The sequence below is a fragment of the Polistes fuscatus genome, unplaced genomic scaffold (genome assembly GCF_010416935.1).
Source record: "Polistes fuscatus isolate 324 unplaced genomic scaffold, CU_Pfus_HIC Scaffold5, whole genome shotgun sequence".
Lineage (NCBI taxonomy): Eukaryota > Metazoa > Arthropoda > Insecta > Hymenoptera > Vespidae > Polistes > Polistes fuscatus.
The window spans coordinates 11,187,357-11,259,445 of record NW_025113129.1 but is presented as its reverse complement, the minus strand read 5'-3'; the positions used below and the strand labels follow the sequence as shown (position 1 = coordinate 11,259,445).

The following is a 72,089-nucleotide window of genomic DNA, read 5'->3' as shown; positions in this document are numbered from 1 at the left end:
AAGATTATTAACTTAGTTTAAAAAAAAAAAAAGAAAAAAGATATCAAGCAAATAAAAATCCCTCTCTCACTGACCTAGAATTATGAATTTGCAGAGCTTCGATTATTATAATTATTTAAATTAATTTAAATACAAAACAAAAAATAAAAAACGTTTATTCCCACACGCGTATACGGCTTGCACAGAACGTGAAAAAAAAACAGAAAGAAAAACAAAAACAAAATTATTGCAACAAATGAAAAAACGTAAAATTTATCGAAAACCTGAAAATAAAATCGGGCTCGCGATTTAAGATATCGGCGAATATAAATCCTAAATATATTTCGACGTAGGGTAGGACGAAAATGAAAATGGAAACGGGGAAAAAAGAAAAAGGGAGAAAAAGAAAAGACTTATCTAAAAAGACGAACACTTGAGAGTTCCTAGTTGAGGGCGGAAAGAAGTTGTCTTCTCTCGGTCGTAATTTCCAGCCTCCTTTTCGTTAATGCTGCTCGAATGAATGACCTGAAGCAAAGTGTCCGTGCGCGTGCCGTTCCGTCCCCTTGTGCATTACCAACCATGCCGTTAGAGATGAGAAGAGGTTATTTACCAACGGCTTCAAAAAGTGTTGAAGAAGGTACGTTCACTTTCGTTTAGTTATTTCATACAACAACTAGGAGTTTCACGATTTAACTGAATTATATGATTTAACACTGTGTGACACTTATGCATATATATGTGTTAACTATATACATATATTCACTATATACATTCACTAACACACACACACACGTATTATCCGCATTGCAATAAAAAAAAACACGAAAGAAACGCGAAAGAAATTTAATTACTCGTCTAACATCGATCTTACATCTTCCGACGCTCGAAGAAGACTGACTGTTGTACAAATAGAAAAACAATCACGTAATTGCTCGACAAACACCGAATTTACACGAAGATCAATACGTAAACAAGGACGGTAACGAGATTTTGAATAGAATAGAAAATAACGATGACAATAGAATATAAATACCGGTTTAAGAGAGAGAGACGTATGTATGTATATAAAAACAAAACATTAAACGTATTCTCTCGATAAACATAACCTCTTAATCACCTCTACTCTTCTCAGTCGTCATTCTTCTTTGCTTCCGACCAGACGTGTTTAGATGTGTTCCTGTTTAACATATACATTGTTTTTTATCCTCTTTTTTAACAATTCTTTAATTAATAATATTTCGATAATTATTCTCATTATAAATATATTTCGTTTTATACACTATGCTTATATATACAGTGTAGAAAAATTTTATCACTAGTCAACAGTAACACATTTACAATATACACGTCATTTATATAGCAACAAAAAATGCATATGATACGCGAAATAAATTTGATACTTTTCTAATATCGTTTTTTATATCTCTCGGCATATGAATATGAAAACTACAACGCGATACACTGAATAAACGTCGAATAACCTTATCGTTGAAAATAGTGATTAATCGTAATCGATATGAACCAACCAATCACAGTAGATACAAGAGCGAACTAGAAGCAAAGATCGATTGTCGTTTATATCGAATGTATTATTTCGTGCATTAAGTCGAACAACATCAGTCCGTAAAATTTAGTCGTCTTCTTCTGTTGCAACATACGAGACAATTAATTTAACAATTATATACTACTACATACTAAATATATTTAATATCATTAATTTTTTCTTTTATCGGTATTCACACGTAAATTTTAACACTAAATAAACATATTACATATATATATATATTGCATAGGCGTAAATCGTTGAGTGAAATGTGAACAAAGAAATTGTGTAAATTCCAAGTAATTTTCAACGTTCTTCTAATTGGATTTTTTAGAATCCAAGGTGCTTTAAATTATAGTGTATTGTGAAATTTAGTGGATTTAATCAGCATCTGCCTTTATTTTGTCATCATCTGCTTCAACTGGAACGACCTAAATTAAGGAGGTGTACATCTTTCAAATCATACCTGCCAAAGTTCGTATACATATTTATATATTTTTATCATATAAAAAAAATTGTATTCTTTTAAATTAAGTTGACTATGAAAAATCGTAGTTCTCTTATTTTATTTTAATATTAATTAAATTTTACTTGTATATTTTTCGAACCAAGATCATTGATTCTAAATCTATGTATTGATATGTAATTTTATTTACATCAGGTTGATTACCAAAAACATATTTTTTTTTATCTCAAACTGACATTTTACTTGGATATTTTTAGAGTCACGCTTATCATATAAACGTAATCATTTGTAATAATTTTAATAATAGTGCAAGAGTGTAAAATAATCTACACAACTTTAATTATTTATGACCGAAGAAAATGAGAAATGGTATTGAATTAATCGGAATCCATCGGTTCGTAATTATCCATCGAAATAGACTAAATTTCCATAAACGATTTTGGTCGGTACACGCTTCGGATGCAGATACATTTCTTTTATACATCGTATATCTAATCGATATCGATTCGTTGGAGTAAACGCAATGAGAAATGCAAGAACCTTTAGGGGGAGAAATAGCATTCGGAATAGATACATGAGATTCCGCTGACTCGAGTGTGCCCTAATTTCTTGCCGAATTCGCCTTGGCTTGCTTTACCTACTACGTAATAGTACTTCCTTTTAATGTAAACGGGAAACCGTAAAGGACGCTATCGACTTTACAATTCCGAAAATGCTGAATTGACCGATTCTGTATACTATAAATACATTTATAGATCATTTATTTAAATATCATTAGATTCCAAAAATCTAAAATCGACTAATTGAAAAATCAAGCAAACCGAAAAAGGAAAAACGACACATTACGAAAAGGTTCTAGGACTTAGAGTAGAAAAGAAAGAAATGAAAAAAAAGGAAAACTTTTTAGGGTACAATGATGAACGATCATACGATTTCCTGTGGCTTAGATAGCGTAACTCAGATCAGGTTAACATCCTTCTAAAAAGAACACACAGCCGTACCAGCCTCTTTTCGTTCGTCTTCCTGTTGCAGCTGCTAGTTCACGTGCCACGACTTCTACGACCACTTTATGAAAGAAAGAAAGAAAGAGATAAAAAAAAAAGAAACTGGAGAAAGAGAGGAGAAAATTCTCGTCACAGGCAGAAAATCTTCTTCTTTCTTCGAGCAAACCCTCGTTCCCTATCATCCCCTACTTTTCCATATCTTCCCCACCATGGTATCTACCAACCACTCTCTCTCTCTCTCTTCCACCCTTAACGACTACTTAGAGAAGTTCGCGTTAGAAGAGGCGCTGATTACTTTCGAAAAAGGAAATTTTCTTCGTCGCACTTCTTTCCATCTTATCTATCTTTCTCTTTCTATCTATCTTTCTCTCTCTCTCTCTCTTTTTATCCGGACTAGTTTTCGTTGGCAAAAGTTTCTCACGAGTAAAGGTGGGTCTTTATTAAGTCCGCCAATATGACAGTGCCGTGATTTCCTTCTCTTTTTCATTCTCTTTTCTCCCATTTCCCTTTCTCTTTCTCTCTTTCTTGCGTAGAAACGCAAGATTTTCTTTGCAGTTGTTCGTTCGTTCTTTCTTATTCTTCTTCTTCTTCTTCTTCTAGACCAAAACTGTCTTTCTCTCTCTCACTCTCTCGCTTTTTATCCATCAGTCTATCTCTTACTTTAAGAAGAACAGAGAGAAAGAGAGAAAGAGAATATCTTTTTGCTTTACTTGGAACGTCGCGACGGAATTGAGTTACAAAGAAAATTAATTAGACGACGGCAAGCCCTCCTCGTACGTTGACGACGACATCGGCAACTGAATCGTTCCATGTTCAACCTAAGTTTTTGACTATAGAAACAAACAGAGATGGAAGGATCTTCTTCTTCTTCTTTGTCTTCGTCTCTTCGTCGTTTTCTTATTTTATTCGGTGAAACGCGGAATACGGGGATCCACTTAAATGTTGCTCCTGCTACGGCTGGTGCTTCTGAAGTCGAGCGATGCCTTTTTGACCGCAGATCGGTCTCCGAGATTTCGATGGTCGAGACAATTTAAAAAGATTCACAGATAGGAACTCTAGTCCCATCACTTTTCACCAAACAACTTTTATGTTTTCTTGGTTTAAAGAAAATTTACTTAAGTATGCTAGAGAATCCTTCCATCGGTTGTTACCTAACTACAATCCTTCGAAATTGTTTTTAACCTCTTGATTTATCGACCAAACGTCCAAATGTCGAACATTTATTAGAATTAATGATGTGGATTTTTAACAACCGTGAACATTTCTTCCGAAACCTTTTCTTCTTTTTTAAGATTAACTGGGTGATTATTATCTGGATAGTTTCATGAGTTTTTAGGAACAACTTTTGTGTTCTTTTCGGCAAGTTACAAAGGTTAGTTGATTAATAGATTCCAAACAAAATGTCATTTGAGATTAATTAAGGGTGTAATACGTATACATTTATGTGGGTCTATTCGATAACTTGTGATATTTTTTGTTGTTGTATTTCATTTCGAAAAATTTATAAAAATGTTTTTAAAACGTATTCAAATACGAATTTCTAAAGTCTCAGAAAATGGTTTTGGTTATACAAATTGCACGCATTTACGAATTTTATTTCGTTACGTGTAATTGCCATCGTAACTACGCTACTGTGTATATATATAAAAAAGAAAAAGGAAAAAAGAAAAAGAAGGAAAAGAGAGTGAAAGTAATAGGAAGAATGCTTCGCAAATCATAAAACGACGTGATTTAATTTCGAAGAAAGTATCTCGTTCGAGGGGTTGGCACGTTTCAAACTCGAAGGGGGGAAAAAGTTAAATTCGTGGAAAGTTTCGAAGAATCAGGACTTTAGACGCGAAATTATTTTTAATAAATTTTCGCGCCGTTTAAAGACCGACAACTTGGCAAGCAAACGAAGAAGAAGATCGACCAAAGAGAGATAGACAGATAGAGAAATAAAGAAAGAAAGAGAGAGAGAGAGAGAGAGAGACTCGTCAAAAATTCAAATCTCTAAGAAGATTGCAATATCTTTTCTTTTTCCCTTTCTCATGCGCGTAACTTTAGAAAAGGCACCACCCGTTGAAAGATTTCTCAGTGAAAGATTTATAAAATTTAAACGAACTAACGAAATCCCAGTTTGTCGGCAAAGAAACGTTTTGCTTTAGCTTGTCGTCTCGAGTTCTTAATTACATGGCAAACGAAGTTACGGTAACGCGTACAAAGTGGAAACTCATGTAAGTTGGTCTTTCAACTTTTTCTCTCTCTTTTTATCTCTCTTTCTCTTTATTTTTGTCTCTCTTATCTTTTTAAAAGAGAAACTAATTTTGCAATCACACTTCGTTATGAAACAATTCGCGTTTATAGAAAAAACGTGCATGCGTGTAAACGCTTACAATGAGAAATTAAAAAAAAAAGGGCAAAGGTAAGAAAGAAAGTAAAAGGACATGTGACGCGAAGAATAAAATAGATACGTCTGTGGAAACAGTTGTACTACTCGAAACTTGGAACAGCTGCTCATCGTCATTCTCGAAGTTACAGTATCCAGGGAAATGAATATCAGAAAGTGCCGCTTAAGCACCTGCTCTGTAGTAATGCCTATGTAACCGCTTTTACTATTAAAGCTAGCTACGTGCCACCATTTCGACAATGAACTAATCCTATTGAAAATTGTCCTTATCGAAATCAAGACAAGGAACAATAATTTTGTTTTCTTATAACAATCTTTTTACAATTTCTTATAATTTTTAATATAATTTAATAATTGTTATAATTAATAATTTCTTATAATAATCTTTTTTTCTTTTTTTCTCTATCGTTTGAAAAATTATTTTTACACAATTAGATATACGATATAATCTCGATAATTAATTAACAAATTAATTATAATAGAAGAGATTGAAAAATTTGTTGGAACAAATTTTGTACAAAATTGACAAGTAAAATTGAATACAATTTATACGTATAAGAATAAATTTGTATCCTTCCAAATAGATCATATTTTAATATATTATACTTACAATGGATCGTTTTAATAATTCTTTCGAAAAATAAGATAATTAATTTTGAAATGAATTAGAGAAAAAGGGGTAAGATAATTTGTTTGAAAAGTGAGTAACTGTGTATAGAAAATACTTGTGATAATTTACAGTAGGATAAAGATTTCAGTAAGAAAGAGAGAGAGAGAGAGAAAGAGAGAAAGAGGGAAAGAGGGAAGGGAGGAAACTTAAGTCGTTTGTGGCGCAAAGAAAATTAATTAAGATTGAAGGAAGGAGAAAAGTAGTAAGGGTTGTAAGGTGGATATAATGACCGTATACCAACCTTCGAAAATTTACCTACCCTTTTCTCAAGATTTTAAAGTAAACGGAAGAAAATCGCCGGAAGGTATTTCGTCTAGTACACGAGATTACATAGTAATATTTTGTTGCTTGAATAACAGACATATAAAGTTGTTAAAATTACGCTTCCTATATTGTAGTTTTCGAATATTTTTGATTAAAAAATATTCCTATAATTCTTCGAACGAAATAAAAAATACGTCCAATTAGAAAAGATTTATCCAATTAATATAAATATATTTCATTTTCGCGATACGCGTAATGTGCTTTTTCGAAATAAAAATTTTGTGTGTAAAAAGATTAGAAGAAAAATAAAAAAAATTGGTTAAATAATGATCGAGTTCGTCAGAAAAATAAAATCGGATGAAAGGGCGTTCAAATTGGTGGATTAAATAAAAGTATAGTCTCGAAAGAAAATTAAAGGAAAAAAAATATAAAAAAATAGGATTAAGAAACGTCATAGATACTAGATACATCATTCCCTCTCTCTCTCTCTCTTACATTTCTTTTCGGCTTTTACTCTAAACGAAATGAACATAGAAAGCGGAAGCAAAGGGATACGGGTTTGTGGTAAGATTTTGTGGTCGTGTTTTCTGTTTCCTTATATCTTTCTTTTAACATGTAACGTCACCGGACTACTACGACAACAACAACGACGACGACTACGACGAAGACGACGAGACGAGAGGATTCGCGTCGATGAGTAAAGGGAAAAAGCTACTAGCACGGAATCCTCCTCGGCTTTTTTTCCCTTCTTCTTTTTATCTTTCTCGACGACTGCTCGAATTCGTGGAAAATACTTTTCCGAATCCACTCCTGGTGGCTTCCTGTTCACGCTCAGTCTCCTTCGAGAGCTTTTGCCTTGCCGCGACAAGCACGACTCTTGCGTGGTTCGTTTCCTGACGTTAGAAAACGGATAGACGCGACTACTATTCCCACCCCCACTCCTCTCCTACACTTTCTTCGTATACGAAATGTCTCTAAAATGAGTCAGGAAACCTTGAGAACCGTTGGTTGCTATACCAACTCTCCCGAGAATTTAGACGAATTTTACTTCTTACGCATAGTTCGCATGCTTTTCTTTTCCCTTTGTTTCTGTTTTACTTTTTTCTTTTTATATAATACGAAAGTTATTCTACGATACGTGTACACACATTTTCGAGAAAATCTGCTTACCGTATTTGAATATTAAAATATTATTTTGTCTTCATTCGGTATATTTACAAAAGCTTACTATAATAACTTTTTCAAGAATTTTAAACGAAATTTATATTTCTAACCGAGTACGCATAACTGCAAACTACAGACAGAACAGACAGACAGACAGACAGATTTCTATGAAAAATATTTCTTCGAGAATTCGAAGACAATAACGTAATACGAAATATTTCGTCAATAATTTTCGTGGAAATATTTTTTCAAAACATTCTATTAGAAAATAGAAAATAATTCGTTATTTCCTAGTACGATAAATTTGTAGAAAATAAATGACGTATAGTTTTGACGAGTATTAACGATGTAAATTTCGAAAGACGATTTCTTCTTCGAGCTTAAACTCTGCTGCTGCTGCTGCTGCTGCTGCTTATCCTAGGGAAACTTTAAGGGTTGAAACGATATTCCCCCGAAAGTGAAGGTATATAGCGCGCGCATCGCGAAAGAAAATTAACTGGAGCGTAGATTCTCTACGAGTCACGTCCAACGCGCATCCAAGTCGCGAGAGCAACGAGCGCAAACTCATGTACCTTCGGTGAGCTAGGGTTTGTAAGACCAAAGTACGATAGAGAGAGAGAGAGAGAGAGAGAGAGATAAAGAGAGAGGGAAGACGTCTATCCAGAATCTTAAAGGGCTTCAATAATATCTGCATGCTACTTCCCTCGGAAAGTCTTCCCAAAGTTTCAGCAGTTTACGATACGTGCTAGGAGCAACATCTATGTATCCTCTTCTCTCAATCCACTTATACCTTCTCTTTCTCAGCTTCACCTACCAGCACGAATCTCGTCTAAAGTCTGACGCTAGATGTATGCCTCTAAGATATATATATATATGTATACATATGCATATTATATCCATGTATTCGTATAATAGACGTCTATATACCCATATACATATATCTATTGTATATACATTCATATACAAGTCTATCGTCTTTTCTTAGTTTGCCTTTTCTTACTACACTTCTCATAAATTATCACTCACTATATATACCGGTGGGTGCACCCCTCCCTCTTCTTCTTATTCTTACTCTTCTTCAGTTCTTATTCTTCTTCGAAGTCTTAACTTTTCTGCTTGATCGAGTAAAAGTCGTTCTCTCGATCGAGCACAATCGAGCAATCGTTCGATTAGGCACAATCCCAACGGTATATTCCTGTCTTTCTCTTTTCCTTTCAATATTCTCTATTCATCTCACTTTTGTCGTATCTATTCTCTTTCATTTTCCTCTTCTATCTTTCACGTAAGATAAAAGCATCGAAAGTTTGGCTAACCGAGAAATCCTCCTTCTTAAACCTACACACTCGACACTCATCGATCGTAAATCGAAGAGCTTTCATGTCCGCAAAATGGTGTTAATCCCGCTAAGACTATGTCGTATCGTAAAACGTAAACTTCCTAATACTTGGTTGGAAAGTGTTCTAAAGGAATCACACCTAGAAACTTTACAAGTTTCCTTTATTTTATGACATCAACGTGTACCTTCTATGCATTGCATATATGAAAAATTTTATTATCTTTTTTTTGTTTTATCATTTTTACACATTATCAATTAATTTCTCAAAATATTTTCTTTCATTTTTTCAACGATTTTATTTTCTTTAATTTTGTTATTTCTTGTGATAAAAAAAGAAAAAGTGAAATTATTGATATCATTAGAAATTTCTTTGCAAGAACTATTTATTTGATGTTTTCATTCGTTTAATCGAATGTTACTTTCCTGTCACGTTAGCCGTTAATTTCATTACCGTTGATTATCTTTTTTAACGTGTCATTTATCAGATACAAGAGACATGCTTCGTAAGATTAGCGGAAGAGAAATTAGTGATGTCTAGATATTATTAACGATCTATCTCTCGTGCTTGGTAAATTGCGTTCACGGTTAGTAAGAATAATTTCGTGGATGAAAAAAGGTTGATTATTTCTGTGTTGTTTCAAGTTTTCCGTAGAAATATGTGTGTGTATATATATATATATATATATATATATCTATATATGAGAATATGAAGTAAAAAAGATATGAGGGAGAAAAATTGTATGTGCAACTATCTCTCTCTCTCTCTCTTTCTCTCATTCACTCACTCATTCGTGATACTTTTCGTGTCTGGAAAATTGTTGTGACATCTTCCGTGACGTCGGCCTCTGACACGAAACAGATTCTGACGGGCGAAACAGAAAAAAGAAACAACGAAAATAATAAAAAAGAAAAAAAAGAAAGGAGAAAATAAAAAAAGAAGAAACGTGAAAATTATTTTTCCACAATCCCGAATCCATAGCCACCGAAATCCTCGGTAAAGTTTCAGGCAAGTTTAACTTGCTATTATAGACGAAGTATTTTTTACCGTAATAAACTCGTCTGTTTTGGAAAGTTCCATGTCGGATAACGTTAGATATATTTCGTGATATAAAAAGTATCCGTGTACCGGTACGCGTATGAAGATAGAAAAAGATAGAAAGAGAGTGGGGTAAGAGAGAGAGAGAGAGAGAGAGAAAGAAAGGGTGGAAGGGAGGGAAGGAAAGAGTAGTTCGTCGGTGGTAGACAAAACAAAAAGTTTGCTAAATCGAAATTAAAGGGAAGAAACGGAAGGAGCCAGGAAGAGGGAAAGTTTCATTTGCTTGCAGTTCTAAAAGCGGCGGGACTTTGTACTTTAATACCGTCGGAGGCCAGTACCATGGCGAAACTTATTATTCGAAGTATAGTCATGCATTTCCAACCAAACATTCGCAGTCAGATAACTTTAAAAGTTTTCGAAGTCGGGGAAGATGCGCTTTACAAGAAAAATATATAAAACGCGTTCGCGAATAAGATCGAGGAAAAAAAGAATAGAAACAATAATAATAATAATAATAACAACAATAACGAAACGGAAGAAGAGGAAGGAAAGTTAACGCAAAAACCAAAAGAACAAAAGAAACATTTCGCAGGTAAAAAGTTAAGGAGGAAGGTACGAATCGAACAGAAGAAATTCGTGTTCCTCGTATAAGAAAAAAAGAGATACCTACAAGTTTGAAATAAAACAAAAAGAAAAAATAAAATAAAATAAAATAAAATAAAATATAATAAAATAAAATGAAATAAAGAGAAGCGAAAAGAAGAATCCTGGTTAAGGAAAATTGTCGAGGTGGAACTCTTGGCGATAAATTTCCCGAAGGAGAAAGCGCGACGATTTGGAAAGATGTCTCGAAAAGGAGGAGGAGAAGGAGGAGGAGGAGAAGGAGGAGGAGGAGGAGGTAAAGGAGAAGGTGGGTTAAAATCCGTGAAGGTCTGGTGGGAACTCAATCGTGGTCGAAGGTAGGAAAAAAAGTGAAAAAAGAAGGTATCCCTCATGCGAAGGGTAAAATGTAGTCAGTTTATTTCGAGAAGGACAAGACTCGTTAGTAGTAATTATGTAGGCGTTATCTGTAACTAGAAAGAGAAAGAAAGAGAAAGAGAGAGAGAGAGATAGAGAGTAGTAAGAGAAAGAGAAAATGAAAGAGATTTATGCCGAGTCATAAATTTGAACGTTTTCATATCGGTCCTACGTTAAACTCTGCGGACTCTTCTAACGTGAGCGCAATAACGTAAGGCAGCTGGAATATAATATATTTGACTCTGATTATCAGTCGGATAATCGTCCTTTGTTAGTTCACGATGTGGTTGTGAAAGAAGAACGAGAGAAAATGAGATAAAGAGAAATAAAATGAGATAAAATGGAAGAAAGAGAGAGAGAGAGAGAGATGTAGATAAGGGTAGGGCAATTTTAAAAAGTTGGAAAGAATCCAGGATTTTACGACCGTCCAAGATTCTGTCTGGTCGATTCGTGTGTTTTCTTTCGTCCACCTTGTACACGGTATTAAAAAGTTTTCGGTTTCGAATCTGTATAGGTATACAATTTTACGACCCGTTCACAGATTTATTCACGAGAAATGAATTCCTCTCGATTAGAGACTCGAATGAGAAACCTGAAGTAGAGAAAGATCGACACACGAGTACTGTTCCCTCTTTTTTATCTCTTTCTCTCTCTCTCTCTTTCTATCTTTCTATCTTTTTTCGGTTACATCGGAGAACCGAAAACCTGAACCATTAAATTCTCGTTCTAACGTCTCGAGATTCATTTAGTTCTCGCGATCAAGAGTACCTGCAAATATTCAAACGCGCTCGAATGCCACTCCCCGACGTTTTATACGTCTGAACAAATTGCAAGGATGATCAGGTAGAAAAAAGGGACTCGTCCCTTTATGTCTTTATCCTCGACACCTTTTTTCTTTTCCCTTTTTTTTTTCTTTTGCCTCGCTTTATACGCGTCTTGAGCATAAATTATGGATAGTTTGCATTTAATTTGAGAGATATCTCTTACGATTCAAACATTTCTATCATATCTTTCTACCCGAACTTTTGATATTTTATTTATTTATTATTATTATTATTATTATTATTATTATTATTATTATTATTATTATTTCTTCTTTCTTGTTTTTTTTTAAACGTATTAGCGTAATGGAAAAAATGTTTTTTAATTTTCTCTTTCGAAAGTCTTTTATTATAAAACATGTATAAAACGAGATTTCGTTAATACGATTTAGAACGCACGACGGAGCGTGCAGTTGGTAATTTTTACAAAATTGGTAAAAGATTTAATTAATGGAATGAAGTTTCTTTATCGTTAATTTGTCCAACGGCAAAAACTTTGACCGGAATACGTGACTCTCTCTCCTTTTCTCTCTCTCTCTCTCTCTCTCTCTGTGTCGAAGAGAAGAAATTAATTAAAAATAGCATTAATAAGTTAAATACCATTACGAGATCAAATTCGAGAGAAGAGAAATAATTAGAAAAGTAGGACTCTTTTTCTTTTTCTCTCTTTCTTGTTTTCTTTTTTTTTTTTTTTACAAATACACGTACACCGATTCACATAGAAAATAATCGTCGTAACCGAGAACAACAATTATTAATACTACATTATTTTACAAGACACTTTTATATTTGGTGGGTCCTCTGATAGGGAAGAAGAAGAAGAAGAAGAAAGCAAGAAAAATTTAAAGCTCGTTAACGAAGTGAAAAAGAAAAAAAAAGAAAAGAAAAAAATTAAAAACTCGTTAACTCGAAGGAAAACCCGCCGAAAAGAAACTTTTCTTATGGGTTAACCCAGATAAAAGAAGGAAAGAAAATTACATTGAAAATAAGAACAAGAACAAGAACAGGAAAGAAAGAAAAGAAGAACAAACTCAATCCCTATAATCGAACCCTTATCTAACTAATTGTAAGTAAGAGAGACCCTTATTCCCTTGTTCTTTCACGATCTTCAAAGACTCCCCTTAATCCTAAAGTAAAATTCAAACAGTGGATTTTGTAGATCACGTGATTTTCGCATCAAGTTGCGTGTCAATTAAACACACACACAAACACACGCACACGTATACACACACGTACATTTATTTATATAAATTCCTTTGAAAAGAGAGCCCCGTATCCAATTATTATCACGAACTATATAAATATATCTTCGTAAAACTCACCAAACATTATGGTAACACGTGAAGCACATTCTATGTGAATCGAAGTTAAACAACTTCCAAATCCGAATCTCGTATTCTACGGGAGAACAACACGCGAGAAGAGTGGAGGAGCGGGGGCGCAGAGTTGGGCTAACACATTAGGGAAAAAACAAATATCAGACAACAAAAGGTGAGAGTAGGATGAGAGTATAAAAGCGTTGAGTGTAAAAGGGAAGGAGGAGGAGGAGGAGGGGGAGGAGGTAGATAGGGATGGGGACCGAATGGGTCTCTCGGCCCACGCAGGTGTCCCACCCAAATTTTCTCCACACCCTCTTGACACCCTCATCCTCACTCGCTCTTTCTATCTTTCTCTTTTTCTAGCATAACGGCAGCACCCTGGCGTTAACACTAGCGAATGCCAATGTCAGGGAGATGTTCGAACCGAAAACACGATTTAGGGTGGAATAATCCGTTCGGTAAAGCTTGGACGACGTTGCCACGTGCACGCCACTGTCGGAGCATACGAGATCGAATTTAATTCGAAGTACCCTCGTCACTTTATAAACAGAATTTCAACGCCTTTACGTCCCTTTTTCTTATTCTCTTATATACTTTTCTTTTTTCATTTTATTTATTTTTATTTATTTATTTATTTATTTCGTTCTTATTCCACTATCTTCTATCTCTCTGGTGTGTTTGATTTTATTTCTATTATTTTTTTTTTATTTTCTTTCATTCTTATCCCATTCTATTCTCCACTACATCGTATAATTGTATCATCAGGAAGAAATCGAACATGTTTTTACGATGCTCGTCGGATCGATGGTTCTAAGGTTTTATTATTTCGAGGTACTCGCATAAAATTCATCGAGGGAGGAGATCTATATAAGAAATAAGAAAAGAATAAAAATAAGAAATAAGAATATAAGAAGAATAAGAAGAAATAGTAGTGGTAGTAGAAGTAGATTCTTATCTGACTGGTCTACGATACGCGGAACGGGATATGGATTAACTTTTTCTTTTTCTCTTGTACGTTTTTTTCGTGCCAATTGTCCACTTTAATAAGTGTCCTCTTTCTATCTTCCTTTCTCTCTTTGTCTTAGTCTTTATCTCAACTCCCTCGTCCATTCGTTCGTTCGTTCGTTCGTTCGTTCGTTCGTTCGTTCGTTCGTACGTTGCACCAAGGATAAGATAAAAAGACCCTACGACTTTTTTACGAGCCGTAAGAGATCCTTATAAAGTAGTCCTTTTATTTTTCCCCCTACCCCTTGTTCCTTTTTTTTTGTTTCTTGTTCGCGTACTTTATTCTCTTACTCTTTTTTTCTTTTCCTTTTCTAGACCAATTGACGTCTGTTATCGTAGTAAATTTAACAAGAGATCTGCCATAACGAAAAGGATAGTTTCCGAGATTCGAGAAAAGTCAGTTTAAGTTAGAGAATCATTCTTGATATCCTTGTTACTTGTCCGTACAATTGAGAAGAGAACGAGAGAGAGAGAGAGAGAGAGAAAGAGTTAGTTCTTCGAGTTAGTAGAAATGAGAGAAAGATAGAGATAGAAACAGAGAGAAGAGAAAGAGAGAGAGAGAGAGAGAGAAGTCCGAGTAGAGAATAACTCGTCTCATTGTAAATAGTAACTTAAATAGAAACACAAAATTACTCTAAACTTCAACAATGCTCGTTCGGCTCGCTTTCCCAACCAAACTTCCGCCATTTCCTTTCTCCGTTTGGTTTCATTCACTTGGTCCCTTCGTCTGCGGTACCCGCAAACCAAACACAAGTGAACAAATAAGCGAATCGAAAAGCGAGGAAATTAAAGGGATCGAACTTGAAACGGTTAATCGTTATTATCATTTTATATGAATGATAAAAATAATAATAATCATAATAATAATAATAAGAAGAAGAAGAAGGCATCGTGTCTTTGTCATCTTTGTCATAGTCGTCTTATTCATGACGATAAATGTTATTAGAATCTAGTATAATGTATTAGAGTTTGTAAGATGAGTTGCAAGTATATAAGACGTGTATACGTATGTATGTGTTTTTGAACGTTAAGGTAAAATGTATGGGAGGTCTGTGTGTGTCTCTATCGAGAGACAAACTTGGCACGTCCTAGGTTGTAAGCCGAGTTCGCGAGAACGACACGCGAAGCAGATTATAACTCTTAGGGGGAAACCCGCGGCTTCGAATCGAAGTACTTGAGTAAGCATTTTATAGATTCCTCGTTCTATCTTCGATGGTCCTACATGAAAGTTCTTGTAACATCAGCAAACTGCAAGAGAGAGAGAGAGAGAGAGAGGGAATGATAAAGAGATAAAAAGGACGGGGGTGAAAAGAAAGTTATTAAAATATTTAAAATAAAAAACAAAACTAGAAGACAAATAATAAAAATATAACGTTTACATATTTAATTCGTAAATAAAATAAACTACGTGTCTCGGGGCGAGTATAAATATTTCGTTCGATATGAATAATTATTCGTTAGTATTTATAATAAGATCGCGTTGCACAGGGTTGCATAATAACGTTGTACGTTTTGAATAGCGAATGAACAAAAAATGAAAAGAAAAAAAAAAGAAATGATATAACAGATAGAGAAAAAGTATAAAAAGATAGGAAAGAAATAATTTGCTTGTATTAAACGAGCAACGAAAATAAACCAATTTATCTCGGGGAAAAGATAACAAAATGTGTAGTTAATGTATTATACGAGCCCACGCACGGTATCGTACATAAATAAATGAATACGTAGATATTAATAATTTATTCATCGTATAATATGTTAATTATCATGCGGGATTATTCATTCGAATTGTGAACAAGTAGATCAGAGTAAATTCTAAAATTAGCCGTAACGTTTCCACCGCATCGACAATAAATGAAAACATCAAGCTGTTTAGTAATCAGTTAGTATCAAGTGATCCGTTCGTAAATCCCTGCTTGATAGTTTAATTAGCTTCTTCTCACGAAAACTCATCTACTCCTCTCCTCTCCTATCTTCTCTTCTCTTCTCTTCTCTTCCTTTCTCTTCTCTTCGTTATCTTATCGTTTAACCGAATGCAACACGGTGTCAGAGAAAGACGCTGACGTTGTATTAGATTATTTAGTCACATTGCGCGGAAACTATAACAGTCAAAACTTAAACTACGAATGCGCGTTTCGCGTTAATTCAACCAACAAATGATTCTTCATGAAAAGGGAAACAAACGTTTCTCAACGAACTTTACTAGTCTTCTGTAATCGTGTCTAAGAACATATATTCTTCTCTCTCTCTCTCTCTCTCTTTCTCACTCACTTACTCACTCTCGTTCTTATTGTAATGATATTCTTGTCTTTCGTACATAACTGATATTACGTTTAATTGTTCACGCGTAAACGATTTACCCACGGAACAAAGTTTTTTTTTATATCATTATGTCGTATTTTAGGATGATATAAAAAAAAAAATATACGTGGTTGGATAAGAAAATTTTGATCATAACGTGGAAACTTTTTTCTTTCGTTCAAACTAACTTTTATTTAAAAAGAACAACAGCAAAATATAACAATTTTTTTCTTCTTACGTCCAAGTATTCTGCTTGTACATTATTATTCATTTTTCGAGGCAAAAAATTGAATGGTACACAAACTCGAGTCAACGTTTTATTATTTTAAGATGATTTTGACCGATACTGTGTAAATATAATTTAGTTGAAAAAAAAAGAAGAAGAAAAGAAGAAAATAATAAACGTAAGTCAACGTTTGGTCAAAGAAATCGCGTAATGTCAACCGTGTATTAAATTCACATGGGAAATCAGAAATGAAATCAACATTTTCCTCTGAATATACATACATATACTACTTACGTTTCTCATTTCGTCCGTAAAATAGATTTCTACATTATTTCATACGTTGTCCTGATTACCGAGCATGCGTTCTTAAGGACGTGCATATTCGTCGCGTAAAAGTGACGCCGAAAATTTGTTCGGCTAATAACGCGTTACCAAGTTTAATACGAAGAAATTTTTCTCAAATAAAATGAACCATCGAAATGATATGTATGTGTGTGTGTGTGCTATTATTAAGCTGTCTTATAAGTTCATACAATATTTGTCTGACTGAATAAATAAATGTCAAAAACTGACAGTTATTTATTGTAATATTTTCGTGAAAAATAATCAAATTTGATTTAAATTGATAAATATTTCTTCATATACGGAAAAATTATTATATGTCAAATAAATCAACGAATATTTTTTATTCGCTTAAAAATAATAATTTCTAGTAATTTTTTAAAATCCAAATATGAAAGATAATTTGATTTCTTAGTTAATTACACCGATACGAATGATATGTGTATATATATGTATACACAAGCATGACAAAATATTTCCTTTCCCGTCATCTAGAATTTCATCGATGGGATATTCGTGGAGAGCTAATTTAAGGTTTTGTTCGCGCAAAGAATAAAACGGGGGGATTCTCTATCGAGTTCTCGCGTGGCCTTTTTAACCTCTTCACCCTTCTTGTCGCCGCCCCCTTTTTTTTACCCTTCGCCGTACATCGTAGCACGTGAAAAGTCTATCGGCAGAAATGACTCCTTTTTCACGCGGAGAATTCATTAGATCCCCGCACGCGTGCCGATAATAAACTTTCCCTTGCTGAGTTTTACACGAAAGAATTGGACCTGCAGAATATACACACACACGCACACATAATACACAATATACAACATATACACTCACACACATATATATATATGTTTCTGCCGATCGTAAAACGAAAGTGAAAGTACTGACTACTATACTTGTATATATCCAATATATACATCTATACATATATATGTGTGTATATGCGGGAATATAAGGTGGGGTGTAAAGACGGAATTGCGGTGTTCATTGTTCTGTCTGGAGACCGTTAAAATGTCCACTCACCCTTTCTCCAGACCCTTTGTCTTTTAACTAGCCACCCTTATCACGTAATTCGTTAGAAAAGAAATCATTGAAATGAAAAGAGAAAAGGTTCGATCTTTTTCGATTATCTCCATTAGAAACCATTGTCGAACTTTACTTTCTTCTTTTTTTTTTTTTTTTTCCTTTTTTTTTCTTACATACGAAACTACCTGTATGCTGTATTTAACAAAGGTTAATTAAAAAGAGAAAAAAAAAGAACAAGATAGAAAATTAATTAACCTATTTAAGGAGAAAATTTGTTCGTTTCAACGATAATTAAATAAATTTTAATACTTTTGAATTATATTCATGATAAATAAAAAAACACACAATTATTTATTTTACAACGATCAGGATTTTTTTTTATCTTTTTTTCGCGCGATATATTTATAAACATATTTTCATACGATATATATACATATACATCTATTTGTTTGTTACGAAAAAAAAATTTGGTAACTCGATAAAAAGCAAAAAAGAGAAAAAAAGAAAAAAAGAACATAAACTTCCCACGCAAAGCGTAGGAGGTAGCAGCGTTCTCGGAGGATTTGTCGTCATCTTGAAAAAGTAGTGGAACAGTTTTAAGACTCGAAAATCCTGAATCGAGAGAAATTAATATCGAGCTATAAGATTCGCCTAATAAAAGGCAAATGCGTGGGTGGGGTGGCCTTGGCCGGTAAATAAAGATCAAGCGAAGCCAGACGCAATTAAGATAAAAGCTCAGGGATTACGGGACGTAGCCGTTGGAAAGACACTGCCACCACCATAGTCCTCGTTTTCATCGTCGTCGTCGTCGTCGTCGTCATCCTCTTCGTCCTCCTCCTCCTCCTCGTCGTCGTTCTCTTTTCTCTTGCCGATATCGTAGCACTCTGCTAGCGAACTATACAGAGAGAAAGAGAGAGAGAGAGAGAGAAAAGTAAGCTAGTCTTTGTCAGAAATCGTTTTGCAGACAATCCCAGTAGTGAAAAAGGGAAGAAGAACAAAGACAGACGTATCCAAAGTTTCACGAGCACGTTTATACTTTTCTCGTGGAGAAGTTTTGGTAGACCCTCGGGTGCTCTTCGGGCCTGCCTCGGCCTTACGAGAATCGCACTACCGGGAAAGAGAGAGAGAAAGAGAGACAGAAAGAGAGAGAGAATAAACGATAATGCAAGAGAAAAGATAGAGAAAGAAAGAAAGAAGATCACCAGGCTGGCTGGTAGGTGTCGTGGAAAGCTATTTTTTGATTCTATCTACTACGCTTTGGTGCAAAGGACGACAGACCGAATGACGGTATTAGGAACGACTGCAAAGTGGCTTGCTCCGTTGAAACTCCTCCCGTTGTACCACGACGGCCCCAATACTACTATGACTTTCTCTTCCTCTCTCTCTCTCTCTCATATTCTCATTCTCTCATTCCCCTTTGTTCCCCCGTAACATTTCGGAGTTTGGAAGCACTTGGAAAGTCAGCAACCGTGACTACTACGTTGCATAGAATTTGCCGTTGGCATGGTTTAAATTTGTACGGACGTATCCCGATGACCCCCGGGGATGGTGTCGCTTAGTATTTAGAAGGTTATCCGTAAAGTCAGTTTCCTTCGTTCGTTCGTTCGTTTGTTCCTTCTCCGTGTCCCCTAGCCCACCCCACTTCCCCCCCCTGCTTTGATTTTCCCTTTTATCTGTCTGTCCGTCTATCTGTCTAACTGTCTATCTCTCTTTCCCTTTTTACTCATTCGAGTCGATTACCGGAGTAACGAGATCTATTCGCGTAGACTCGACAGCTAATCGATAATCCTGGACGATGTACGAGGACGTCCGAATGTGTCAAGGATGAAGTTTCGATGAGCCGGAGATAGGCGAAAGGGAAACCCTCTGCGGATTTACAAAACTAATCTCCTTTATTTCCCGACAAATTAGCTAATTAATTAGCATCGACTCATTATCCTAGATGTTTTTTTTTTTCTTCTTTTATTTTTTCGTCGGCAGAGATGTGTGTGTGTGTCTTTTCTAATGCCTTTTTTTTATTTCCTTTTCGTTCTTTTACCTCTCTCATTTCGTTTAATTTTCATCTCCTTCATTCGGTGGTAACACGTCAATGTTGATTTTTTACATTTGCCGGGATAAACAAATGATCGTCCGGTGCACGTAAATTTGATACGATTTAATATTTTGTCGTTGACACGTAGCCGATGAATTAGCGAGAGACGACGTATAACAATGCGATTCGGTGACATACGCCGAAATATCGGTGTCATCTTTTTTTTTTATTTATTTTATTTTTTTTGTAATTCTTTTTTCTTTTTTTTTTTGCAAATAATCCACGTCCAATGACGATTATATCGAAAGTGGAAGAGAGAATTAACGAGCGTGCTTGTTTCAATCGTTTCTATATTTCTTTTTTTTTTATTCAATTATTATTATTATTATTATTATTATTATTATTATTATTATGATTATTATTATTTCGATATGTGGCCAATCGGAAATGCGTTTGTCGAATCGAAAGCATTTACGAGGATCAAACGATCAAGATTAGAAAATGATCACACTCGGTCACCATCCTCTCCCCCCTACCCCCTCCCTATCTGTATACATCGATTTAGCAAATATCTCGGGATCATCGAAATACACCCGCTATTTTCCTATGCGATTGCGTGTCATTAGAGGGCAATTATTTTCCGTTTCCGTGTGTATGCTAATTCTGCGGTTAGTTTATACATTGAGGGTGAGAGAGTAACAGAGAGAGAGAGAGAGAGAGAGAGATGAATTTCAACACGCCACGATATATCCAGTTGTTATATCAAAAAGATGATGCGATTAATCATTAAATGATCGCATAACATGCACGCAGGAACGTACGAACGATTGTACGCCTCTTCAATGGCGTAGGAAGATAATAGACGAAGTACCCATAGCGAATACGAATAGATTGAAACAATACGTTCACATTGAATTTCGGTAGTATTACTTTTACCCGAGTACAACTCCTATTGTATATGTTTGTAGATAGACAAATGAAATATACAAAAAATGGAACAAAATGAATCGATACGTTAAAAGACCCTACCCCTTTATTTCTTTTTTATTAATATATTCATACATACATATATGTAAATATTTGAATATGGGTGTACGTTGGTTGTGGGTGGGTAGGTGGGTGTGTATGTGGTCGGAGGATAGAATACATATCGGTATAGTAGATACGCTAATTTCGACAAAACAAAACAAAAAATATAACAAAAAGTATTATATAACTATATCAGCATGCGGTGGAATTTATAAATGCGAGCTCTCGATTTTGTTTTTCTCGAATTTTGGTTTCTTCCCTTCTTCCCTTCCCCCTACTAGTTGCCTCCAGGCAACTAGGAACGTGCAATTTGCTGTACATGGGATAAAAAAACAAAATGAAAGAAAATAAAATAAAATAAAATAAAATAATAATATATATATAATAATAAAAACTTGCTAACAAAACAACTATTCTCCTCGAATTTTATTACGAATGATTATACTTTTAGAGAGAGAGAGAGAGAGAGAAGGAAACTAACGAGGGGAAAAAAAGAAGAGAAAAAAGGGAAAGGGAAAAAAAGGTGAAAAAGGAAATATAAATTAAGCGCGAATGTGCCGAATGTCCTTTATCGTTTCCAACCCTCTCGAGGTTTCCCTCTCTCGGTCAGGTTAAAAGCGTAAAGTAATTAACGCGTGGTTAATGAGAGGAGAAAAGTCGCGAAAGAGAAACACACAGTTTTGTATCGACGAGAAACTTCGTCGCTAAAGCTCCAAGAGTGAAACACTCTTGATAGCTCGGTTTTATTTTTCCTTTTCCTTCCTTTTACACGATCCCTTCCGTTTTACAACCTCAAAGTTACTCCACTTATATACAAAAAAAAATACAAATATTAAGGTAGGTAAAACCTTAGGAGGAAAAAAAAAAAGGGTGAAGAAAAAGAAATCCAACCGGAGAGGTAAAAAGATGAAGATATTAAAATCAAACGATAATAATAAATAAAATGCAAATAAGGAGTTTTCCATCGATAAAGATCTAAATTATAAAGGTGGAAAAAAGAAAGAAAGAAAGAAAGAAAAATAAAAGAACATTTCGTCAAACTTTACGACTCACAACGGAACCGATGATAAACGGTTGAGGAACTTTGGGAAAAGTGGAAGGATAAAGAAAAAAAAAATAAAGAAAGGGGATACACATTTTTGTATTAATTCGATGCAAATATGAGGTTAAAAAAAGGGGAAGAAGAACTCTGTCATATTTTATGGCTTTTAACATACGATAAACGTAGGACTTTGAAAAGTGGAATGATAAAAGATAAAAAAGAAGAGTGGAGGAGGGGTGCGGTTATAATACGTTTCGTATTAATTCGATGCAAATACGAAAAGGGAGTAGGGGAAATAATATTGTCGTAGTTTATGACTTCTAACGAACGATAAACGTAGAAGTTTGAGGACTGGTAAGATAAGGAAGAGGGATGAAAGGAGTGGTGGGTGGGGGTGTATGTTAAGTAACAGTAGTGAATTTTCAAGTAAGAATCTTCCCCCCCCCAACCCTCTCTCTCTCTCTCTCTCTCTCTCTTCCATCCTTTCTTCCTTCATAGAAGCAAATACACTTTAGACACAAAGTAGATCCGAAGAGAATACTTTGGCGTGTTCGTGTCATCGTATCGTCTAGAAGAGAGTGCATGTGGTCCCATGCGGACGTGCACGCGCGCCAATACGCTACACGGAATAGCAAATGCATAATACATGATATAACGCTGGGCTACGGGTCGGTCATGTTTAAGGATGTGTATGGAATATAATATCCACAAAACTACCTTTTCTTCTTAGTCTTCTTCTTTTTTTCTATTTTTTCTTTTTTTTGGGGAAAAAAATGAGATTAAAGATCGGCGGTGGGCCACCAATATCTCCTCTCCTTTCCTCTCCTCTCCTGCTTATCTACTTACGTATAAATATATGCATGTATTTATGTATGTATGTATGTATGTATGTGTGTATGTATGTATATATCTATGTATGTATATATGAAGTTGACTTTCGACCTCGTTGCGATACAATTTTCCACGAGAGGAAACTTCGTCGCCTTCGTCTATCGAATGCATTTTCGAATAGATGCAACAAAAAGATGTTCTCCATTCGTATATACATGTGTGTATGTGTATGTGTGTGTACGTGCGTATATGTTCGAAAAACAAAGAGAACGTTCAATCTATACAGTGAGTGAATTATTTAAATGAGAACATCCAAAAATATGTTGTCGAGTAAATATAATATTACATATATACATATATAGGGTGTTCTTTAGCTGATGGTAAAAGCGAACAGGGACTGATTCTATGTAGTTGAAAAACTATGTTGAAAATGTGGAATATAATTTTGTTCGATGAAAGAATTTTGTTTTAGGGGAAAAAAAATAATTTAGAAAATATGTGGAATACTCGTACTCAGAAATTGAAAGATATTAAAAATTATTGTTATTTAAATGTGTGAGTTTTATGAGAAAAGAAAAAATAAATTATAAAATATACTCGTATAATTTGTTAATTTAAATCGTTGTAAAAATTATTAGACACGTTTATAGTCTTGCACATACACCACGACGAATTTTTCTTTCCTTTTTTTTAACCATCTTAGTATATTGGCCTATTTCATTAAGATCTACGAAATATAGTATTTAATACATTATAATTAGAAACTTAGTCGCGTGATATTATACAAAGTATCGTATATTCAAAAGTAAAGTAAAAGATTTCTCTTTTCTTCTCACAATCGTAGAAAATTGTACGATACTTTAATCTACTTTTGATAGTTTTCTACTCTTTAAAGTAATTGCATATCTTGACGTAATGAGTAATAAAGGAGTCACGATTGTCAGAGAATAATCAAAAGTTGAAAGAAGAACAAGAATGGAAATAGAAGTAGTAGTAGTAGTAGTAGTAGGAGTTTAGGGGGGATAGGATGAATTTCGAGCGAAATACTTGCGCGGGACAGGTAACGTAATTGAAAACGTGTCGGGTTGCGAGCGTTCGTTGAATACGATGGACCGAGAATGAATCATTTTTCGCTAGTCCAAAGTTCTGAAATGAAATTTCAAGCCGCAAAAGCCCGTGCATACGGCTACGGCGCAATTTTCAACTCGTTGCAATAGGTCAGCCACGTTTTCAAGCTTCCACGATTGTTAACTCTCGTTAAAAGTGAACTATCTTTTATCTAAGGAAGATTATTAAAAAAAAAAAAAAAAAAAGAATAATAATAATAATAATAATAATAATATAATATCTCTAAGCTTTGAATCTTTGGTAGAATACCGTCATTAAAATTTGGAATCACTGGAAGTATATTCGCGAACATTATATTTTTTAATCTCATTCTTAAATTCTTTCATTTCTGTATCTCCTGTCTTTTTTTTCTTTACGTTTTTTAACGAGTTATTCTCGCATTTAGCGTCTTGACAAGTGGATCGATGAATATAGGCAACAAAAAGGATGCTTCTTTTATACCCAAAGAAGATTTCAAAGCCGTACATACGACGAGGCTTTAAGATATATACAAATATATACATAATTAAAAACTTTTTCCTGAAAAGTCGTGCATCGTTAAGTTTGTTCACGAGAGATAGAAAGAAAGAGAGAAAGAATATCGTTCGTTGTATAGACATGGTTGTTAAAATCAAAATAATGTTTCTTATTTTTTTACCTTTTCTTTTTCATTTTCATTTTATAGAATATTAGATCAGAGACTGACCGTTAAATTTAGGGGCCTGTTTGAGGAATCTATCAAATAAACCTAATTTTGGATTAATTGTTCTTAGTCTTCTTATTGTCGACGAATAATATCTTCTAAAAAACCACATTCTTATAAATAAAATCAGATAGAATTTATTTTTATTATATTTGCAAATTTTTTTTTTCTTACAACGAAAGGGTCTCTTTGATCGAATCCTGGGTCCTCCAAAGATCACGTATAAATCCGCCCCTTGATTTAAATGAAATTTTGATCCTTTTAATTGGCGAATATATATCTCATAATTATCAGAAAGATAAATTTGGTCTTCCGAGCGAAAGAAGGATATTGTTGGTTTTCATTTTAACGACGTAACCAATGAGTATTAAATTTCGATCGGAACCTCATTCGTCCTCGTCCTCGTCCTCGTCCTCGTTCTAGTAATTTTCGTCATCGTTAATATAATAAGTCGATATCGGTGCACACAGTTCCTTATGGATATCTTAATAAACTTCGAAGCGGAAATTTTCGTGGGGTGAGAGGGTGGAGGAGGGGACGGGGTTGATCGTAATTACGGAAGGATGGACATAGACTTCCTTCCTTCCTCCCTTTCTTCCTTCCTATCTTTTTATTATGTTTTTTTTTTCCTAGTTCTCTTTCCTTTTCCTTTCTTTTTTCGCTTCGGAACATCGAACGGCCATCGAGTGTAATGGAATTCTTTTCGGAAAGTTTTTCCTAGATAACAGTGAAGAATAATCGTTTCATATATTAAGGTCGAGGTATAAAAGTCTGTCTAAAGGGGTTGGAAGGTTCTAAGAAAAGATAAAAATAAAAAAAGAAAGAAAGAAAGAAAGAAAGAAAAGGAAAGGAAAGGAAAGGAAAGGAAAAGGAAAAGGAAAAAAGGAAGGAGTGAGAGTGAGAAAGAGAAGCGATGAAAGTACTTAGTATCGCTACATTTGCCGGGGAAAGGATGACTGATCATAAAAGTCAGAAGAACCCGAGACCTAATATACCGGCTATGAAAAAGAAAAAAAAACAAAAAGAAAAAAAACGAGCGAAAGAGAGAAGAAAGTTCGTCAGAACGTTCGTCGCGCGCGCGTGTGTGTGTGTGTGCAAAGAGATTATAAATCTTTGAATGCAAACGAAACAATCAAAATAAGAAAAGAAAAGAAAAGAAAAGTGAAAAACAACGATCTCCTTCCCGCGCACCACCCCCTTCCGATTGATTCGATGCGAATTCCGTTTAGTAGGATTTAAAAATTCCAGCCGGAATTTCGAGCCCCTTTTTTCTTTCGCGATGGGCGCAAACGATTCCTAAAATTAATTCTAGAGTCGTAAAAAAAGTAGGAAATGGATAATAAAAAGGAGAGAAAAGTAGGGGAAAGGGGGACTGAAGATATTTGTCGAATGGGATCGATCTTTCTTATCATTGTATCCGTGTTTATGTGTTTGTATGTTTTCTTAAAGTTATATTCGTAATACCGATTCGAGTTTGAGTAGAAATGTATCCAATGTTTTGATATTGGACGAGTTGTAAGCGAATACACGTAAGAGTTGACAGACTCGCGAAAGTTCCATTGGATTGGTTTAACCATTTCACTAATTCACCTAGCCTAGCCTAGCCTAGCTAGCTAGCTAGCTAGCTGGTTGTTAGATATATGGGATTATATACATACATAGAGAGAATATAGTGATCGTTTGTTGTTAGAGTATACAGAAAGGTAGTAGAATCCTCGGAGAAACTAATATACGAGATTGTCGAATCGCGAGCAATTTAGTCGTCGCCTTGAGCGTTCTACGTCCTTAGCTTTTACCTCTTTCAACTCTTGTTTCAATCTTCTTAATCGTCCTTCACAAGGATATTACAAAGATTAAAAGTACATTAGTTAGGATACAATCAAACGGCAACGTGAATGTGTAAAATGAAGCTGCATCGGCGAGTGGGACGGGCTGGAGGGGAACAGAAGAGGACACTTGAAAAATACTAATTACTTCGAAACAAAAAACAAAAAACTGCTAATTACGAGATAATCATTTCTCTCCCGACCCACCTTTAATAAAAACAAAAGAACAAAAAGCATTGAGATAAAGAGAGTTAGACATTACGTTTGTGCAAATTGTAGAAACAGAACGAAACAGAAAGAAACTAATCGATTAGAGTTGTGTTTCTTGTTCTCCTTCCCCCAGCCCTTCCCTTAAAAACCTCAAGACGACAATTCGAGTTGGCATTTACTGTTGAGAAGGATGAGGGAGGAAGGGGGGAAGGTACAGCGCAGTGTCGCTCGCTAATTAAGATATTCATAAAAGGAAAAAGTTTAATTCTTCGATTCGTATTCCGAGATGCTAATCCACGGAAGTCACCGGACACGTCGTTCCGGATTCCAACGTTGCTTCGTAGGATCGGAAGAGGGAAAAGTTTTTCCTCTCTCTCTCTCTCTCGAAGAAGAAGAAGAAGAAGAAGACTAAAAAAAAGAAAAGAAAAAGATAGAAAAGGAGAGAAGAACGTCGTCGTCTTGTTACTTGGAGCGAAAGGAACGATGATACGAATATTGCTTAATTACCTAGTCGACCGAGAAGATTCTTAGTAAGAGAGAGAGAGAGAGAGAGAGAGAGAAGATACAGGTTATCTTATCCAGAATGGAGGTAGTATCGAGACCGATGTTCCAGGACGGGCGTGTTATTAGCATAACACAAGATAGGGGTTCGACACGCGGCGTGGGCGGTGCTGTGACACTTGCCAGTGTGAGAGTATGAGACAGAGAGAGGGGGTTAGGGGGTGGGGAACAGAAAAAGATGGAAAGGGAGATAGGGAGAGAGGTGACGAGAAGGTAGGACGAAAAGGACGAGGTTGTCGCGATCCTCACCGAATCGACGTTGATATCAAGGTGCTCGTGTTCGGATAGGATGGCTGATTCGAAGAAGACCAGGCCCTATCTTCTCTCCCTTCCCCCTCCTTTTCCCCCTTTCTCTACCTCTCTCTCTCTCTCTCTCTCCTCTATCTTAACCACGACGATGTCGGTTTAATCCTCGGTTGCATTCAATGTATGCGTCATGCATTATTCAAGCGGACAAGGACAAGGAGAACTTACGAGGGTAGGATTGTCGCATATTCCTACCAAGCCTGAACGATACTACTCGCGAGAAAGGGAAACCGAAAGCGTACCGCTCAATTTTCGCGATGCGTCCTCGAATCTGATGCACTGGGAGGAGGAGGTGGTGGTAGTGGTGAGGGGTGATTTGCTAAAGCAGGAGGAGTAGGATGATACTCCACGCGTTTAATTTACCGATGAAAGCAATTGCAATGCGATCCGAGTCTCTCTCTTTCTCTCTACAACCCCTTCCTTTCTTCTTCTCTTCCTCCTCCTCCTCCTCCTCCTCCTATCTTCTTGATTATCCTACCCAAAACGATGATACGAGAGACGTGATCGGAACGTTGTCCATGTAATTTCGATCGCGAACGATCGGCACGTTCCGTCGAATTAATAATCCAAGTTTCTACCGTTCTCTCTCTATCTCTCTCTTAATATGTTCAAAGGATCGTAGGGATACTAACGGAACCTTGGAAATCATAGAGAGGGAAAGAGAGAGAGAGAGAGAGAGAGAGTAATAATTAGATATACATAGATAGATAGATAGATAGATAGATAGATAGAGAAATAGAGAGGGAAAGATAGTAACCAATGTCCGTGAACGATAAAATATGAAAAAGTTAGTCGAAGAAGAAAAACTATAAAAATTGACTTGCCCTTAAATTACCGGAATCAATCGTTCGATGAATAATTCTATAAAGCTATACGATATAACTATTATTATTTATTATCAATATCCGTTGCGTTAGATAACTTTCGATAGCGGAATAGAAATATAAACCACCGAGGAAATCGTTTTCTTTTAACCAATACTTTCATGAAAGATACTAAGGGTAAAAGAGGATAGAAGAAGAAGAAGAAGAAGAAGAAGTTCTTTGGGAATATAAAGGATGTAGCTTAGTAAGGGAACGTTCGGCATCGTCTTTATCGCGTGCTCGTGATCATAAATATTTAATAAAAAGAATCTAACCGATATGCGCCATTGACCAGAGAGCATATCGAGGATTAACGGCGATCGAAATGTCGGGGATCGCGATCGGCTTTTTCATTCGAGCTAGATACTCTCGTTGAGAAGTTAAAAAGAAAGAGAGAGAGAGAGAGAAAGAGAGAAAGAGAAAAAGGAGAATGGAGACAGCTCGTTTATACCACCCCACTACACCACACCCCACTCCACCCTATATCTCAGCCTCTCCCCTCTTCCTTCTCTCTCTCTCTCTCTCTCTTTTAGCCCACACGTTCTATCTTAGTCTCTCTTTTACACGTAGAGAGAAAGAGAGAGAGAGAGAGAGAGAGAGATACGTTCGTAACATCTGATCGCAAGGAAAGATTGAAAAGGAGGGTTATTCTGTACGAAGAATGAGAGCGAAAAAGAGAAAAGAGAGAGAGAGAGAGAGAGTATACAGAGAACGCAATATCGGTGCAATATTGCAGGGATATATAAGGAGGGTACGTCTATGCAACGCCGGGCCGAAACGACGCAAGCGATACCGCAAACTGTTTCTATAACTCACTATGAGAAAGAGAGAGAGAGTGGGAGACAAGGAGGAGGAGGAGGAGGAGGAGGCTGGAAGAGATAGCGCGTTTCAAGCGCTTTCGATACTACGAAAACTTCACTATGCCTGAGCAACGAAGTACTATCTCTCTCTCTCTCTCTCTTTTCTCTCTCACGTTCTTTCAAAGTGCTCCAGCTCTACATTCACGTCCCATGTTTCGCTCCTCATCGTTGCCCGTCCTCAACGACGAGAACATAGTATAGAGAAAAGAAAAAGCAAGAGAGAGAGAGAGAAATATAAGAAGGTGGGAGGGGTGGAATATTTGCTAGTGAATATACAAAAGAGAAAGAAAGAAAGGAAAAAAGAGAGAGAGAGAGATAAAAGCGAAGGTATGAGAGAAGGAAAACGCGAACACCACCGATGCCATGGCATTCTCATCGATTGCATAATATCGCCGTCTTTTCCAGTAAATAGAATGTCGAGCCAATGCCAGCACCCTTCTTCTTCTCCTTCTTCTTCTTCTTCTTCTTCTTTCAACCACCTACCCTATTTTCTCTTTTATCCTCCCCTTTCTCTTCCTTCTTCTCTTCTCTTCTCTTCTCGTTTCCGTTTCTCGTGCGGGCTACAACATACAACCGAGACACCGTTAACCGCGAATTTATTCCACTAGAACCCTCACCACCACCCCCTCACCTGTTCTGCCAACAACACCACCACAAGCAGTAGCAGCAGCAGCAGCAGCAGCAGACATTGCCGGCACCCCTCGTTCTGGTCCTTATGCGAAAAAGAAAATCAATTTTCCGGCTCGTATTGAAAATTCGAGCTTGAACGTAATCGAGCAACTCGATGCCAACTCTACGGAGACGTAATTACGTCGGTTAGCTCGGTTACGAGGAGGTACGACGGTGAATTTCTGCCAAAGGGGAAGATCTCGACTACGAAGGGGTGTTAACCCTCACTACCACCAACACCAACGTCATTCTGATAAAGCTTCCTTCGAAGGAAACTATTATTGTGTATTACTGGATTGTAGTAACCGGTTTTTTCCAAATCGATAGAAAAATATATTAGATGATTATAATGATTGTTTACAATTGTAACGATTCAAACGTTAATTGATTATACATTTTTTGGTATTTTTAATAATAATAATAATTATTATTATAATTTGAATATTTTTTATAATGGCAAATCTTCCTTCACGTCGTAAAATTTTAGTTCTTAACGTGGTCAAGAAAAAATTGATCGTTAATATTTGACACGAATAACGAAAGATACTAAGTTTTAGCGCGGAAAGTTATTTAACGAGCGGACTTTACGTACTTACCTACTTATATACTTACTAACGTAAGTACGTAGAATACGTAGAATACGTAGAAATAACTTTGGGAACAAATAGACCGAACGTCCGATCGCGTTAAACTTACCGAATCTAACTTTCGAATTATCATATGTATCTCGAATACTGCAATATGACTTTTGACTTAATATCAGAAATTTCGGAAGTAGATAGAAAGAGAGGAAGAGAGAGAGAGAGAGAGAGAGAGAAACTGTATTAATAGTAGTAGTAGCAGTAATATTACATATGTCCTTTCTATTCATAGTCCACTATCCGTATTTTATGTCAAATCTTTCTCTATAAACCATAACGTTTGATCGTTGCTTAAATAACCCATCAAATTATTCTTTACTCTGCTATAAAAAAAATATACAAAAGAGAAAGATAGAGAGGAAGAAGACCGGACGATAAAATCGACAATTGGTCGAACCCAGCCCCTTCTTCCCCACCCACCGTTAACCCCCACCCCTTGCGTTACGAATAAAACTGTGAACAACCAAGAATTTAACGGCATACGGTAGAACGAGCAACAACGGTCCTAGGATATCTTCGATTTGACCAAATATTTTCAATTCAACCACAAATTCCGTAGTCGATTTACGAGTGGTGTGCTGCGGGTTTTGGTGGGGGCCAACGACGAAAAAGAAAGAGGAGTGGCGAGGAGGAGAGACATACAAACGGATAGATGGTAGCAGATAGAGAATCCAGTTCGATCCAAGCTGTAACATCACACAGGCTCGACCATTTGTCTTGTTCGTCCACCCTCATAAACTCACCCAAACCATGAAAGCAACGATGGCATATGCGCGCTATCACCGAGGACGCGCATCGACGCGTGCACTTTCGCATCCGTGCACTCACTCACACGTACGTACACCACGTCCGTTCGCACATACGGATTAATCATCGATCGATAACGTCGTTAACGGAGGGAAGATTTAAAGGAGAGATTCAGCAGACTCCTCTCTCTCTCTCTCTCTCTCTCTCTCTCTCCGTTCGTATGACACAGACGCATTAGACTTACACATATATATGCATATGCCTATACACATACAAGCTTGATTCGTATTGAACAGTTACGTACGTACGTACGTACGTACATACGTGTTGCATGCAAAAGCTCTTTAATTGAATCGACGCTAGTGCTAGGATCGTTCATCGTTTACGATCTACTAAAGTCAAAAGAGCAAGAGAGTTTCTTTTCATGAAAAAAGGATAAAAGTATTTTATCATCATCATCGTCGTCGTCGTCATCATCGTCATCATCTAATCGCGTGACTCGACCCTTTAATTACGCTATCGTAACTTTTTAATTAGACGCTAGAAATAATCCTACGACGTATATTTGCCCGAATGAAAAGAAAAAAAATCAAGTCGACAACAATTCTTTCCAATTATAGTCGATTTTAATGTCTCTATGTGAACAAAAATTTGGATAAGAAAAAATTACACGAGTATAGTATTAAGAGGAAAACGAAAACAAAAGGGAAACGCAAATTTTGGAAATGAAAAATAAATTCTGACTGAGAAGATAAACGATTAAAAATAAAGCGGAATATTTTTGTAGGAAAAAGTTGAAATCTCTTCGAGCGAAGATGAAATCGGGAATGCCAAAAACGAGGTGGTAGAAGGAAGAAGAAGAAGAAGAAGAAGAAGAAGAAGAAGAAGAGGAGGTGGAGAAGGAAGAGAAGGAGGAGAAGTAGAGAAAAACGGAGGCACATCGATAGACGACGATTCTTCCGCGAGTCGAACCTTTTAAGCTCCATCGGTTGGCTTCGGAAATATACGACATCGATGGGGGGTTAAATCTGAGGTTTCAAACCTTTCCCTTGGCCCCTCTTTTCCTTCACTTTTTCCATCCCATGATCCACGCGAAGCGTTACCAGGAGAAACGCTTATCGTGAATCACGTACACGCTTGTATGCACTTTCTTCGTCTCACACACACATACACACACACATATCCTCGTCTACCCGTACATACATACCGACAGATATTGACAATCATCAGGGGTTTTGTATCGACGAGAACACGCATACACGCATATGAAAAATATTCATATACCCAAACAGAAAAATAAACTTAGTTTAACGATCATTTCTAAACCAATTAAAAAATTCATACGGGTGTGGTATTTAAAAAAGAAGACGAGTCTTGGGGGGGAAGGAAATTGGGGAAGACGCAGCACGACACGCCGTTAGCAAAGCAAGTCCAGGTATTTGTTATGGTGGTGGTGGTAGTCGTATAAAAGAGGAGCGTGGCAAAAACTGTGAAGCGCCTTGTAGAATTTTCAATAAGGACGGGGTCGGAAGAAGAAGATTAATGCAATGCCGCCGGGGGACCTTAGGAGACGACAGCGACATGACTGTCAAAAGAACATCCCTGGAGGCGAGGTCCATTCGCTCCTGCAAGACTGCAACCCTTCTCTCTCTTTCTCTTTCTTTCTCTTCAACTTTCTTCCTTTTTCTCTCAAACCCCTGCCTCCCTCCTGCTCCCCCTGCCCCACACTCCATATCTTTCTCTTTCACTTTACCTTATGTCGTCTCTAGTTCCGTAACATTTTCTCTGTCTCTTTCTCAGTTTTTCTCTCTCTCTCTCTCTCTCTCTCTGTTAACGTCTCTTCGTCGTGCAGGTGCAGCTGTCTGCGGGCAGTCGAGCGAAACGATTCGTGCGGAATAGGAAAAAATAGTTTCCTCGGCTCGAGAATAAAGAAAAAGAGAGTGAAAGAGTGAGTGAGAAAAAGAGAGAGAGAGAGAGTGCGTGTGTATGTGTGTGTGTGTGTGTGTGGTGTGGTGTGGTCTCGTTGCTGGCCCGCTTCTCTTCGTGAACGTGCAAGAGAGCGAGGATCAAAGCTCGGAGTCGATCGGAAACTCTCTCTCTCACTCTCTCTACATATATATATGTATGAATGTGTGTATGTATGTCTCGTCGATGTTACTCACTGTGAGAGGAATCCTCTCTCTCTCTCTCTCTTTGTATCTCTATCTTTCTCTATCCTCTAGGGTGCAGCCGAACTCCAGACGAGTCACCGTCGACTAGACTACCAACCCGAATGCGTGTGCTGCAGGGATGATGGTACCTTCGATCGATCATGAACGAGACGCACGCCTGTTGTAATAAATTAGCGTGCGCGAGTTAGTTCTAGAAAAAGAGATAGAGAGGAGGGGTGGCAGGGATAAAAGAATAATGAAGGGTGAGATCAAAAATGGCGAGAAAGGTTGAATCTCGTCAAATTCTCTCTCTATTCTCACTCCAACACCCGCCCTCTTTATCTCTCTCTCTGTCTCTCTCTTTCGACAATCTTAAGAATAAAATTTTCCTACGTGTGCGTTACTTTTACTTTTTCTTTTCTTTTTATTTTTTTTTTTTATTAATATATCAATGCATCCGAATATCATTGCAAGGAGGACGTATAAGATATTTCGTAAAATTGTTGAGAAAAAATACCATGAGTTGATTATTAATAAAAGGGTACGAGTTATTCCGTGCAATTTAAATGTCACGTTACTTGATTATTTATTATTATTATTATTATTATTATTATTATTATTAACAATCGATGAAACACGACGAAATTAATTTATCAACAGTAACGGAAAATTAAGTTATTTCCTTTTTTCTTTTTTCCGTCGATATAATATATGTACTCTTCTTTGTAAACGACGATGTGATGGGGGTGGGGGTGGGGGTGACTCAATCATAAAATAAATTCAACGTTGAAAATAAACGATAAAAGAAATTTTCGTTTCGATAGGAATGGAAATTAGCTTGGGTTTCGTAGAAATAAAATATGAGCATAAATATGTACTTAAATACATACATAGATACAAGAATACGTAGGTAAGCAAAATTTGGAAGGGCAAAAGAAAGTTGTAGGGAAAATCACCCTCTCGAATGTCGAATAGATAGAAGAGAAGCATGCGCGAGCTTTTTCGACGCACGCCGGATTCACATTTCGGCGGCTTTACCATACGAATCGTGAGCGGTCGATAACGTTTCCACTAGAGTGTCCTATGTGTATATGGAAGTACATAAACCATGTGAAATCGGAAATGAACGATAGTATAAAATCAAAGAAGGAGAAAAATCAAGAACAATCGAAATCATTTTCATCCTACTTTCATCTTAAAAAACGTTCAAGACAATTTACTTCTTCTACTTCTTCTTTTTTTTCTATTTTTCAAAGTTCCATCCATCTCTTTTAGTTATTTGTATAGGAATAGAACAGTAGTGAATAAAGTTACCGAAGAGTAGGTAGGATCGCTTTGTTTCAAAGTCTTAATCAAGAGAGAACAATCATACGGGTAATCCGAACACGCCGGCTAATCCGAGTATTATTTTCTTTCCGTTTGCTACTACCCTTTCCATCTGTTCACCACCCATATCGACGAGTATGAGAATACCTAGGCGGAGGAGGCAAGGGTATTAGGTTGTTGAGAGAACAACATACATACATATATACCTTATTTCCTTCATCCCCCAGTCATATAAATGGGGATCGAGATAAATTCTGTGAAAATACGTGATCTTTCTCTCTTTCTCTCTCTCTCTCTCTTTCTCCATTTCTTTTCCATTGTTATTCTCGTGTTATAGAAATAACGAATGGAGAAACGAAATAAAATTTAAACAAATAAAATCGACAGAATTTATCGTTAATGAACGGCATTACCGTTCTGTCTATATTCGTTAGAACAAATTAAAATTTAATATAACAATTGTCCCATACGGATATATAATATAAGGTAAAAAAAAAAAGAAAAAAAAGGGAAAATATTTTTTCAATGTTTAGATTCGAGCCTGTAATTAGCCTGTATATAACGCGTACATATATAAACGTGTATAAATTAGAACAAATATATATTTATATTAATTGGATAAAATCAATGTGAAAATGTAGTAACGACTAATGATAAATTATCGCTCGATATGAAATAGGAATCGTGTTAATATTCGATATTACGTATATTTGACCATATGACGTACAAATGTCTAAACATTAAATAGCCGAATATCGACAGTAGCTGGTAGTTAGAGATACGTATCATAGATAGGTAATGTGATATATATACATTTCTATATATATATATATGTGTGTGGGGGCGGTGCCGCCCGTATGCACGATGATCGACGAGTTCGCACGAGAGGGCTGTTGCTTCCCAACCCTCTTCTCCCTAACCACCCTCCAACCACCCCTTTGCAAGTCTACTTGTCTGCTTGCTTGCTTCCTTGCTTATTTGTCTGCTTGCTTGCTTGCTTACTTGCTTGCTTGCTTGCTCTCTGTGAGTGCGTGTCTGTACTCTAAAAGGGAGGAAGAGGGTAAAATCGTGCATCCGAGCGTAGGATGCATTTCCAGAGAAAGCTCGAGTACCTCCTAGGTAATCTGATGTCTTGTGGTTGCCAACTTGAATTTCTCACTGTAATGAGAAACGATTAACGATATTTCTACCGTAATAATATGTTTACCGGTTTCGACTTTATAGAATTATCGATAATACATTAATTTAACCGATGATTTTTCAATTATTATTATTTATCTTTTATGTATTTCGTGCGTGTGTAAATGTTGACCGTATGACGTCGAAGATGCATATGTAACAATGCATGTAAATGACGTATTTAAGATTAAAGATTGACAGTTGTTTTGCAGGCGTGTATTGTTGATGATATTCATGAAACGGTATTGCTCGAATAAAACCTAATTAAACATCATTCATACTCGAATTATCGTGTTAAGCCAAATGGAGACCGAGAATAACCTCTCGAGCGCAAAAAGTTAATTTTCATAATGTGATTCTTGAATATATTTATTATTATTTTTTTAATTGTTTAATGTACTTTGTCTAGTTAAAGATGGTTTGTATTATAGAAATGAAATAAACTATTCTTGTTCGTAACTATAATACAATACTTCGTAATCAGGTTTCTTCCAATTACCAACTTGAGTTTTCGTGGTAATGAGAAAGGATTAAAGATATTTCTAGCGTAATAATAAATTTATGCATTTTAACGAGCTTTAAGTATTTGTTGAATGTAACAGATTTACGAATAAAATTATTCGATCGTATTTAATTAGGATTATCCGATAATTCATTTATATATATATATATATTATTTTTTTGTTTTTGTTACATTCCTTCATAATTACATTATGTTCATTTTGTCGAGTTGAATTTTCGTGCACGCATCGGAAAGAAATAAAAATTGATCTCTCAGTTTCGTAACTAAAATCGGTAGTACGATAATGGCACGAAATTAGTAAGTTAATTTAATTAGGTAAATGTTTTAGTACTTACCAAATATCGTTGGGGGTTGTCTTGTATATTACCCGACTGCGTACACATATTCTACGAACTATGTATAATTACGAAACATGCAATATCCGAGTACCGTTGCTGTTGTTGTTGTTGTTTTTCTTCTTCTTCTTCTTCTTCTTCCAAAGAAATTCCAACGAGTGTAGGAACTAGCGTGGAACATTTTCTCTTAATACGATTTTCAAGAAAATATCATGACAGTTCTTCTTTAAGATTACGTTTTCTCCGTTTCGAACGTTTCCGAGGTGTTAAGAGGAACAACAATAAAAAACTCGATAAAATTTTATCCCAGATTAGAAGGTATACCAAAAAAGGGTTCATTACGATTTTGATGGCACCTTTTTTTGTTAACCCAGGTACAACTGAATTTTGTCTCAAGGTTTCAAGATGGAAAATATATATATATATATATATAATCATTCGAAATTTGGTTATAAATATGTTTAAATTTATATCGAAGAAACTTAAATCATAAACTAATTATGAAATGATTCTTTCAATTTTCCATTTAATAAAAAACAAATATTTTACAAAAGTATCGTCATATTTTGAACACTTGGGATATTTAAACACACAATTTTATTATATTAAATTAATTAGATAAAATTTATGCTTAAAACTAAAATAAAATATAAAAGAAACAAAAAAGAAATACAATCAAACGCGTGACTATTGTTCGACGTAAAAGAAATAATTAGCAAAATAATGAAATCATTTTGCGAGTTTCAATCTATCGATTCTCAGTCAAATGAATAAATAAATAAAAAGAAAGAAAAAAACAATTGGGGCGTGGTGTGTGACGTGTGGGGTGTGAAAATAATATGGCGTCATTAGCGATCAGTTTGAAATTCGACGTTTCCATTCGATGCTAACTAATAAGAGCAAACAATTATTACGACGAAGTATACGTTCTGTCGTTTATATTCCTACCAAGCGAAACTCAATAAAATGGGGGTCCGTTGTTTTAACGAACACGACGTATCGCGTTAATAAAGAAAGTTAAACGATGCATACGAACCGTATATGCGAGAAGGAAGATATTGGCCCGTTAATATCAACGAACCAAATCTCATAAATATCGTGTTACGTTTTGCGAAATGAAATGAAATTCTGCGATATTTTCACTGATGGAGATTAAACGTTGTTAACTTTGGAAATGTTTAATAGCGACCCCAAAAATAAAACGTTCAATCGTACGAATTAAAAAAAAAAAAAAAACAAACAGAACGAAAGATCAATTTTTTCTTTCTTCTTTTTTTTTTGTTGTTGCTTTTAATTTACATTTTTCACCAAAATTTCCAAACCGTGGAAGAAAATCTTGATTATAATCGAAACCAATCAAAACTAACGAACAATATTCCATTATGGTCTTGCGAACTGAAAAAACTAAATGAAAGATATTAATTACTATTACTATTATTAAAATTTCTTCGATAAATCCTAAAACGATAAAAAAGAAAATATAAAATATAATTGTATCATAGTCAGAGTATCGAGAATAAAAACTAATGCTAATTATATTTATTTATTTTAATATAAAAATATTCGAATATTTAATTTTTACACGATTTCAAATATTATATATATCCTGCGAATCATCATACGTGCGTGTATTCGTTTAATTACCGATTAATGATGTGATATAAGATTAAAAAATATGTGAAAATAGAATTTGTCTTTCGAATAAAAAATGAAACTTGGTCGATAAGTAAGAACACGTTCGGATGGTTGAGAAGTTTCTTCATTCGGCTAACAGATGGTAGGACCTGTTCGATTATACGAAAGAACTTTTCTTTCTCCTTTCTGTCTTTTTACACCCTCTCTGTTCATGTAACAAAGATGCTTCTTGGGCAAGAGAGAATCCACAAAAGTACAGGTTGTTTCACAAGATATATCCTTGATTCGTTCAATCCATCCAACAGCAGCAACAACAACCAACAACAACCAACGACAACCAACGACAACTACGAGGAGAGGAGGAAGAAGAAAGACAACGTTGACTGACAACAAACCGGTTTGATGCCGACCCTAGATCGCAAATTTTTATCCTTGTCGCTGAATAATGCATTAACTGCGTTCGATCAGCGAACAAACCGAAAATGTTATATTATGGTGTACAAAATAACACGGGTATGTAAATACTACCACCCCTGTTTAATTGTATATATATATTTATTTTTTTTTTATATTTTTTTTATTTTTTTTTTTTTTAAGGGAAGGAGGAAAAACATTGGAAATATGTAATCGTTCGGAAACGTCTGGGAATCCGAGGTTTTAACTCAACACCACCACCCTCCCCCCTCTCAGCACCACCAAAATTTTTTTTCGCTAATATTTTTTATCGATGACATTTGAAACGCGTGCTCGTGCTGTAGCACAAATTTTATCCAAAAAGGGCGTTTTATTTTTTATTTTCTTTTTTTGGTCTTTTTTTTTAAATGAAATTTTTATGCAAATATCGAATATAGTATAAATTATACGAGATATCGATATACATGGCTTCGAACGTTCGAATTTACTCGATACTCCCTTTTTTTCTTTTTTTCGCGTGAGAGGATTCTACCGAATCCGAAAATTTGTTATTTAAAAATGGAGAAATAGGGGAAAAAGAAATAAAGAAAAAAAAAAGAATCAATAAATAAAAAAGCATTATGAATAAAAAAGAAAAAGAACATACAAGAAGAAAAATATAAATAGAGGAGAATAATTTTCCCCATCGATCTATTTACCTCCCTCTCTTTTTTCTAGGAAAAAGAGGAGAAAAAAAAAGAAACAAGGTAAGAAGAAAAATATAAATTCCCGGTACGGGATCAGGTAGACGTATTATCCCTCGTTAGAAGGAGCTCACTTTTCGTGCTATAAAAGATACAGAGTAGATAAGAGACTCTTAGGAGTCGAAGGGAAAGAGACAAGGAAACGACGACAACAACAACAACAGGGTAAGTATAATAAAAGACTAAAATTACATCGTTTTATCGGGTAATTCGTTGGTGTGTTACATAGACGGCAATATACAAAGAAACATAGAAAACTGGGGACATGTACAGGGCACGGAAGAAACTGGTAAACAAGAAGAAAAGAGTGAAGGGAGGTGTTGGGGGGGGAGGGATCGTAAAAGTGCAAAAGCAGGACAAGAAGGTTGAGGGAAAAAGGGCTCGGGGAAGAGGGTAGGGTGGGGTAGTTAGAGGAGGAAGGAGGTGGATCGTTAGAAAAATTACTTAGTCGATGATGGTAGGAAAGTTTAAATAGATGGTGGTAGTGGTGGTAGTGGTAAAGAAGGATGGCAATAAGGGAGGCCTTCTCGTTTCTCAGGAACTAGTTGACGACGACGAGTGTCGTATTCTCTGAGGAGTAAGTTGAACGGATGCGGCCTGACGACGTTTTCCGTTGCGCTCAACAATACTTCGTTTAACTTTCGATACTCTTCCTCTCGTTTCAAACCATCCCGATAGATTTTCTCATCCTCCTCGCGTTCCCTTGCACGAACTGCCTCGTAATATTTCTGTTGTTCCTTCAATTCTTTACCGTAACTAATCATTTTCCTTTTCTCTTCTTCCTTTACGGTAGCCGACAATTTAGCGTTAGCTTCGATCACTTTCTCCATAAGGATTTTCTCTTCCTCGATATAACGTTTCTCTTTTTCCATTGATTCCCTCTTCCATCTCAATTGTTCTTCCCTACCTAAAAGGACCTCGCGTAAATTTCGTTCTCGCATCTCCTTGAATCTCTTGACAGCCAGGTCTCTTCTAGCGTTGGCGTCCTTCATCGATTCCTCGATTATCTTATCCACTTCTGAATTTCTCCTAGCCTCCTCTTCCCGCAATTCTTCGAGATACTTCAGATAAGCGAGTAATTCTTCCCTCAGTGCGATCGAACTTTCCTTCTCGGCTTGTTTCTCGCGTTTCAATTCGTCCTTCGCCAGATCGTTCAAGGTCTCGTCTATCTTAGTTTCCTCTTTAGCGCGTTCCATCAATATTCTTTTGGCTCTGCTTGCCTGTTCCTCCAATTCCTTTTTCAATGCTTCCCGTTTCTTTCTCTCAGTTTCCAACTTCTTCGTTTCCTCTTTCCTAACGTTTTCCCATAATTGTTCCAAATATTCTCTCTCCTCTTTCCTTATTCGTTTCTCTTCCTCCTCCAAAGCCAATTTACCTGCCACCTGTTTGGCCAACGTCGTCAACGCGTCCCGTTCCAGATGAAAACGTTTTTTCGCCTCCTCGATTTCCCTGTCCTCCTTAGCCTTGATCTCCCTCAACATCAATTCGTGCCAAAGTTCTTCCAACTCGTTCTCGGCTCGCCTCTTAGCCTCGTTATCCGCCATTTGCACCAGGTTACAACTTTTTGCGTCTTTCGCGAATCTTTTAGTCAACTGTTCCCTCAATTCCGGGCAACGTTCGATGTACTGTTGCATACGTTTGCCAGCCAATAACGCCAAACGTTCTTCCTCCTGTTGTTTCCTAAGCCGTTCAGTTTCCTCCCTCATTTCCTCCATTCGAAAATCGTCGCCATGTTGAGCTTGCTCGACAATTTCCCGCGTCAGTTCCATCTCCTCTTTCGATATCAGATCCCTTAGCTTATCCCTTCGCACGTTAATGCTCTCCTCGTACTCTGCCATTCCTGTAAATTCGAATCAACCGCAGCCCGAATTAATTGCCGATGTAATTATCACTGTTTGCACAGTCGTCCCACAATTCCTCGTGCAAAAGTTTAGTCAATCGACTGCACGCAAACAAACACATTCACACACATACACCCACATATATATTTCTTTTTCCAAACCTGTCGTTTGCGTATCCTACCCCCACCCTATTTCCAACCTCACTCTAAACCTCAACACTTTTCTTTCTTTTTTGGGATTCTCTTTTTTCTCTCAACGAAGAACAAAGAGAAAGGGAATCATCAACCACAACCCTCCCCGAAAGTTCTGTTTTTCCAGCTACGTGCTCGTTTGATAATCCCTTCTTTGTTCTCTTTATTTTTTTCCATCCACACTCGCACCCAATGTTTTTCCCTATCAACGTAGAAAATTTTTTGTTTGTTTATACGACCGATTTCACGCCCGGTAAACGACCAATACCTCCCCTACTTTTTCCCCATACCTAACCCACCCTTCGTTATAACGCGTAATCTATGTATATGTTATATATATATATGTATGTATGAGCACATATTTACGTATACAAATAATTAGCTAATCCAATCGATATTTATCGAGGTTGGCTCGATTGAAAACTATGAGACGATCGAAATTCATTTCCCAACAACGTTGAAAAATAACCGCATTGGAATTTAGTAATCACCTTAACAATATTCCAAAACGGATCCAAAATGCATTAATGAAAAAGAATTATCGATGATTCCCCTGGGTATCTGTTTCTGTATCTATCTATCCATTCATCTATCTATCTATCTATCTATCTATCTATCTATCTCTCTCTCTTTCTCACTTCGGATAAATACGATCGTTATAAACGCGAAACAGGATGACAAATAGTGCGATTATTATTCACGCCAATATTCGAAGCTATTTTAAGCGTTACCACCGTATACATTTCCTTCTCTATTTATCTTTCTTTTTTCCTTTTTTTAAAATTTAATACAATCCAAAAAAAAGATAAAAATTAATATTCGCAAAAAAAAAAGGAAAGAATAAACAAAAAAAATTCCCACGCAGGGAAGAAAAAAATTTCGTACAAACTCGCCGAACCGAAAGATTATTGAATCACTTGGAACGTTATTACAAAAATGCGACAACAAAAAAAAAAAAAAAAAGAAGAAAAAATGCATAAATAAAATAACCAAAAAAGTAAAACAAAATACGTAAAACTGGGTTAAAGCTGTTTTCGAAAGTTTGGGCAACGGGCAGTTAGCGAAAAATAAAAAGCAATAAAAAGAAGTTGGAAAAAAAGGAAGGAACAGAGAATACGAAATAAAACAAACTAGGCGCGTAAAACATGAATTATAAAAAATAACAAACCAAAAAAAAAAAAAAGAAAAATAAAGCAACAAGAAAGATTATCTCAAGCGTTGCGAGTTTCTCGATGATAGGAGAGTTAGAATCGAATTTTCGTTAAAATAATCGTGAGATGAACATTGATTGTACGATAAAGGTAAAGCCATTGGTGCGCCTACACGGTTTCCTATTAAATTATCGGAATTCGTGATATCGTAGGAAAAACAGAAACGTTCCCCGTTTTTACCGATTCTCGTTTCGGGTCATAATCGATGCAACGTGGCGGCGGCCTGTTATAAACTTCGTTATGGTTACAGTGATGAAACTATGTGGGGGGAGAGAGACACATGTGCGTGCATACGTTTATTCAGCTCACAATAACAAACACGCATACATATATCGCATACACACCATACAGTGAGGGTGGTGGTATGGTGGTGGTAGTAGTAGTGGTGGGTATTCACGTATGGTATTTTAAAAGGATATAGAAAGAGGATGAAACGATAAACATCGCGAGCACGCGTTTAATTTTCACGTGATAATATTACACACGATATACAATCTATGAGGGTTCACGTGTACGTGTGTTTATGTGTTTATGCGCATATGTATGTGTGTGTGTACGTGTATATGCGCGTGGGGTTATATGCGAGAACGAATATGAGCGAGTGTGAACGCATGGTGAACGGACCATCATCGATTTTATTTAAATTTTTTTATCGACATCACGTCGGTGCTAGGACGAGTTAACAAAAGGTGCTACCGGGGCCCGCGAAATCCATAATAAGCGGAGCGGCCAGGATGAAAGGGGTCATCCTGCCGGCTTTACTCACGCGTCTTTTTTAAGGATCTTTCTCTCTCTTTCTTTCTTTCTCTTTTTCTACCTAAAGTACGATGCATCGTAGCCAGGGCTCGATTTTCGTCCTTCCCTTTTCGTTCAACACCCGTGTGTAGTGTTACACGTTGGCTCGCAAGAATGAATCACGCCAACTTTTTTGTCATTTATACTCCGAACGACGACGACGACGAGGAAGACGGAGGATGAGGATGAGGATGAGGATGAGGACGAGGACGATGTTACTCCCATTGTATTCCTACGTGTTAATCTACCGGTCAGCTTTCACGAAAGAATTTTTATTTCTAACTTTACTTACGACGTATTTCACGCGATTACTATCATCAATTTTACCTTCGATATTTTGAAATAATTTTTGTTGAAATGGGGAAAAGATTATTTGAAATTTTATTTGTCAAATTAATTTTTGGTATTCCTATTGTTCTTCTTCTTTTTTTTTTTTTTTTTAAATAAAAATATTTCTATCGCTATATATAATATTAATTTGGAAAAAGGATGAGTTAACGGTAATTAGAAATCAATTTAAAATGGAAGATGTAATATGTATTAAATATATAAGAATATCAATAAAAAAAAACTAGGGTGCCTTATTGGTGATAATGCAAAAATTAACAACGACTAACCTTGTTCTATGCGATCTCGAATAGTTTTGATCCTTATCTTCCTGTTAGTTTCTTTTTCAAATTCCCACGTCTTTAAAAAATGTTCATATTGTCTTCTCTCTCTGGCATCTCTTTCGGCTAATTTGTCAAAGATGGATTCTCGTTCCTTCACGATTTTACACTCGCCGCGATCGCGAAATCTGTGACCGTAGGAAATGTTGGCAGTTCCTGTGAAGTCTTGTGGATATTTTCTACGTTTAGTTTGAACACATTCAACCTTTGGCAAAGGTAGGAGACTCATTTTTGGGGATTTCAAGGGACCGAGTAAATATCGGTCTTGCAATAACCACGAAAAGCTGAACTGACGGTCCTTTCAACCTAAACCAAACCAAACTAAACTTCTCTTTCTTCTTGTTCTACTTGTTTTCCTTCCTTTCCGTAACTGAGGTTACCATAGAGATTTACGCTTGTTGTTTCGATGTCTCGTTCGAGTAAAAAGAGAAAGAGAGAGAGAGAGAGAAAGAGTAGCTTGTTCTCAGCGAGTTTATGTCTTGAATTACATACTCTCTTGATTGGTATCCTCCGAGTTTTTAGAAACTAACCGTGTTAAATTACCGTCTTTTATTCGATATTTTTTATAGCTTCTATCGAATAAACTCAGCTACGTAGTAACTGAAGTATCATGATTATGTTTCAAGAATAAAATATTGTACATAGAAAAAGTGAACAAGAAAAGAGTAACAATATTGAATACCTTTTGAATGTAAACGACAAAATGAAAATAATACGAATGAAAATGAAAAAATATTTGTTACACCGTATGAAAAAAAAACAAACAATCACAAATCAAAGAAAAGAAGTTGCATTTATTAAAACTAATCAAAAGATGGCGTTGACAATAATTTATTTCTCAAAAGTAAGACAATATTTAGAAATAAATAATAAGTAGATAGGTAGGTTGTAATGGTCATACTAACCTGGCGCAGGGGATACCATGATCAACGAGGTGGTTCCCCCAGGACTGAGGCTAATTGCTGAAGCCTGTAAGTACTCCTAAAGCGAGTATTTGTGCGTTTAATTTTTGCTAGTGCGTGTGGGGTACGTGCGGGTTAACGCAGGCCCCATGCCACATTAACTTAGATAAAAAAGATACAAAATAAAAAAATATAAAAGTAAATTCCTCCTCCCTTTTTTCTCTACATACAACGAAGAAAGACACACACGTTAGGAAATCTTCAAACGGTAGATTGAAGATTGTTCTTGTCTCTCCTTTTCTTTTTTAATCTTTCTTCACGTTCTTGTCATCGAGACGGTATTGTAAAGCAAAAGAATGAGTGAGTAGTTTGAAAATCGGTGTCCTGCTTCGAACGATTCCACCCGTTCGAGTTGGCGAGTTGATTCGACGACAACTTGGGGGCCTACTACTAGTTTCTAACATAAGTCGCTAAACTGAGATCCCCATGGGTAGGCAGGGATTTTCATCTTCAACGTGTAGCACTAAAAAGAAAGGAATCCTCCTCTCGTGGAGACATTGACATCATCATCTTACACACAGCTCCGGGAGCTTCTTAACTTGCTTCCCAAGTGTTTTTCAGACAACAGCAAGAAGATTCTGGAGAGTGATAGGTTGAGAGAGAATCAGCAGCAGAATCAGCAGCAGAAAATCAGTCAGCATGAAGATGCAGCGCACGGTAGTAGAGTGTAGTCTCGCGAATTGCTGTTCAATCAAGAATTTCACAATGAGGCCACCACCAGTAAGTATTATCTGGACCGGTTCTCTTCTTTTTCCAATGGAAAATAACCCTAGCGAATTCTTTCAAACTGGGCTTCTCAAACACATGACATTATTATCTTCAGATCTATACGCTCTTCTCGTACAATCGTAATCAAATTAAATCAAATAATAATCAAAACTCGAACAGATGATCTTATTCGATCAAACGTTTAACAAAGTGATAATAAAAAAAAATAGAAGAAAAAGAAAAAACTATAAGTCGTGATATATCTTGGTTCTTTCATTACATTTGTTGTCTCATATTAAATCTCACAATTGGCTATACAATCAAACTATTTGTACATGTGTATACACATACGATATTATACACATGGACGATATCACACTCACACGTGCAGCCACAAATTGTCGCGTTTCGTTATACTTTTCTTTCTTTCTTTCTTTCTTTAATTTTTCTTTTCTTTATTTTGTATTTTTGTTTATCATTCTTATTAGTATTCTTTTCTCTCTTCTTTTAGAGTGGGAAAGAAAAAAAAATATTCCATAGATTAAAAAAAATAACGCTTGGCGGTTTATCCTATGAGAATTGGAATGGTGCTAAACGCGCGAATTCGCGAAGGTAACGCGATAATAGGCCAAAGGGGAGGATTGGGAGGTGTGGGAGGGGGTAAGGTCAATGTGTAAAATGGCATATCGTACCTTTAAACACACACATTTAACGTTACGCACCCTAAGACGAGGATATTTTTTTCGTTTCGCGCCGGGAAGCAAAATGTTTCTAACAACACACACGTGGGAAGTTCGAACGCGAGGAAGAAATCATTTTTCTTTCCTCTTATTTTTTCTTTCTTTCTTACTTCTTTACTGTTTCTTCTTTTTTTTTTCTTTTCTTTTCATTTCTTTTTTTTTTCTTTTTATATATATTTATATATATATATATATCCTATGTTAATATTATATACCACGAGATCGACGAGAAACTTATTATAATTACAGGATTTAATGAGAATTAACGAAGGAACGAATAAAATGAACTAAACGAACGAATTAACAAACGAATTAACGAGCGCGAAAATTGACGATGATATTGGTGATACTTAGAATTAATATAATAAGTAAGGTGTTTGAATGTTTAATATAAAATCCTTACCCGTGTCAAGGTTTTGTCATTAAAAGAAAAAGGGGAGAAAACCGAACGCTCACGAGTAAAATCTAATCCAAACGTTATGATACAATATTGCGCCGAGAAATTATTATATATATATTCAATATATAATAATTATTAATAATAATTAATTAATTAATTAATAATAAAAATAATAATAATAATAATAATAATAATAATAATAATAATAATAATAATAATAATAATAATGTAATGCAGGACATTAAAGGCACGGATTCGTACGTATAAAATATGTATAAACGCGACGAGATGAAAAAACGAGGGGAGGATCGAGAGGGCGAAGAAAAGAATTTTCCGAGGAGAAAAAAAAACAATTAAAAGTAATATTTTATGTTCATATGAATTAATTAATACCTACGTAACGTGTAGTATAGAGCGTTAGTCAGATGTAATAATGTGTTTTATACTTTTTGCGTGTGCCATGAATTTCTTATATATATATATACATAAAAAAAAAAGCACAACACAAGTAGAGAGAGTACTTTCGAAGAACGCTGCAGATTTTCTTCATAATGATTTCCTTCTCTTTTTCTTTTTTTTTATTTTATTCGAATAGAAGAAGAAATAATTTAAAAAAGAAGAATATTTGTAAAAGCTAAGAAGATTAAAAAATTATTGAATAATAATAAACGTGGAAGGTTTTCGAAATGATATTTAAAAAAAAGGGTTTGCTCGCGTACCTAAAAGAAACAACGGTGGGGGGGGGGCCGCTCTCGATTCTCTCGTTATCTCAATTTGTCATTCATTATTTCTATCTATCTCTATCTTTCTTTCTCTCTCTCTCTCTCTCTCTCTCATTCTCTCTCATTCTCTCTTCTTCATTTTGTTTTCTTCTCAGCGTCTTCTTTTCGCTCATCATCATTCGTGATATCCTTTATTAAAAAAAAAAAAAAAAAAAAAATTAAAATCTGGTACGCGAGCGCGATTAACAGCAACCAACAACGACAACAATACGATTTATTCTCGAATTTGATGATCACGGTGGTTAGGATCGATGATGTCAAATTCTCGTACAATACTAAGGTGCCGAACTGGTGCCAGTAGTATTGCTATTGGTATTATTATTGTTATTATTGGTGTTATTGTTATTATTGTTACTGTTGTTGTTGTTATTATTATTGGTGTTATTGTTATTGTTGTTGTTGTTGTTATTGTTGCTATTATTATTGTTGTTGTTATTATTGTTGTTGTTGTTGTTGTTCGTAGCTGCGGTATTGTTAGATGTGGACACCCCTGTAGAACTTGGTACCGTGGTGGGCATCGTTGGTGGCGCGTAAGGACTTCCACAGAGTTGGTCAGCTATTCGACCACCTTCGCGAAGTCCGCTCAAGAATGCACCGTGCACCGTCGCAGGATAATTACGGATCGTATGTTCACCTGAAATCAGACAACAGTTTGCTTTTCGTTTATCCATAGAAAATGGACGTATGTACTTTTGTTTTCTTCTTTCTTTTTTTACTTTTCGTGATAAAAGAACACAAGATAAAATATAAGTTCGTTCATTCTTTCTTTCTATCTTCTCGTTCACTTTTTATTTTTTTTATTTTTTGACGAAGAAACTGTTTTGCTTAAAAAGAAATGAAAGTTGAAGAATTTAAACGTAACAATAGTATGCTTTAATTTTTAGAACACTTTGTCATCGGATGTAATGATGTAGGATGAACGAGAAAAGAAGATTCTTTCTTCTTCTTTTTTTCTTTTCTTTCTCTCTCTCTTTCTCTCAGCAAAGTCTTTCACGTAACAGTTTGCTCGCGGTTTTGATCTCGAAAGACGAGACTTAAAAATGGTACGTGTTCGATGAAAAAAAAAAAAAAGAAAAAGAAAAGAAAAGAGAGAAAGAATCTTTTCTCCCTTATTTACTCCTTTCTTTATTTCTATATCTATCTTTCTCTATCTTTCTTTTTGACTCTTATGACCTTTTTTAGGTCACCCAAATTCAAGAAAAAGCATTGAACACGGTACGTGAAAGGAACCCACACCGAACAAAGTCACGTAACGAAGGTACGCTGTGACTGCTGCTTCTTCTTCTGCTGGCCCATTGAAGAAGAATCTTCTAACGCTCGAAATATACGCTAGCGACAAATGAATATAACAGCAGTGACAGGAAAAAAAAAAGTAAAAAAGGAAAACCTTTTTCTTTAGGATCGTTTGGCACGTTCGTTACTACGTGTTCCTACGAAAAGAGGAAAAAGATCGTTTGCATTGATGATATTTGGCGATGATATCTAGAAAAATAATAATAATAATAATAATTCGGCATGCAGCATCCACAGCAATTGAACAAACGTTCAAAGACCTACAACAACACCGAACACACATTCGTATTTCTTTTTTATAACGTGAAATGCAATTTTCATTTCACAAAATTCTACAAAAAATTCTTTTCGAAGTATCCCAACTTTAATTAAACGAACCAAAATAATTGGATTATTATTATTATTATCGGTGAAAAAAGGAAAAAGCTTGGCATATCTTTTTTTGAGGAGAGAAGTTGGAGGAGGAGGAGGAGAAGGAAAGTTCTAAAATAAATTGATTAAAACGTGATAATTCTCACCAGCAAAGAATACTCTTGGTTGCGGCGGCGGTGTGCCCGGAGGATAATTGGGTGGCGCTGGTGGTGCTACCGGTGCAGCGAGAAGATCGTAATCACTTCCGGAACTGCCGACTGCTACGAAGCTGTACGAGCCACGGGCCCAAGGATCGGCACGCCATCTTGTAACGACACTCTCTCGCGGTTGTGGGACTACTTGGTTGCCAAAGATCGTCTGTGGAAATACAAGCGACGTTCGAGCTAATCGAAGAACACAATTTCTTTTCTTTTTTTCTTAATCCTTTTTTTTTAAGTGAGAAAGAGAGAGAGAGAGAGAGAGAGAGAAAAGAAGTCTTGTAAAAGTTCACCCACCTTGAGGACCGAGATACATCGACCAATGATAACGTCGTCGCTGACATTCTCCATTACGCAGGCTGCCTCTCCAGCGACGAGGGCCAACAGGACCGGCGCTTTGTACAGGTTCCAGAACAGGAAGAGTTCACCTCTCGAGGCGGTCGTACTACCCACGTGCCCGAACAAGTTTGCCGTTGGATCCCAAAAGATTCTTTCGAAGCATAATACTACCTGAAAATGTTTGCATTCCCCTTTTCTTCACTACGTAGAATAACAATAACCCCTTTTCGCGCACGCTTCTTTTCATTATTATACCCATAGAAATGTTTAACAATACACGTACGAGAAGAACATAATAATTGCTTTTAAAAAAGATTAAAGGATATAATAAAATACGAAAGTAGCCAATTTTCTTCTTCTTTTTGTAGACTTATTTTAGGATTATTATAATATAATTTAGAAAATATGTTAAAAAGCATGTAGAGAGTGTGCTGTCGTGTAACATTGTAAATACATGTTAGTACGTCGTTTAAAATCACGAGTCAGGTTATAAACAGTAGGTCTTACCTTATTTAAATTACCAAAGCCGAGCCTTTGGATGGCTTGAGACTTCCAATCCGGAAGAGGAGGGTTGAAAGCAACCGCCGAGGGTGGAGCGGAAGCTTTAAGAACACCAAGCGGTAGCGTAACCAAAACAGCGTCGGCTTTATATACGGTATGATTTGTGTGGAGGCTGCGAGAGGGTGCAGCCCATACTTCTACGCCATTTACTCCGTACCGAACGGCCCTCGCAGCTGTGTTCAATCGAATATCGAGTGTTTCCGAGAGAGCAACAGGTACGCACGAATATCCGTTGCGAACTGGAATAAGAAGAAGAAGAATAATAGGGGAACAAGTCAAAAGACGAATAATAATACTAATATTGAATGTCAAACGAATATATTTCTAAGTGTGTAGCATGAAAAGGGGGGGTGGAGGTAATATTCAAAAGTTAATCGTTCGATAAATATTATGGAAACGAGAAACTATCCTTTAGACTAAAAATTGCTGTTCCCATTCAACGGAGATACAGATTTCGATGAAAAATAATTCTACGGGTTATGGAAAATATTTTCTTTTCTTCTTTTCCGAACAACTAAATTCTCTCTTCTCTTTTTCTCCTTTTCGATAATATTTTGTAAAAAACACGTTGTTGCATTATCCACGAAACGCGAAATTTACAATATCATATCAACGCGTTAACAAAAACATTAAAGAAACAAATTCGTAGTAGAAAAAACATATGACCGGAATTGCGAGATACGCGATGTCTCCGCGTGTGTTTTCCACGCTTAATTACCTCGAGGACATCAAAATGAGACAAGACGGCATGCGAAATTGAAACGAAACGCGACACGCGGGAGAATCGGATTTAAGAGGAAACGAAGTGGGAGGGAGGGGGGAGTTGGTTGGAGCAGGATGGGACAGGACGAACTCGCTTTAAAAGGACAAGCAGAGAAGAAGGAGGAAGAGGAGGAGAGTAGAGAGAATGAGCTCAACAAGAGACATAAATTTGGAGCAGAGGGTTCTCGTTCTGTTCGAAGCGCCATGAAAAGAACGAAGCCGTTTTGGTGAGAGTGGAAGAAGACACGCGCGTTGATGCCGTGGACGCATCATCGTCATTATCGCTTAAACGGATATTTCGCTGGTTGGCACGCTTAAATCAGAATATATATTCCTCGTCTGCTCATCGAATGGACTTTTAAAACGGGGTGAGAGGATACTCGACGATGTGCCAGCCAGCCAGCCAGCCAACCAACCAGCAAGCAAGCAAACAAGCAAGCAAGCCAACCAGGACGTTGAAGATGGCGAACCAAGCAGTCCTAATAATGATACACGGACGTCTCCACTTAGGCCATTTAATTATGTTGATGGCTGAGCAGCACGGTTCCCGTGCTAACAGCCACCGCCACCATTACCACCATGGTAGTTCTCTCGTACTCTCTCTCTCTTCTACCATTGCAGCTACTGTTGTTACTGCGTTTCGGCTAACACACCCTATCAAACACCCTACCTACCTACCTATCTACCCAACCTGCATCTCTCTCTCCATTCCAGAAATATAAATTTACCCTCTACCCGTGATATATAAATTAGCGTGTTTCCAGTTCGAGCTGAAACGCATTATCAAAATATTCCACCGAACCGGAAAGCACTCCCCCTGCACCAGAGAGAGAGAGGGAGTGGACTGCGGATTGGGAGAATATAAAGATAGACGCTGAATATTCTACCTCGTAGTTTCAATTTATCATACCGTGCTACTACTACTCTTCCCCCCCCCTTTTTTTTTCTTTCTCTTTTATTTTTATTTGTTTTCTTTTTTGTTTTTTTAAATTTCTTTTTCTGTTTAAACATGAACGTTCTCACTATTCGTATTCGTCGAATAATTTCAAAAAGCGAAACGATACGAACTTGTTATTATTTCAACTACGATTCATTTCCTCTTTCCATTCCCGTTCTCTTCTTTCTCCCATTTTCTCTTCCGCCTCCTCCTCCTCCTCCTCCTCTTCTTCTTCTTCATCTTCTTCATCTTTCTCTTCCTCTTCTTCAGCGAACCGTCGTTACCGTTACTTTGATTCGGCTAAATTTTGGTTTGTTACGGCGTCGATTATCGCAAACCCCCCTTTTGTAATAAGCGAGAGAATATTCAACAGTCGAGCGAGAGAATAATCCGAAACCACCAGAATTATGGTAAGCCTGGGGTCCTCTTCCTCGTCCTCCTCCTCCTCTCTCTCTTTCTCTCTTCTTCCCAACGGATAACTCCGGGAATGGGAAATTAAGCCCTTGGCAATGAGGCGACTCTGAGTCGACCGAAATCGCTGATAGAGAGGAACCAGGACGAATATCTCTTTCTCTATCTGTTACTATCCTCCGTCCCACTGTCAAACGCGTTGATTGCCAACGGGTATTAAAGCTCTTAAATGAAGTAGTCAATTAAAAGAATTCATTGTCGATTTTATCAAAGAAAAAGAAAAAGAAATGAAAACACCTTTAAACCACCCCCGTCATCCGTTCAAGAAATTCCGATAAGCAACGTAAACAAACTTAAAGTAGCATAAAAAGAAATAGGGTTAAGAGAGATAAAATGAGAAAGAAAGAAAGAAAGAAAGATTTGTTCGAGGCTCAGCTTATTATATTCTTTGAAAATATATCCACCGCAAGGTAATAAAAAAACCAAGAGAGAACTAGAGAGAGAGAGAGAGGGAGAGAAAAAAAGGGGTTGTAGTCAATGTGGTAGGGTGGAATGAATGAGGTAAAGGAGCAAGCAACCTAGCAGGAGGAAGTAAATATTTGAAAAGCTTCCTCTGGTGACATGAAACTGCTCGCGTTTGACAAGAAAGCAGAGTAGAGCAGAGAAAAAAGAGAGAGAGAGAGAGGTGTAGTGGAAGAGGAAGAAAATGTGAAAGGGTAAGATAGGGATGGAAAAAAAAAAGGGAAAGAAAAGAAAAGAAAAATACCGTAAGAGAGGACGAATCATGCTGGACTCGAAGACGAAAAGCTGCAAAAAAAGAAAAAAAACAAAAAGAAAAGAAAAGAAAAGAAAAAGGAAGAAATGTTCTCGGTAAAGTGATAGAGTAGGATGGGGGGGAGGATAGAAGATCTCTTTTTACGGGACACTTTAGCTCTGTTCTATCTCGTGCATCGCGCTACGAAATGCAACGTCGCACATACTTTTATATAAAATATATATATTTATGTATGTGTATGTATGCATGCATAAGGTAAAGAGTAGGTAATACTCGAGTGAATCAACGACGAAACAGTGGCAACCAACGGCAAAAGCAGAAGCGACAGAAACAGTAGTAGTATTAGTATTAGCATTAGTAGTGGTGGTGGTAGGATATACCACCCTCTCACGAGCACCACCACCGTCCGCCTCTTCCTTGTCTTTCGTTTGATCTCCACTCGCAGTATTTTTTGACGGTCGAGTCGAACAATTTGTATGCCGCGGTGGTTTTCAATTTACATTTAAATTGGTTGCTTATGGCGTTCTGTCGTCTCGACGGGAGCCGGGTGAGAGGGTGAGGACTGAGGGTGAGAAGAGTAGTGGGAAAGGGGAGAGTTAGCCGATGGACCATGCCGCTAGTGGTGGTGGTGGTGGTGGTGGTGGTGGTGGTAGTGGGGTTGAAAAAAGAAGGGAAGAAAGAAGAAGAAGAAGAAGAAGAAGAAATATAAGGGCCGGCAAAGCTGTCCCTTTGAACAGTCGAAAAGCTATGAGAATGGTAAAAGTGTATTATTTTCTTACGAGAAAGTACTGGGCCCGATTACGACTGGCTACAACCTTGCCTTTTGCTTGTGTCTTCTTATTCTTTTTTTTTTAATTTTTTTTTAATTTTTTTTATTTTTTATTTCTTTTTATTCTTTTTCCTTTCCTTCTCAAGCCGTCCGCCCATCCAAATCATGATCCTTCGAGATATGACCGATGGTGAGACACGCGAGAAAGAGAGAGAGAAAGAAAAGAGAGAGAGAGAGAGAGGAGAATGTGAGCGTGGAAAGGAACGAATCCTGTTTGCTCGAGCAAACGTGCTCCTCTTCGTTCGTCGATCTCTTCTCTTACGACTCGTTTCTCGCACACTTACGTTAACAGCGGTTGGTCCGCGCTTTTCTCTCTTCTTCTTCCTCCTCCACCACCTCCACCACCTCCTTCTCCACCTCTTCCTCCTCTTCTTCTTCTTCTTCTGCTTCTTCTTTCTTCGTCTTTCCGATCCCGCTTCGATCGCAAAGCCTTATCAATTTCGACGGCTGCTTAAAGCACTTGCCGAAGTATCATGAACCATCCTTCCTCTCCTTCCTTCCTTCCTTCCTTCTTTATCTTTCTTACTACATACTCTAATTGTCTTTAATCGTAATTACTAGCTCGATAACGAGTGAAGTCGCTATAAAATTAGTCTTTGGACTTTCTTTTTCTTCTTCTTATTATCTTTGTAATCCTTCTCTCTTTCGTAGTCTCGAAAATAATATTATCTCTACCACCAGAAAGAGAAATAAAGAGAGAGAGAGAGAGAGAAATAGAAAGATGGAAGAGACGGATAGAAAACGTTAGACAACGAGAAAAATATTTAACGGCTTGATTTCGTGGCCCTTTGCTCTCTCTCACTCTCACTCTTTCTCTTTCTTTGTTTCTGTCTTTATTTTTCTCGTGGCTTTTCTTATCGCTAAATTTAACGCCGATGTTGCCGTATAATTTGTTCTGATCGAGATTAAGTTAATTGGAGTCGGTTTACGATTTATGACATTAGACGGTGAGCTAAGTAGGGTGGTGGTGGTGGATAGAAAGAAGAGAAGGTGGGAGGATGGGAGGAGGGAGGTAAAGGGAAGGGATGATTCCTAGATCGCACTCTAGTAAGTAAGTAACGCAAAAGAGATCGATATCGGGTTTAGGGATTTATCACGAGGCGTCGGACATTCTGTGCAAATGAGCTCGTATCTCCAAGCGAATATATACAGACACACATAATATACTTTTGTCTAAACTCGTGGAATACCGCGTTCATTAACCCTATCGATTTAATTTATGTTATCGAGTTCCCCTCCCCTTCCCCCCTTCCACCGTGCCACCCCCTGTAATAGAAACACATAAAATATTGTCTTGCTATCTCTTGTATTCTCGTGATCACTTCTTGCTAGAAGATCGAGATCGTATAATTAGATCGAAATAATTCGAACTTTTATTGAAATTTTATTTGTCGTATATATCTGAAGGAAAGATGGATTACGAGAGATTACCTTTTTTTTCTTTTTTTTTTTTTTTTTTTAAATTCCCGCTCACGAAAAGCGACGTTCGCGGTAATATAAGGAAACTACTGACTGTTAACGTCGATAAAACAGATGATTGATCTTTTTATTTTATTTTTTTTTCTTTTACCACGTTGATAAATATTTTATAGATCAATTTAAAAAAAAAATTGTTATAATCGATTATAAATTTATTAATAAGTTAATTAATACTACGATCAATGTTTTTATATCATTCAATATATAACGTTCCCCTCTAAAAAAAAAATGTTTTGAAAGTTGAGTTTGAAATATTAAAAAAAAACTACTTTCGATAAAGCAGCAGCACAAGCAACAACGATGAGTGTAAATTTAGTGAAATAACTAAGGACAAAAAAATCAACTGCCGATCCCACGTATCTCTCTCTTAGATGGCGGAATGTATCGATTCTCACGCTCGACGAGCGATTTTCATTAGGCTCGGTACGCCTTCCGAAGAATCCAACCAGCTACGTCGTCCACTGCTACTGACTGCTGCTGCTGTTGCTGCTGCTGCTGCTGCTGATGCTGATGCTGCGGCTTTTTGCGCTTCGAGAGAGAGCCCATATCGATGTGGTGTACGGATGAAGAAAGAAATAAAGGTAGGAAAGAAGAAGGAAAGAAAGAGATGGAAGGAATGAGAAAGAGAGAAAGAGAGAGAGAGATGGGGAGAGTAAGAAAGAAATACAAGAATATATATATATATATATATAGTATAAAACCTTGAAGAGAAGTTAGAGATACGATGGTACACGTAGATCGGCCACTTAGCGCGTCGGTCGGGTCACAATAATTAAGTGCGCGAATGGGGTGGTACAGGGACCACCACTTCTTAACCATTTCTTCGAGTTCTTCGGTAGCTCCTCAATTATGGTCGAGTTACTGGAAGGAGGAGGAGGAGGGAATGAGGTGGGGGGATTAGGTTGGTTGTTGCAATTGCAAATGCGGTAAGTGGATTAGATAGACACCGCGAAAAGTATTCGGGGGTGAGTTGAAAATAAAAGAAAGATAAAGAGAGAGAGAGAGAGAGAGAGAATAGTAAGAATGCTCATGAAAAAGGTAGATGAAGAAGAAGAAGAAGAAGATGAAGAAGGTAGGAGTAAGAGGAGAAGAAGGAGGAGGAGGAGGAGAGCGGTGTGCAAGGAAAGATATTTGAATACGACTATGCAGGGAGTAAATCGTACCCTCCGCAAACGAGCAGCGAGCTACACAAGAAATGCATTTGCGGGTCCGTCCGGTAGTGGGGAAGGTTCGTCGTGATGTAAGAGAAGGAGAGAAAGAAGAAGAAGAAGAAGAAGAAGAAGAAGAGGAGGAGGAGGAGTGAGGCCCTCTGCGATTCTGCCGAAAGGGGTATAGGGAAAGAAAAATAGTGGAGAAGCAAGAAGGAAGGAAGAAAGAAGAAGAAGAAGGAGAGAAGAAGAAGAAGAAGAAGAGAAGAAAAAGCCAGTAAGGCCCAGAAAGAGAAGGAAGAGTAGAGTCAGTTGGTTGCTACTCCACTCCAAACGGAAAAGGAAAGGGAGACGAATAAAGAAAGAGAGAGAGAGAGAGAAGAACTCGCGCTATCGACCAAGCTATCTCCCACCACCGGTGCCAGTTGCAGGCCGTAATATATAGGCCGTATCTCAAGCCCGCAAATTGCCTTTTTAAACACAACAAGACAGCCGTGCCCCCTTTCAATTTACGCGGGGCCCTTTTTCGCGTGCGCGCACCACCATTGCCGTTTCCTCGTCCGTTTCACTCTCCTTCGTTCATTCTTCTTCTTCTTCTTCTTCTTCTTCTTATTCCTCTTTTTCCTCTAAATTCTTATACTTCTCTCATATTTCTTTTAAATTCGAGTATCAAATCGTATCTTATCGAAAAACTTTTCGTCCTGTCCCAAAATCGTCCTGTCCCTTAAAATACATTAACATCGAATACCCATACGACGACGACGACAACGACGACGACTCCAGACTAATAAAATATCATCAATTACGTTCGATCAAGGTTACCCCCTGGTTCAACTTCTTACATTTTTTTCGTCTGCTCGCCACCCTATTTCCCCCCCCCCCCATTTTGATCATCATTTCACGTAGATATGTATGTAGTTTGGATGGATAACGCTTAAGATCGAGACGTTTTAATCGACGTAATGAACCACCAAGGACAGAATAAAGTATCGGAAGGAGATACTTCGTTTACCTTGTAGTTAAGCTGTTGAGGAGAGGATCCCTCAGCAAACGAGGCCCCCTTCCCTTCTCTCTTTCTCTCTCTTTCTTTCTTTCTTTTTCGCTTTCTCACTCTTTCTTTCTGTAAGGTCTGATTCGACGGGATCGACGATTTATGTTTACATACTTGTTTTACGAGAGTTACCGATAATTAGAGTACTTACCTATACCCACACGTATTGCGAGACGAGACCAGTCGTTTCTCTTTTTCTCTCTCTTTCTGTCTGTCTGTCTGTCTTGCTTGCTTGCTTGCTTGCTTTCCAGCCTACCTCTACCTGCCTGTCCTTCTCTTTCTTGCTTTCTTTCTTTCTTTCAATCCTTTTTTCTTTGGCTTTTCTTTTCTCTTCTCTCTCTCTCTTTTCTTTTTTCTTTTTTGGTTATTTTTAATTCTACAGTCGTTGTATCAACGAGACGAATAAACCGAGATAGAAAGAAAGAAAGAAAGAAAGACGGGGGAATGTTAAAAAATGAATGCACACGAGGAGATGAAGTGCCGATGGTATAAACGAGAGACGATTAATCCCTCCGGGGGTGAGGGTACGAACAGAAAATGAAGAACAGGAGGGAGCGAGGAGGAGGGATGTAGAGAGAAGAGAAGAGAAGAGAAAAGAAAAGAAAAGAAAAGAAAAGAACGCGTTCTGAAATTGGCGTATAGTCTTTCCCGCGTGGTCTTATCTCCAATCGTGAGATGCCGAAGAGAGAGAGAGAGAGAGAGGGAGAGAGAGGGAGAGGAGGGCGCATCATCCTTCGATACGGTTTACTAAGCGTTGCTTACTCATTCGGGGTATCGTTCGCGAATCAATACACGTTTTCTTTCGAAACAATGACGTTCGATCGATCTCGGAATATTTCGCATAATTTAAAAAAAAAGAAACAAAAACAAAATAAAATAATAATCATAATAATAAGTATAGAAACGGGAGGGATATAAAACGAAAGTAATATTTTAATTCCTTATCACAGTCGGCAAGAAAGTGTTGATACACATACACGCACGCACGCATAAACACACGCAAATAACCCAGAATGAATATTCTGGTTTATTAATTTTCTTTTGGTCTTCTAAAACACGTTTTAGAAAGAATGTTGCGCTCGATGTGCCGAGTTTAACACGAGAGATAATATCCCTGTGAACAGGCAACACGTCGAACGTGCAGGTAGAAAGGACAGAATACGCGGCAGGTGCGAGTAATTTGAAAGAGTGAAAGAGAAAGAGAAAAGGAGGGGGAGAAAGAGAGAGAAAGAGAGAGAGAGAGAGAGAAGACCGGTATTGCTCGCAGAGAGTCGAAGAAAGTATTCCATGAGATTAGATTAGGAAAGCGTTCGAAAGTCTCTTATCTATGACATAGACACCGTACGTAAATAGATAAAGATCGAGCATTGGTAACGAACGAACACGACGTTTCGTCCTGTCGGCTAATGGACCACCCGGTTGAGCCATTTAATTGCAACCACTAAATATGTCATAATAAACGAGTTAGCTCGAGTGTAATTTGCCATAATCAATCGGCCGGCACCACTCTGGGCTCGTTCGCCAGTAGCGAATCCGTTAAATAGATCGACCGTTAAATGTTACTGAATACACATCGTTGATAGGTTATCGTAGGTTATTGATAATCGATTTGTCTTCGAAGAATTATTGCATTAATGTTAATTAACAATAACGACGAATCTAATATAGATATGGAACATTGAATATTCGGAACGTTCTAACGGATAGAATCAAAAGTTTTATTCGATAAAAGATTTTATATCTAATAAAAAGAAAAAAAAAGAACAGAAACTAAAATATATTACAAAATTACGTAAAATGTTTTTTACGATAAACATTAAATATACTTATAGTACGTATAAAAAGAGTGAGTTGAAAAATGTTGAGCCTCAACGATAATCGAGAAAATTGCGCTAAAGATGCAAACGAGTTAATACGAGAAATAAGAGAAACAACAACAATAATAATAATAGTAATTATGATAATAATAGTAATAGTATTATCTGATCCTTCGATACTCGCCTTTAATTTAAATGAAATCGATTGGTACAAAGGTAATGCTATAATTGATCCAAGCTTCTCCAATAATCCAGGATTAGTAACCTTTGATTTGTAACAGTTACCACTAGATTTTTGGTGATTACGAAAGCAAATAGAATAGAGAGGCAAGAGGAGCGATTATAATACGCGATACAATGTTACAATGGTGTAGTTTGATCCTGGAGAGAATCACGATGGTGGATAGGTAGGTAGGTAGGTAGGTAGGTAGGTAGGTAGGTAGGTAGGTTGGTTTGTTGGCTGGTAGGTATTGTATGTATAATAGGGCTTGCAATAGATCTGGTACAGTAGTAGAATAGCCAGAACTGTTATATGTATTCAGAATGTAAAACGATCTCCGGTGACCGTGTTACTAATCAACGTTGTATACAACATACTATAGAAAGTGTAGTGAACGATAGATCGATACAGTAATGTCGAACGTTTGCAACAACCCTTCTCTCGTAACTCGACTTCACGCTCCCAGCGTAACTACATTTATTTATGATCTTTACGATTGTTACTCGTGTATCAATAGCTAATAAATTATATCAATCAAACGCATTATAACAACTAACTAAATTGTCCCAGATTGCTGAGAAATTTCATAGTAAAAATAAATATTGTCCATTTCTCTCTATTGAATAAATATCAAATCATCACTCTGTATTATAATATCATTCATTTCTTTGATTTTTTTTTTTTCATTAATAATACTTGTAAAAAATAAGAAAGAAGAAGAACACGAATTCGTACGAATGAATTCAACTATTATACACGATCCATCGCATGATGAAGGAAGGAAGGAAGGAAGGAAAGAAGGATCGTTGAAGGGATGCGGTGGTAAGGGTGAAGTGAAGCAACACGAGAAAGAGAGAGAGAGAGAGAGAGAAAGGGAGGGGTTGGTTGAGTTGGGTTGTACGAATCGGTTTTTCGAGAGTGCTCTCGAACAGCCATCTCTCCATTACCTCGGTAATCGAGTCAAAATTATTCTCAACGGGACGAACGATGAAGGGGGAGAGAACCGTCGATGGATCGAGGATACATCTCTCTCTATCTCTCTCTATCTCTCTCTCTCTCTCTCCTCTCTCCCCTTCGGTATATGTATATCTATATCTATCCTTCTCGCTCGTACTCTCGAAACGGTGAACTTTCCGGGTGGCAACTTTTTCTGCTTCGATGATCACTGTCAGTGAGAGGCAAAAGGCCACTTACAGCTTCGCGCTCTCACCTCGCGCGTCGGTCCATCAATCTCTCTCTCGTAACCTACTGTACCGTTTTTACCGCTTGAAATTTATTACTCCGTGGACCCTCTCTCTCTCTCTCTCTCTTTCTCTCTTTCTATCTCTCGCGCCCCCACTCTTCACTTCTTTTCTCTTTTCTTTCTATTCGTATTCGTTCCCCCATACTATTTCTAACTCTTCTCTCACACATACACACGTACATCTTCTTCTTTCTCTCTCTTTCTTCTAACTCATAAATATTTTCTCTCTCTTGAAATCATATACATACAAACATACACACATACGTTCCACCCTCTCTCTCTCACTCTCTCTCTCTCTCTCTTTATTTTCTCTTTCTTTTCTTTTTTTTTGATATTGCGCTCAGTTCGACGTTACTTTAATTTAACATTTAATATTTTGTATTTTTTTTGTTTACACGGGTGTGTCACTTTCTTCCAGTCAGGAGATTGCGCTGCGCCCTTCGAGCGACCGAGTCTCTAACCTCTCCTCCTCCCCCTCTCATCCTCCTCCTTATATAGATTTACTATCGTCAATATAATTTTCTTCGAACGTTATTATCTATTCCCGATGATTTACGATGCGAATGATTTTTTTTATTCTTTCTTTCTTACCATCTTTTTTCGTTGTTGTCTATTTCTACTTCTCTTCAATAATCATAATCTTAATGCAAATAAGTATAATATATACGTATAATACTTTTAAATGCGTCATTTCTATTTTGTATTCTCTTATTTCTACGCCAATGTTATAGAGTCAATGATCTACGATCTACGATCTACGTTGCAATAGGACGAATCTTTATCTTTATCTATCTATCTATCTATCTATCTATCCATCTATCTATCCATCTATCTCTATCTCTCTCTCTCTTTCCATCGAACCTTTACCTCCATCGAGAAGGGGTAATCGCTTTGGAATTTATTTTCGAAAATTATTCTAAATCATCGAGCACGTAAGGGCATTCGATCTATCCTAGGTAGAGAGAACGTCGATTTGAATAAAATTACCGTACACACTTATACGCGTATATACGAATATAGAAACACACATACGCTAGGATATACATTTATGCGTTCTTTCTTTCTTTCGTTCCTTCTCTCGTTCTATCTTATGGCTTATGCGAGTCCACCGTTAAAGGACGGCAGTTCGATTTACACGATCGTAGGAACAAACGAGATGTCCGGTCAACTGGGTAAATCGCATCGTACTTTACGGAATATCGCTTTTTGCCTATAGAAAGAGGAAAGGGGAAGTTTACGAGTAGGATGTCTCCTCTCTCTCTATCTCTCTCTCTCTCTCTCCCTCTCTTTCACTCTCTTTTTCTCTTTCTTTCTTTATTTCTCTACGGTGTTTGATAGTTTACGTTTGCCGAGTACAGTGTGACGCGTTCTATTGCAGTCCTCGAAGATGTTCGCGAACACGCTGCAATACTCGTTTCGAGTTTTACGTGCGTACGTTTGATATATAACGATAGTTATTGCATAATAGTAGAGGAAGCAGAGATATATATATATATAAATGTATGTGTGTATAAATAGATATATGGGAATGTGTAGTACGGCAGTATGCGTAACAGGTTTTATCGAATGCCCCTTTATGACGTTTATTAAACTCACTATCGATAACGATGAGGGAGAGAAGCTTCGGAAAAATTTGCTAAACGCGACGTTGGCTATAACTTAATTAAAACTGGCTACCGGTATCTATGGGGATGGCTTTAATAAACCGTTACTTCGTGTTGACTTTATTCTACCCCTCTCCTCCTCTTCCTTCCCTCTTTCCCTAGTCCTATCTCTCTTTTTTCTATTTACTATCTTCTTGTCCAGATAGTTGTGTGTAGTTCACATAATAGGTTAGACGTAACAGCAAGTATTTCACCGTTGTATAAAAAGGGATTATACTATACGTTAATATATCAACTTATCTCCAATCACTTTGATATATATACACTATCACTTACACATACACACACACACACGTACATAAACTCATATAAGTTTACATATATCTGTATAGGAATATCGAGACTTCCCCAACTTTGTTAACGAGCATCGATTTTTCTGGCAGTTAATGGTGACTTTCTCCTGTTTGTTGTTGTTGCGCACGATCCGTATCTCCCTTGGAGAATTAATTAGTGTCAGGCGTCTTTAAAAGGCCTCCGGTTCTCACGAAATATCCTCGCAAATCCGCACGAACCTATACTCCTCTCTTGTCCCCCCTCGCCAACAAACAATCCCCCTCCCCGCCCCCTCGTCCTTCTTTTCCCGTTTCACCCGCGTATTTTTTCTTTTTTTATTTCTCAACTTTGTCTCCTCGTCTTTTGTTTAAATATTTTTTATACTCTTTTCCTTTCTATTCTATTCTTTTATTTTCTTTTATTTTCTTTTCTTTTCTTTTTTGTCGGAGAGAAAGCAGAAAAAGAGTTTGCAAGAGTTAACAAGTAAATCGTCGAATACTTTTTGGAAGAATACTGTTGTTGTTTTCCTCCCCCTTCTTCCTTTTACGATAAGCCGAGATTAATATTATAACATCCAACGTTATAAATAATACAGGAAAGTACGAGATAGTGGGAATAAGAGAGTTGGTGAAAGATAACAGACGTCTTTTTCCGAATATTTTCTCTCCAGACCTCCTCCCTCCTTTCCTCTCTCCCTCCTCGTCTTCTTTACACGCTTCCCAACCATTTTTCATTTGATCATAAATATCCAACGCACGCAATTTTAGGCATCTCAAGCGTTCCATAAATCATAACATCTAATGTGTTATCATCATCCCCCGCCTACCCTTAAAATAACCTTGACATCTACTTCCTTACCTAGTCGCGTAACGCGAAAATTCATGCTCTATCACTTATTAAATAAAATCTTTCGACACGGTGAACTATGATTTAATATATATTTTCATTCAAATATTTGTAACAAGATAATTCCATTGTTAATCTTGAAAAAATAATTAATTTCTTAATATATTAATTTGTCGAGTAAGATTCTTAAATAAATTTAAAAAGAGAGAGAGAGTGTGTGTGTGTAAAATGACGTGCTGATTTTAAAAAGATTAAATCGAACATTATCATTCTTGTAAAAACAAAATGAAGGAATAATTGTTTTCTTTTTCTCGATGAATCAATTTATCGAATAATTTATTTTCTTGAATAAATTAGGAAAAGTGTGAGAGATAGAAAATGTGTGTGTGTGTTTATGTGTGTTTGTGTGAAATGGCGTGCTGATTTAAAAAAGATCCAATTCGAATGGATCGAGCTTAAATTTCTTTTGATAAGAAATTGCTCGACTTTCTGTTATAAAAGATGGATAGATCAGAAAGAGATGGAGAGAATTTCTCAAACGAAATCTTTTCGATAAATCAACCCTGCGCTTTTCTATCCCGTGCAACAAGTTGTATGAAAGGAATAAGAAAGAAAGAAAAAAAGAAAGCAAGCAAGAGATAGAGAAAGAAAAAGTAAAATCCCTACGTACCTCCGGCAAGATTCTCCTCCTTACGAAAAGGAAGAGAATATACACGTAACGTAACGCATAACGGTAAGAAGATGTCGCAAGCACATATACAACAAGGACATCATATTTTTTCTCGGTATTTCCATGCGTGAAGCATAAAGTATCCTATATTTCCTGAGGGTACCTTAAAAGGACCTAATCACAATGCCCGTCCCTACCATTCTCGTATAACCTACTCGTCGTATTTACTCCTTCCATTCAAATTGAAATATGAAATAAGAAAAAGAACAAATAATATCAAAAGTAAGAAAGAGATAGAAAGAAAAGAAAAGAAAAGAAAAGATTCTATTTCTCTTTCTCTTTGATCTTGTCAAACCAGCGTCATCAATCGCTTCGAATTACAACGACCAACCACAGTTACCTGCTACTTCCAATCCGAAGAAATAAAAAATGAAATAAAAATAAAAATAAAATAAAATAATAATAAGAATATAAAAACAAAACAGAAAAAGTAATAAAAAGGATAAAGAAAAGGAACATTGAACACCTACGTGGATCATCGTCGTCGTCGTCGTAGTCGTCTACTGTGAAAACAAGAAGATGAAAAAAGATGACGACGATAAAGTTAAAAGAAGAAGTCAAAGAAGAAGAGGAGAATGAAGAGAAGAAGGAGGAGGAGGAGGAGGAGGAGAATGAAGTCAAAGAAGGGGAGAAGGAAGTCAAGAAGGATAAAGAAGGAAGGATACGTGAAACGCAAGAGCGTGCTGGGTCGAAAAAATATTATGGTGGGTAAGGTAAGGTAAGGTAAGGTAAAGGTAAGGTAAGGTAAAGTGTAAGCGAATGAAGAAGATAAAAGAAAGAGAAGAAAAGATTGCTTTAAGGTACCACCACTGCGCAACAGCAAAACCCTAAAGGATGAGAAAGAAGAAGAAGAAGAAGAAGAAGAAGAAGAGGAAGAAGAAGAAGAGGTGGAGGAAAGGAGCCACCGAGGCGGTCTGCCGTCAATAATTCCCACATGTAATGAGCCCGGCTGTTGTTCGCGGGCGGACAATAACGCCCATAATTCACTGTCCGCGTTCCCTCGAAAACTTATACCCCGTTTTCTGCGAGGAATACTTCCAGTACCCGGGAGCAGCGCCCACGAGTAACGGGCCAACATCGAAAAGGGAGAAAAAGAGAAAGAGAGGGAGGGAGGGTTGGTTGGTTGGTTGGTTGGTACTTGTCCTCATCCTCTCATTCTCAATCGTTTTCGTCAACTTTTTTAACATACCTCCCCCCTCGAGAGATGTCTGTATAGAATATTATATGTAGATTTCGTGGATTGACCAATAAGGTATGGTTGATCATTTTTATTCGTTCGTATTTCGATAAATGGTATTAGTATTTTTTTTTTTTTTTTTCATATTTCATGGTATGTACAAATAAATTATATTATAATATTTTATTTATTGAATATCATTATTATATGATATCTGAATAAATATTATATCAGTATATTTGTGTTATATTCAAAATTTCGATATAATTATAAATTAATGTTCATAATTTAAATACACAAAAAATATATATAAAAATGTTCGATAGTAAAAGCAGTGGAATACAAAATTTGCTTTACCTAAAGATAGTTTGCTTGACTCACCCTATGGTCCGTGCACATACACAAACACATACATACACACATATATATATATCCTATTGAAATTGTGTACAGAACGGAAATGTGGAAGAAGATGCGCCATGCCACGTGATTTTGCATAAGAATGCGAACGCGGATCTAGGATGGGCGTTGTATGAAGAATTTCTATAAAGATGACGCTCGTAAAGTTCGAAATGGTTGTGTGCTGCTTGCGCTCTTTCTCCTCTGCTTTTCTGTTCAGTCTCGTGGCGTCGTCATTTCGTTTAAACACTTCTCTCAACTCCCCTCCCCCCGCCCCATCCATATTTACCTCTACGAGGTTACGTATCTTCTTTCTTCCTCGCTTCTTCTCCTTTTATATTTCGAAAGAAAAGAGAGAGAAAGAGAGAAAGAGAGAAAGAGAGACAAGTAAAACCAACAACGCCTATTTTATCGGCAACCTTTCGCAATAACGTCACCTCCAGTCGTGTTTCTGAGATTTGCGATTCGATCGTTACGCTAAGTTACAAAACTTATTATGTAGCCCTAGTCCGTAAGGGTTGACAAGAAGGTTTATACAATGACTATAATACAGCGCCCACTCCAAAGGATTTTCAAAACGAATCATTGAATTTTTACGATCTTCCCATCTCTACCCCACGATCTAAAGAAATGGTTACACAAACCCATGAGATTTTCATCTTTTCTTTGTAAGACAAATTGTTCAGTTCATATAGTTGAAACATACCATGTCTATTACTAGAGAGAACCTATAATTTCATTCACGATCATTGTAATGATATATACGATGATAGATATATTATACTTTCAATAGTATATGCAATATAAATACTAAGTCGTATAATAATAGTTATTATTTCGAGTACCTGATTTTATAATTATAAGGGGGAAATATATATACGTCTTACAATATTAATTATTATATTAAATAATATTAATAAAATTATTATTAAATTTGTCTTCTCGATTATGTTATCTTCGAGGATAACCAAATCGAGATGATAATGAAATAAAAACAAATGAAAGAAGAAGAAAAAATAAAAATGGAAAAAAAGAGAGAAGGAGAAGAAGAAGAAGAAGAAGAAGAACTGGAAAATACAAATAACGTAAAGAAATTACTTTTGTCCCGCTAAGCGGTAAGATTTACGACAGGGCAACAAGCTCGCATTGGCGTAGGACTCGGAGACATAAATCAAGGAGAACTTATGAGAGGCCATTCATTAATATTAATAAGCCGTATGTATCTGTCGAGTGGTAACGATACGATAGTTGCCCGATCGATACCTACGAGATTTTTCAAGTAAATGATGAGAAACGATGATTCCAATGAATCGCGAACTCGCGCGCGTGCTCGCTGCGGGAAAAGAAGACGATTTGAACGAACGAATGAACCAACTATTACCCCATCCCCACCCTCCTTCCTCCCCCTCCTGCCGCTTACCACTTCAAATATACACACTCTTAAAATACACGCATATTTACATTACCATCCTATAACGTTATTTATTTACTCTTTAACATCTTTCGTATGCCAATGGCGTAGGAGAAATCGTGTTATCAAATCATCATTATCATATTAATAGTTTCGAAATCTTTTCTCGAAAAGTGTTCGAATGAGATTTTGGAGAAAACGTACGCATACGTTTACGATACCACAACCGTGTATATAAAATATGTCTGTATGTGTACGTGTACGATAGAATGTTAAACGATAGAAACTAAAAGGATGGTATATCATTCGTGAGATCGTTAGCTCTGCCACAAAAAGACTGTAAAAAGAAACATTAGATATAACGTTGGGGGAGGAGTGTAGGGGGGTGGGGAGAGCAGAAGAAGAAGAAGAAGCCTAACCACTCTCTCACTCTTTCTCTCTCTCTCTCTCTCTCTCAGATAAATACGAAGAAAGAGAAAGGGAAAGAGAATAAATCACTTATCGGAAGATAAGTGACAATAAAACCGGCCTTAACGAGCCGAGATAAAAAGAGAGCGAGAAAATACCCAGTAGCGGAGACAAATGATATCTAATAGGGAAGAGAGAGTGGTCAGATTGTGCCGTGGATTTGGCTTGGTGGTAGGTTTGATGCCTATCAGTCAGACGTTTAATTAATAACAACACCCAACCAGCTTGACATCTCTCGGCGATTTGAGTAATAGCCTCCGCCCACCCGATCACCACCAGGTCTTCTTCCTTCTCTTTTCCTACCTTTTTTTTTCTCTGTCTCTCTCTCTTTCTCTCTCTTTTTGCATATACATAGCTGCATATGTGCATGCGTGAATAATACCCGTATTGCCAGATCGGATTATCCCGATGCATCGGGAAAATACGATGAAGAAATTTATTTACAATATCCAACGATGACGAGTAATGTCGATTTATTAGGTTTAATTATCATTGAAAAAAAAAATCAATCCCGTCGATAATTGAACGATCTAACGTTTACGTAAACGTGTTTATTTTCAATTAAGAAATTTTTCAAAGTGACAGGAATAAACTATATTGTAGTAGATTGTTGCGAATCGTTAATTTCGTTAAAGGTAATATAAAATCGTGAATTATAATGATCGGAGTAATTGTAAATATATTATTAAATATAAGATGAAAGATACAGATAGAGATAGATAGATAGATAGATAGAGAAAGAGGGAGAGAGAGAAGAGATGATACAAGATACATGAGAAATTGTTTCGTACCTGGTTCGTTATATCGCGTCGTTAAATAAAATATCAATCTCGTTAATAATCTGAAAATGATCGTTGATGGAAAAGAAAGCATGGGTTAATGGGTCGGAGATAGAATAGAGTAGGCCTGGTTCTAAAGGATTTTCTGCTTGATTACGTTAGTACCTTGGATATTTTAATCCTTGCTGGTATAAACGAAAGGAAAATCTTTTAATCGATGGGATAATATAGAAAGAACAAAAAGAAATCACCAACAGACATTGGTTAAAGAGGAAAAAATTCTTAGATTAAAGGGCGCCACTCGTCGTCGTTTCAAACGTTTGCCCGACTAGTAATAATAATAGTTAGTTGTATAAGAAGAAAAATAAGAAAGACAGAGAGACGTGCGGGAAAGATAAAAAGAGAAAGAAAATATAAATAAGAAAGAAAATAAGAGTGAGAAATAAAGATAGAGAGAGAGAGAGAAAGAGAGAACAAACGAGTAGATTACATCATAGATTAAGGTACGCTATAAATTATACCTCAGGCACCGGCGATAATGAGCTTCAAGCGATACATCAGCGTCGCCAAAAAGGAAATATTAATGTAGTTCATTCGGCATTCCGGCGTACAGCATAAATCGTACGATCGGCTACAAGCAACGTGTGTGCGCTTGCTTGCTTGCTTGCTTACTTGCTTGCTTGCTTTACTTGCTTACTTTCTTACTTGCTTGCTTGCTTGCTTGCTTGCTTGGTTGGTTGGTTGGTTGGTTGGTTGATGCTGACCCAAGACTCGTCCCAGCAGGGACGACTATTCGTCGCGTTAATACGTTTACGCGTCCGTATAGATACTACTACTCTAACTTCACAAAGACCAATACAACGAGGAGGAGGAGGAAGACGTGTCTTCACCGATCTCATAAATGCATCGACTCTTAGCATGTAAAATCAACGCCTCCTCCTTTCTATCTTCTACTACTAACTACTTGATATATTATAATACCTAAGGAATGCATTTTCTTTTTATCTTTACCGATGATAAATTGACCTATGGTATATCTCATATTAAATTATAAGTATCTTGTGTTATAAGTATTTATTCGATTATGATTACATCATTTAATTTAGGTCGAGATCTCAGGATTAGAGTTAATGCAATTGGGAAAGATTTGTATTATTTGTATTAAGTAAGTTGGAGTGATATAGAAGTTTTGTTGTCTCCCTTTATCGTAATAGGTTCGATTAATCTTATTTGGGAATAATTATTTTTCGATCTAATTCACTTTCCAATAAATGTAGATTTCATCAAGAAGAATTTGTTTAACTCACTCTAATAAATAATTTTTCTTTTTCGTTAATATAGAGTAATATTATTGATAATTAAATTTGCTTCAGTTGAAAAGCTTGAAATGAAATTATGCTATGATAATTCTAATAATCGTATGATCAAATATAGTAGTAGTAGTAGTAGTAATCGAACTAAAAATTACACTATCGAGTAATATAAATAAATCCATTTTTTTTGTCCCCTCCCTTCCAGTTTCTCTCATTCCCAGGATCGCTAACTTTCCACACGAGTTAGTCCAATTGTTGCTAGTTAGTTCGATAAGAAATAACAACAACAACAAAAACTCTGAGAATATTTTACAAGATTCTCTTGCACCAGAGATTTATTTTCTATGTCTCTCTAAAGCTTAAAAACGGGGAGAATGTTGCTTGAAAACTAGAAAAAAAATATAGTAAAAGGACGAGTAGAAAAGAAAAAAAATATAAAAGATACTGACAAAAAGTAAAAGAAGTATGGTCTCAGAGAAGAGAAGAGAAAAGAAATACAAAGATGATTCTCTCGAGTACAACGACCACGATGATGGGATGAAGGGAATGGGCTGGGGGAAGGGCGGGGGGAGGGGGTAAAGAACATTGGCTAAAGTAAGACAGAGAGAGAGAAGTTACTCGGAGAAGTCGTAACAATTTTCTTGGGCAATACCATAGCTTTGGCAAATGGTAACGGGCACAGTTCTTATGTTCTTTATCCGTGAACAGTGGAAAACGCGTACGAGAAGATTAGAACTAATCCGAGGTGCGTTGTTAGAAATTCCGCATTGTCTGTTTGTCTCCTCCTCCCCAACCACCCCCATTCCCATCCCTCGATCTTAGCATTTCGACGTTTTCAGGCTTCTTCTCTCTCTCTCTCTATTTATCTATCTATCTATCTCTCTCTCTTTCTCCGTTACGATATGAATAATGGAAGAGGCGAGGCGAAGAAAAGGCCAAAGCAGTAACCTACATCGTAGATCAAAGGAGAACTATAAATTCCATTCGCGTGCTGTCGGTAGCACGTGTATGTGTCTCTTTCTCTCTTTCTCTTATTCTCTCTGTCATTTTTTATTTCTCTATCTATCTCTATGTACGTTTAGATATCTCTGTGTGGATATTTTACTATGTTTTCTTGTCCCTGATGAAGAGAAGAAAATAAAAATGAAATGTTAAAGAAAGACCAACGAGAACAATACAAAAGAAGAAGAAGAAGAAGAAGAAGACGAGAAATCACGTCTAGTGTCACCATAAAAAAAAAAAAGATACAATTAATGGAAAAATCTTTTCCAACATTCTCGCACAAGATAGAAATTGTTTCGATGAGTATTGTTATAAATAAAAAAAGGGGAAGAGATAAGAAGTATCGAGAGACAAACAGGTTGTAAAGTAAAAGTTTATACGAGGTTGAAATAAAATACGTGGTTGAACTTGTCAATTGATGTATTTTAAATCAACATGGGTCTGGAAATGTTCAGGTTGTTTCTTTCTTTCTTTTTTTCTTTTTTTTTGAGCTATCTGAAATACCAGTTATGTTAAAATATTGATTGGCACACGTGGGTGGGTTTGATAAGTTTTTAGCCGTGCATAGAAACAATTTTATTCTCGTCAAACTAACTTCGTGTATTTTTTTGTTTTGCTGGTACTCAAGACTATTTACAATCTACCCGTGTAAAATTTA

General features: G+C 36.6%; 2 protein-coding genes and 1 non-coding gene across 3 annotated transcripts; 1 reads left to right on the top strand and 2 right to left on the bottom strand.

Moving 5' to 3' along the window:
* Positions 1-40,104: 40,104 nt before the first annotated feature.
* On the bottom strand, positions 40,105-44,895 carry LOC122522130 (vicilin-like seed storage protein At2g18540). The gene is made up of 2 exons (XM_043642941.1): positions 44,293-44,895; positions 40,105-41,477 (listed from the first exon to the last, which is right to left on the bottom strand). Exons 1-2 carry the CDS (start codon positions 44,570-44,572, stop codon positions 40,105-40,107), a joined length of 1,653 nt encoding a protein of 550 aa, XP_043498876.1. The 5' UTR covers positions 44,573-44,895.
* Positions 44,896-45,240: 345 nt separating this feature from the next.
* On the top strand, positions 45,241-45,376 carry LOC122522681. Its single transcript, XR_006305130.1, has one exon. It is a non-coding gene; the product is annotated as a U1 spliceosomal RNA (small nuclear RNA).
* A 616-nt stretch (positions 45,377-45,992) lies between these two features.
* LOC122522129 (lysine-specific histone demethylase 1A-like) lies at positions 45,993-56,436 on the bottom strand. Its single transcript, XM_043642940.1, has 6 exons — positions 56,337-56,436; positions 50,644-50,936; positions 50,095-50,307; positions 49,747-49,957; positions 48,442-48,569; positions 45,993-46,097 (listed from the first exon to the last, which is right to left on the bottom strand). The coding sequence occupies exons 1-6, from the start codon at positions 56,434-56,436 to the stop codon at positions 45,993-45,995; spliced, it is 1,050 nt and encodes a 349-aa protein (XP_043498875.1).
* Between the last annotated feature and the right edge of the window lie 15,653 nt (positions 56,437-72,089).

Excerpts from the sequence above, each read along its gene's own strand:
- LOC122522129 (XM_043642940.1), bottom strand. The coding sequence starts at position 56,436 with ATGGGCTCTCTCTCGAAGCGCAAAAAGCCGCAGCATCAGCATCAGCAG. Across the intron at positions 50,937-56,336 it reads AGCAGTGGACGACGTAGCTG|TTCGCAACGGATATTCGTGC; the intron begins GTTGGATTCTTC and ends TTCTTATTCCAG. Across the intron at positions 50,308-50,643 it reads GCTTTGGTAATTTAAATAAG|GTAGTATTATGCTTCGAAAG; the intron begins GTAAGACCTACT and ends AAACATTTTCAG.
- LOC122522130 (XM_043642941.1), bottom strand. The coding sequence starts at position 44,572 with ATGAGTCTCCTACCTTTGCCAAAGGTTGAATGTGTTCAAACTAAACGT. Across the intron at positions 41,478-44,292 it reads TCGAGATCGCATAGAACAAG|GAATGGCAGAGTACGAGGAG; the intron begins GTTAGTCGTTGT and ends TCGAATTTACAG.